The following is a 60,948-nucleotide window of genomic DNA, read 5'->3' as shown; positions in this document are numbered from 1 at the left end:
GTAATGAGTTAACAAAGATGGTCAGGGGAAATGTATCGGAGGAGAGTATACATTTTATTTTGGAACCATAGTGCACTGTGTTGTGTCAGATCCATGGAAATTCTACTTAAGTACAGTAATAAAGTATTTGTACTCTATTACATTAGGTGACAAAAAAAGAACTGGAAGTAGAAAGTAAAAATAGAAGAACTGATTTAAATAATTTACTAAAGTAAAAATAAAAAAGCACAGACTCTAAAATGTACTTAAGTACACAAGCGAAGAATACATTTACGGTCAATTTTACACAGTATACCCTTGTCAAACTAATTTTTGGTCGCTGGGCCATTTATGGTTTATGACTGTGAAACCATAGAAATGAATAATCTGAAAAAGATACCTAAAAAATATATGTATAGTCTAGTCAATCTACAGTGCAGTAACAGTAATTTGTTATTCGTTATTTCTCGATGACAAGTACCTCATATTGTTACACATTACGACTTTATTTTCCAGAAAACTGGCAACTTTTATTCATGAAATACTAAATCGTGGCCAGAAAATATTACTTTGGGGCCACGAAATTGGTATGACGTGCGCACTAAATACGAATGAAGGATGCTGCATTAATATCCATCATTAGGAATTTTTTCAGGAAATTGAGCAGTTTTTACTCCAGGAACAGTAAGGTCAAAGCAGACGAGCTAGCTATTTTGTGGCCACAAATTAGAATTTTGTGCAGAGTTTATTGCCATGTCATGTTTGGGGCGAGATTGACACACAATTTGCAGGAACTACTCTAAATGAGAGCTATCACAGCGCAAGTGGCAAGGTTTTACCCCAAACCAGGTAAGTAAGCATATAGCATTGTGCTAACTATCCAGAGTTATGCTAACCTCTGGTGATAATATATTACATTATTGTGTTAGTGAGAATTTTGGAGGAGTGGTGATCATTGTCGGATGTCGAGGGTTGTATTGTTCAAGCAACCGTTCTGTTTAGGGGTTATCTCATTCGGGGAAGAATAGCTCAGAAAGTTTAACTAACGGGTGACGTCCATAAGCCTTTTGCGACATCTAGCGATCGGAAATAGAGGCTTGTGGCTCGACTTTGACATTTAACCTCGTGTGCAATCTCTTTAATGTCATCAGTTATTCAAGTATTCAAGTTTAAGCGCTAATGTTGCCTTCGTCGGTATTTAACCAAAATAAAGGTGTTAATTTGTTTCCAAAAGTACAGTGGCCGAGAAGCTCCGTCGGTGATATAAATGGCGAGTGACTCGAATTGTCTCGATGCTTTTGACGTCACTAAAATAAAGCATGACCGGTTATAACCCTCATACGGGAGAACATGTCTTTCCATAAGTTGCGTTTCTGTCAACCCCTCGCTGTAAACTTCCAAAGCTTCCCCCCGCCCCCCGAGTCAGTTAGCCCCCATGGCTAGTCCGAATGAAATGCCGTCTTCTTGTCGGGACTCTCCTTTGAGCGTTCGCCCGGCTAACAACGCCGCGTTAGCTTTAGCATTAGCCGTCGGTTCGTCGTCACTGACATCACTAGTCTGACGTGAGCCGTCTTTCCTCCTATCTTGAGTTTTTGCCCGAACGGCGTTTAAAGGAATTACGATGCGACCATGGAGACCGAGCGGAGCAACTGCAGGCCGAGTCCGGTGGACAATAGCGAGTAGCTAGCTATAGTAAGATGACCGCTTTTTCAAAAATAAAAAAATAAATAAAAACGAGGAGAAGTAGACTTGCTGTGGGATTTTGGAGCAACGTTTTAAACGTTAAGGTACGTTGTCGTGATTAACGCGTCTGTGTGCTTAATGTGAATTGTATCTCCAGGTTGAGAGCAGAAGAAAGTTTTGTTTACTTTCTAAGCTAGCCAGCTACCTGCTAACCGCAAGATCGCTCAAGTCGAAATAAACCCCCAAAAAACAAAAAAGTTGGGCCGGGTAGTTGAAATGTAGAAATGTCAGCTGTGAGCTAGCACATGAGGTTTGAAAGATTAATTGTGTCACGACTCAAAATGACAACGTGCTGAAATGGAATGATAGGCACGGGGCATTAAATCCCCCTACATGGCAGTCATTATTATTGGCAAAGTATGTGAAGACTGTGCCCAGAGATTGACCTGAAGTCAGTTGGGATAGGCTCCAGCTCACCCGTTACCCTGAACAGAGTAAGGTATGTAGTCAGTGGGTTTGGTAAGAGGAGGTCCTGACTGACCTGGCCCTACAGTCTTGTGCCAGGTCTCACAAAAGGGGAACCCAGTCTCTGTTCCACCGTCACAGGCTGACAACCACTGGTGCGGAGATGCAGGCCAAGTCCTTCAATGTCTCTGCCTGGGTTTTAGGCTGGTCGCCTCTGTGCTTGTAGTCAGATTTGGTAACACGTGTCGTATCAGCTCGCCTGGGACCCGGTGCTCCGCAAAACCAAACTACCACAGCCAGCGTTGCAACATGACCGACTGGAGCAATGACAATACTCCGTGACCCAGAACAGCTGTATGAAAAAGGGATGGAAAAACAGGGCCGGTAATTAGCAAGTTGTACTTGCTTCTTTCAGCATTCTGAGAGATACGTCTTCTGAAGTATAGCATCGCAGATGACAGCGGATCAGGACCTACAATGTAGTGCCAGGTCACACAATAGGGGAACCTTGTCTCTGTTCCACCTTCTCTGTCCTAGCACTACCACTACTCACTTACTCTGATGACTGAACACAGGACGAAGTCAATGACTGCTGTATAGAACTGCCTCAAAAAAAGCCACCACGGCAGGCCATGCTTTCCCGGCAGCTGGAGGAAGCACGTACATTCTCTGCTGGGCCTTTTTGAAGATGGACTTGATGTTGGCCTCCAACTTCAGGTCCTAAGAAATTTAAGTTCCCAGGAACTTGAAGGTCTTAATGGTTGACACGGGGCAGTTTAGGGGCAGCTGTGGCGAAAAATGTTTCCTCAATTCCACAATAGGGTTGCAAAATTCCAGAAATGTTCAAAGTTGTAAACTTTACAAGGGAATTAATGGAAATAAACTACAAATTTACCAAACTGAAGGCTAGTAGGTAGGCTGTTAATATGAAACATCTATTTGAGGAAAATATATTTTAGCACAACACCATTACTGAAAGGGCTTTGCAGTAATGCAGAGGCTAGGCTTGTAAAGCTTTGAGGAAGATGGTTTTTGCTTATTTGTATTTTACATGATGTTTTTTGGAGGGAGAATTTTTTGTTTAGGAAAGTTTTTCAGTGGTGCCTTGCCTTGAGTTTAATTCTGTCTGTGGCCAAGTTTATAACTCAAAACATATTTAAAATCCTCTTACCCCATTGAAATGAATGGAAATGCCATTAATCAGTTCAAGGCCCACAAAAAACACCAACACTTTTTTTTGTGTGATGTGCTATTAAGAAAAAAATAACACTATACAGTGTAGCGCTCATGACTAAATGTTTTGATCTGAACTCAAAACAAAAATTTGGCCAAGAAAACGCTCCCGTCTCGAAAAACTCATAAGTTGAGTCACTCGTAAGTGGAGGTACAACTAAACTTACAAATACATCTGTTGAAATGCCCCACTTTTTAATTGTATTATTTTGCATAGATGTCTTTTTATGATAAAGTAAAATGTTATTTATGCTTATTATTTCCAAAATTCCCTAGCTCAACTTCCCATGGAAGTTTACTGAAAACCTTCTGAATTTGCTGGAAATTTTGTACCCATTTGCTACCCTCGTCCACAATCAGCTTTACGGTCTTGAGCATGTTCACCTATCAACTAACAATCTCTCATTTTGTGTCATTCTAGGATTCCCCATCACAGCAGCAGTATGATTGACAGCTGTGACCTCCCTGTAGGCTCTCACCCATAAGTATTAGGCCATGTCCGGGATCTTGTCTTCGGGTTCTGCATGGACAAGGACCGGTACTGATGACATGGACCTTGACACGTCCGAGGATGTTCTCAACAATGGCGCCTCTGTTGCTCCAGGGGAGCACCTGCCGACCAGCAACGAAGGCATGTCTGACTTCTCCAACAGTGACATCTCGCTCCCAGAAGTCTGCATCACCACCAACTTTGAGGAGAGCATGAACCACGAGGTCCAGCAAGCCTATAGAATCTTCTCCAGCTTTCTCCTGGACAAGCACAAGGCAGTCGCCAGCCTGTTCCTTCACGCTGTCGGCCATCAGGAGGCACAGTGCGGTGTCGGTGGTATCTGCGCTCCGGGTCAGGCTCGGCTCAAGCAGTCCATGTGCTTGCAGAGGATGGAGGAGAAATTTGTTGGCCAGGAGTATCAGAGCATAACAGAGTTTGTGGCTGACTTCAGGCTGATGTTGGAGAACTGCTACCGCTACCACGGTGTGGACCATTGGCTCTCCAAACAGGCTCAAAAGCTGGAGATTATGTTAGAACAAAAGCTCACACTACTGTCCAGGTACACAAATCATTTCACTGCACACTGTATGGTGCTTGTGGGGTTGACACTGGAGAAAACTGGGTGGTAAACATCTCAAGATGATGCATATAAATGTCTGGATCGCTATTTTGAGTGGCAACGAAACGAAAACGAAAGGTACAAAGAGTGACCGACTAAAGATAAAGTATCCTTTGTGATATATGTACAGAAGGGGCAGAGCCCTACAGTGAAAAGAAAAACAATGGAATTGCCCCCCCCCCCCCCCCCAAAAAAAAAAAAACTATAATTGCCTATATTATTAGTTTGAACAGTTAATATGCCACAAACGTTAAGATAATTAAAAAGTCATTGTTCAACATTAACCTTAGAAATAGGCTTACAGGTGATTTTTGGTTTTGAAAAATATCCCACAAGTGTGAGCGTCACCGCTTCACAACAGGTAAAAATACCAATTGTCAACCAATAAAGGAGACCACTGTCATTTGTTAGCTTGAGCTTTTTAATAGCCACTTAGCAGAGCAAATACATACACATGGTGAGTAAAAATACACATTGGTTGATTATTTTCATTCATTCTAATATGTTTGACTGTACATGTTTTAAATGTATTTGATTTCGTTAGTATTTAATTCGGTGATTCTTCACGTACCATTAGAGGAAGCCCGTGAAACACTAGTGGCACCTTTCCCACACTTTCAGAATCACTATCCTGGACCCTTTCGTTTTGTTTGCTGCTCGGGGAACCCCTTCGCCGATTGGCTGACAGTTTTCAGTAAAAATATATCCACCAAGAAGCTTGTACGGGCCAAAATTCCAAGGGGTTCTCAAAGTTGACTCATCAAAATTTCTGTGGCGTTTCAAAAATTGTTACTTGCCCTAAAAATGACTCAAAGAGTGCAAATGGAACATTATAATAAATTGTCAATGGAGCCAATCAATCTCGTCGTTAAAACATACGTTCATAATCAATGTATACTAGGTTCTGATTTTTTTGAGTGGTTATGTAAGTGTGATCTCCCCTGTCTCCATTTGTCCAATGAGGACTCTTCGTGAGAAGACCACATTGGCAATGACCTCCAAAGGGCGTTTTGGCGCAGAGGATGAGCGAGCCCAGGGGGGAACCTCGACAAGGAGGCGATTGTCATCTCGAAACCTGGCGACTATCACTGTAGGTGGGCATGAGTCGGTCATGGTGCAGGCCCTCAGAATGGAAGAGCAACAGAGGGCCAAGGAAGAAAAGAAGTAAGCAAATTTCTGCTACATTTATTATTACTCTGTTATTATTTTACATGTTATGTAACAGCCCCACTGTTACGTAACAGAAGTGCAGGAGGGTTCGCTCACAGTCACATTTTGAAAAAAGGCAGATAACAAAATATTTATTGGTTTCACTTGAACTCCATAGACCCAACACTATTGTCTTTTCTCTCAACTATTTAATTATATTATTAGCCTCGTCTATGTTTTATAAAGTACAATATTATAGAGTGCTGTTTTTCCTTATTAAAAAAAACACTTTTGGGGGCGTCAAGGGGCTGGAACAGATTAATGGCAATTCCATTCATTTTATTGGGGACACATGATTTGGGATACAAGTATTTTGAATTACGTGTGTGGTTACATAATTAATTGAACTCTTTTCTCAAGGCACTACTGTATAGGGCTCTGGGCCTGTTGAGTTGAACACAAAGCAAATTTATTTATATGGTGTATTTCATACAAAAGGTAACTCAATGTACTTTACACGATTCTTGGTTCTGCCTAGTACTATACATTGCTAGCATAGATGAACAAAGATACTTTATTTGTACTAAATAAATAATTTTGGGATAATATCCTACAGCAAAGTGGTTGGGGATCATTGGTCTATGTGCATGTATCTCTATGTTTTCATGTGTGTGGACTGTAGACGTCAATAAGCCATTGTTATTTTTCAGGCAACGTGAGCTAGAGAAAAAAGAAGCGGAAGAAATGTCGGCCAAGGCGGTGGAGGAGTGGGAGCAGACTTTGCTGTCGCAGGCGTCCCCCCAAACCATAGACACTCTGTGGGAACTCCCTGCCATCGGCCACTTCCTGTGTCTGGCCCAGACAGTGCTCAACCTTCCTGAGATTGTCTTCTTTGAGCTGGAGCGCTGCCTGCTGATGCCACGCTGCAGCAGCCTCCTGTCCAAGATAATGTCATCCCTCCTGTCCCCGTGGCAGCGGCGGGCCACCTTGCACCGCCGGCCTGCTCTGCCGTACCGCCGCTGGGAGGCGGAGCTCAGGTTGTGCGTCAAGGGCTGGTACCGGAGTGTCGGCGGCGCCCGCAATCAGCCAGCCCGGGCCCAACAACTTGGACTTTGTCACCACTTTTTCCTCAACCTGGGCGAGGCGAGTCCCTTGGAGGAGAAGCCGTTCCACTCGCTGCGCTTCCACCAGCGAGTGTGGCTTCTCAAGGGCTTGTGTGACCACGTATATGAGACACAGAAGGACGTTCAGGATGCTGTGCTGGCCCAGCCCATACACGAATGCAGGGAGTCTATTTTGGGCTATGACAGCAAAGATAACGCCTACATACATTTCCCCCATTTCTGTGGGGCAGACTTGAGAATCTACTGCCAGAGTCCCAGCACACCGCCTGCTTTTCCTTTCCCTTCAGCGTTGGTGAGACGGGTTGAAAAACACACTGAAGATTTTGACGTACTGAAGGACGAGGAGGGATATCCTGGAAGTGCCACTCACGTTGGTGATACCTCTGGTGATTTGGGGAAGACATTGGAGTATTTTACGAGGGAAAACGGGGATGGACAGGAACAACATGAAGAAAGGTTTTGGCCCATCATGAAAGAAGAAGAGAGGTGCGAGTCAGGGTCGTCGGATGTAAACTCCAGTGATGAGTTAAGCCGAAAGTGTCGCACTAGCTCCTTTGTCTCAAGAGGATGCGTAAAACAAGAAACTGCAGATTTAGACTATCAATGCACGACAATAGAAGAGGACCTGTCCTTGTGCTCGGGGCATCCCATTAAAGTAGAGACTCATGGTCCTTGTCTGAATGTAGGGGAACACACGTACACGGGCAGGTCACCCGCTCGTTATGCGGACAACACATACTCAACAAGCAAACTTTCGGGCATCAAAATGGAGGGAGTAAACCTGAACACGGGACACCACCAAATAGCTCCCTGTTTGGAATGTGGCAGAACTGTCAAATCAGTGCGTCGAGGCTGTAGCTGCCCGTCTACTCACTGTGCGCAAAACTCCAGCGACGAAGACAAGGTCACCGGCAGAATGTGGTTTAAAAAAAAGAAATGCAAGAAAAAGCGAGGCACGGGGCAATCGCGGCAGGTGGAAAACATTCAGGCAGCTGAATCATCATTACAGGGAATTACCGCAACCATCCAGAGGAAATATAAAAGGAAAAAACATCAAGAAGGTAAGGAAAGAATTGTTGTTCACATAAGACCTGTTCAGTTTTGTTACCATTTGACCTCTATAAAAATTAGATATGTATGGTAGGAGATACGGCTAGGGGATTAAACGATTTTTATCGATTAATTTGAGTTCATCGCTCTGGATCATATCTATTCATAGCAGATTCATTAGTTCTCAGTTCTCAAAGTGTGTACTTGCTATTGCTGATTTTGCACTAACAGCTGTGAACAGAGGAGCTAGTTTACAAAAAAAAGCACAGTCAGTGTTGCCAAGTAAGCGACTTTTCCAAACCCTCTAGCGATTATCTTTAATGAAGTGACTACAACTTTAATTTCTGCTAAGAAACGGACAACACGAGCAGAATAATTTTTACGTTGTTTTCTATATGACAAGAAAAACGCCCGCTAAAAGGCAATCATGGAGTCAAACACACTGAACATTGCCAAAGACATGCCCATTTATGTGATTTACCTTGAAAAGTTTTGACTTGAGGTATGTGCTTCCAAACTGCAAATATTTTGCCAAGGTCGCCTTGCCTCACCTGTACAACTCTACATGGGGAAAAAAAAGAGCGTGAGAGAAATGGTGACGATGTGGCGTTAAAATACTTACAATACTGGAACAAAACTGTTTTAAAGCTCATTTGTTAAGAGAAATATCCATCCATCCATCCATTTTAACGCCGGCACGGGGAGAACATGCAAACTCCACACAACCTCGGTCCTCAGAACGGTGAGGCAGACACTCTAACCAGTCGTCCACTGTGCCGCCAATAAGCTAAGGGGGAAAAAAACCAAAATCAGAAATCTGAGATGATATCCCTCAGTCCTATTCCTAGATGACTATGAACTGGAGCGGAGCTACGTTGTAAACTGAGAACCACCCATAACTTTCAAAAATCTAATATTTGCAATTGCTATGTGAGTCTACGATACTGGTGCTACTAAGCCCAACTACTTTATGCACTGTAGAAAAATTTGAAGGTTCTTGACTTGTCTGATTTCACTTTAGGACGAAAAAAGGTTCAAGCTGCAAAGAAAATAAAAGATGAGCCTTCCGTTGAGCCGTCTTTTAAGGTAGTCAAACACAATAAATGACTTTCTTTCTGAAGTTTAGCTACGTTTGTAGAAAGTGTAGTAGTATACTGTCAGATGCACTAATGTGCATGTAACTGTATTATTTTTTTTATCTTTCTTAATTTTCCTCCGCAGTTGATTTGTACCAGTCTGCAAGAGTTGCGAGAACTTATCAGCAAAACAGAGGATGAGCTTGACGACCTGGAGAGCACAAAAAAGAAGTTGGTAGGTGACCAAGTCCTATGTAGTTCATGCTTTATGTGAGGAAAATAATCGAGAGATCGAGCCATTTTTTTCTTGTTTGCTTTTCACCTGACAGGATCGATGGTACTTAAGTAAAGAAGCTGTGAAAGATCTCCATAGCACTCTAATCAGACTACTGAATGAGCTGTCACCCTGGGAACCAAAACTTGTGAGAGCCTACCATAGAAACAGGTACAATGAATGACTATATCAATAAAATTATTCAGTCCAGTGTTTTGGCCTTGGTTTAGCATCAAACATCTTACTCCTTTCCCAACACCCATTCCTCCGCTCCAGGCTTCGATTGAAGAAGGAGTTTGATGATTTCAAGAGGCATCCAGAGTACAATAACTTTGTGCGAGAGGAATGTGTGTCATCATCGTCATCAGACGAAGATGAAGATATGTCTTTGTTTTTTTGCCAACAAGGATCAGAAGACGAACGAGAACACGTGGTTCCCAGAGGTCTTTGGACCGGAGGTAATGTTTTTAGCATTGGATCTGTTGTGCAACGTATTTGATAGTCTATTGTACATTATCAGTACGAGCATTTAAATAAACTTCTTGCATAATTGTTTTATTGAAGAGTGCCCCTAATTTTTACAATCTTTGAATTGTTTTAGCAAGCAGCGGGGACATTGAAGCTGAATCTAGTGGCGAGAGGTCACCAACCTTTGTAATCACCAACCACCAAAAACATCCAGAAACTGATGAACAAGTGTCAATAGTTCAGGCTGACAGCGGTAACACCACTTTCGTCCAGAACAATGGTCCAAAGTCTAAATGTGAAATGATAAAATCAAACACCGACGGGGCTGCGGGAAAGCCAGTCCACTATTCATCGACATCCAAATTTTGTGTCGCCCACCCCACCTCTGGACTGCCCAAAGGGTACACGCCCATTCCCACCCTGCTTGCTAAGAGTGTTGGCAACAAAGTGACCTTAATGAAGCGGCCCCGTTGATTACTCAGGGTTTAACAACACAGATAGACAAAGCAAGGGATGTTCAAGCTCCGCGCCTACGTCTGCAGCGGGGAACGCAAAACCACAAACTGCTCAATCCACTTCGCTACAGAACTCACTACAGACACAAGGGAAATGTGCAATTAGACAAACAGGAATGGTCAAAGTGGCAGCAGCTCCTCTAACAACAGATTGGGCAAAACAAAACCAGACTTTATTGCAGAATCCTCTCCAAGTGGGAACTAATGTTCCAGAGAGGCACAATTCGGCCAAGATGTCGGTGCAATCTGGTCAGGACTACAGCAGACAGGAGAAGGTCATGCAGCAGGTGGTGATTCTGCCCTCCAAACATGTCATTCACAAAGCTGAGGAGCAACAGTCAAAGGCACCCATGCACTTGTCCACCAGTGTGGCTGGCTTCACCATTCCTGACAATGTTCCGCAAGTAGCTCTGCTGAAGGATGCCCCGACAGTGAAGATCCCTTCCCTTTCTTCCCCACCTTGTCAACAGCACAGGACCGAAAGCACACCCGGGTTCCAGGTTACACAACATTCCCAATCAAGCACTTCACAGACTATTCATCCAAATCCTTCATCCATCATATCCACAACCACTTTCGCCTCTACTATGCCCCCTAAACTTCCAGACCATAAGCAGGAACTTAAGACAATATGCATACGTGATTCACAGTCCATCCTCGTGACGACAAGAGGAGGCAACACAGGCATTGTCAAAGTCCAGAATGCAGTGGATGGATTGTCCACCAGTCCTATCATCACCATTTCACCTCAGTTTAAAGCCTTCCTTTTGTCCAAAAGTACAGAGCCCTCTTCTCTCCCTTTTAAAAAGAATCCTTGTCCCACCCCAACAGTAGCCAGTGTCTCTATAGCACAACCTCAGAAGCAGATTCCTTCAGTATTAAAGTCCTCTGCCACCACAAATCCTACAGAGCTAAGAAATTCGACTTTGGGAACACCTGCTGCCTCAGTTCCAGGATCCCACAAATCAGATGGTTCTACAGTTGCAAGAAACATTTACAACCCTGCGCAGACATTACCGAAACGTTCTCTGGGTGTAAATAGTACTGTTGATGGAAATGCACGAGCCGAGGTTGTTGGTCAGCCTGGTTTGAAGCGGCCCAGCACAGAGGAGCAACACAAAGTTACGAAATTTATCCTGGTTACTCCCTCCTCCTCCTGTGCTTCTACTGTAGCTATTCCAAAAGAGACATCTTTTACAAATCTGCCTCTTGGTTCAAGAGTCATGGTCATCAACGAAACCTCTGCAACAACGTCCTGTACTTCAGCAGGAAGTGTTCCAAAGCAGGCCATGACATCAGCGGTTAATGGACAACAGCTAACTACATCATTATCAAGTCCATCTCTGAAGATGGGATTAAGCCCAGGTGTTGACTCAAATGTGCTGTCCAAGGGAAAGAACATCAGCCTTCCAACAGGTGGGTTTGATTTACGTAGCGTCTATCGGTTTCCACTATGTCTGCTGACTGTGAAATGTACAGTAACAGATCATCCATGATGTGGATTCTGAATATGAAGAGAAGAGGGCAATTTCTTACTTTATTAGTAATTTTCAATCTTGTGTGTGCAGGTCTTCAGATCCAGTTGTCAGGGATGACAACAACCATTGGACAGACCATTGGTGCCCTATCACGTTGCACTTCCACAAGCACACCAGTATCTGTCTCAGAGACAAGACATTCTCCTGCAACCACGACCCAATTAGCCCCATTCACAAAGTCAAATACTGTCACGAGCTGTCTTAGCCAGCTTGTTGCCAATGCCACTCTGTCCAGAACCTCTCAACCCCATTCTTTCACAATAGCCTCCCAATTAGGGTCTTTCATATCTACTACTGCTACTCATCCTGCAGGAAGTCTGCCCACAAGTGTATTGACCAGCCGCTCTCGGGAAACCTCTTCTGCACAGGGCAACCCAAACCCATCCTCTATGGCCACCCTTGCCCATCAATCCTCACATGTGCTGGCTAAAGAAACTACCCCAATGATATCACCATTTCAAAACGCTCTAAATAAAACACAATCCCATATCTTCTCAGCAACCACCAACAGTACACAATGTATGAGCCCTGCCATTGGGGCTAACAATTCTCAGCAGAGGATAGTCATCAACACCTCAAAACACCTTGTCGCTGGCACACAAATATTTCTTAATAATACCTGTGTTGTAGTTCCTCCCCAGGGGTTGGGTCCAGGTAGCCATGTGCTCATCATCTCTAGCCCTTCTCCACAAAAAGTGCCTAATGTCAGCGCTAGCACTATTGGAACGGCAGCGTCTTTGCAAGGACTGAGTCAAGGTTCAATAATCCCTCAAGGACCAATTTTACCCAAGTCCCAAGCAGGGTTACCTGGTGTCCCACTCGTGAATTCCCCTTTTGCAGTGTGCGCACCTGCCGTTGGTCCAACAAACGTCCAGGGCTCATCACTATTGCCCCCTAATGTGAGTCTTGTATCTACTCCGAGCTCACAGGTTTGTGACTCTGTGCTCAACACCCCCCCTCAGTTAGCCAAACAAGCAGCTCACATTTCCTCAGTCGTAACCGGAGGCCTCAGTCTTGGTTCTGCACTTATGCCGCCTCGTGCTGAGTGTTCCACTACTATTTCACCTGTGAATGCATCAGTTTTGCCCCGATTGCCTGCTCCTTTATCATCTTTGCCCAGCCTGATCGCTCCTCGCCACTCCCTCCCAGAGGTTTTAGCAACGACCGGGGACTCCTGCATACAGCCGCCCGCTACATCTAGAGTTACAGCGTCCTCTATTACGCATCTGGGCCTTGGCATCACCTCAGTGTCTAAGCAGGCACCGTCAGTCATTCACGAAGTGTTCGCAGGCTCATCAGCGCCAAGAATCCAGAACCTACCAACATCAACAGTTACACCAATCGAAAGCACCACAGACGCTTTGGAAACGTCATGTGCGGTTACCTTATCTCCACCCCCCGCCACATTTCAACCAATCACACTGTTGACCACAAACCCCATCCACCAGTCCATCGCCCTGACCAATCAGGCCCTGGTTAAGATTTCCTTGCAGAAATCCCCCTTAGGTATGGCTAACAGTGTAGCAAATAAGCTGCTCATCAGTCCCGATGGTGCCATTTTGAGCTCGGTCCAGTGCCAGGCCAAAGCAGCCGAGCCGAACATGTACCCTAAAAAGACAGCTTTGATTCTCACCCCCAACACTTCCAGCAGAACTTGGCGTCACCAGCCGACACCAAGTCAACCAAATAACTGAGACCACGAGTCTGAAATATTTATGCACTTGTTACTAAGTCTGCTCTGCAGCTATGAAGAAAAGTAGGGTCAGACTGTTTTTTTTCTCGTTTGATAACTACTGAGGTTAATGAAAGATCTGTGTTTTGGACTTCATGGCCAGTAATGACAACTGAAGGGAATGGAGGTTAAATGGAGTTCATCTTTTATTGTAATTAGTGCTTTAAAAGCCAACTGTTTGATAAGGTTCATTGGTACAACTTGCTACTACTTTAAATGTTTCATGGAAGATAACATTTCTGTCCGTTTGTTCATAAGAGTTTGAAAAACTACGTTTTACATTGTAGGAAATGTAAAAATACCTCTTGTTGGATTTGTACTACATGTTTGAGCCCATGTAAAATGTTTTTTAGTCACTTTGTATTTATTTTCTACCATACTGATTTGGCAACTCTTTGCTAGGTTTGTGGAACAAATATGGAGGTCAAAGTGTGGAAATAAACAGTGCATCTGTGAGGATTTAGTTTTTGGGTTTCTTCACTGTACAAAGACGCATTGTAGTGTTTTTCATCATTGGTTGAAACCACATAGTACATTGTGTAAATATTAGCCACACAAAATTGTTTAATGGATGCATTAACAGCTAAGGTACATTGATGGTGGCGTCAGATGAACTTGTGCTTCGGTTTCCTTCTTGTCTGGGTGTCTGTCCTCTTGTGTCCTGTTTTTAAGGTGAGTAGGGAGGAGGCAGTGGACCTGAGGAGAGCTTTTCATAGGCTGGAGGGGCATTTGGCATCTGGAGAAGTCAATGACAAGCAGTGTGTAATGTATATGAAACGTCACATTTAGCATTTAACTGACTGAACCTCACCACAGATCGCAGGCTGCTAAAGTCTGTGAGCGCCATCTTGTTTTCTGCAGAAGGTCTCTCAGAGTACTGGCCTGCCGTGTGGGTCGGTGACCCAGACCTGGTGTTCTGCATAAGGGAATTAAGATGATTCACAGGACGCTCAAATTAGGTACACCTTCCCTATCTGAAACTTTTTCACTTACATTGCACACATTTATGCTTTGGAGCAGTGGGAGACATTTAGGGGGAACGGGGTTCTTGAGTATAGTGGTGCGTTGCGATACCAGTTTCAATTGTTCGATTAAATGCTCGTAACTCGAAACACTCATATCTCAAATCATCTTGCCCCATGAAATGAATGGAAATGCTATTCATCAATTCCAGCCTCCCCAAACACAACACATTTTTTGTGTTGTTTTTTAATAAGAAAAATAGCACTCTATAAGATTGTAAAATGAAATAGAAGGTTAAGAAACTGTTTTTGCCAGATAATTTTTTTTTCTTCAAATGAATGGAAATTGTGCTGCTCCTTCTGTGTGCACCATATGATATATGGAGCCAGTCACAGCTTCTCAGTGAGCAGCAGTATGTTTTTTTGTTTGTTTTATTTATAAGAGGATAGGGGATATATGCCTGTGAGTATTGTTGTTATCTGTTAACGTGTTGCTCTAACTTTTGTGTTCAAGTATCTGTTGCTTAAAGGGTTATAACACCGCAACATTAATGCTGTTCGTTCGCCCATCTATGCCCTCTTACATTGTTACGACTTTCCGAAGGCAAATCTGTGGTTGGGAAAAATGTTACATTTCTAAGAGTAATTCTTACATCGGAGCACATGAGAAGGTTTTTGCTTCATTATGATGACAGTCTCACCCTGATTTTTTTGTAGCCGCCCCTCCTCTTAAAGTACCAGCAGCCCAGCAGAACAAGAGCGGCAAGGATGATTAACAGCAGCACAACACCCACTGCCCTGTACAGTACACACACATGTAATAACATCACTAAGACCCGTAATGGTGAGAGAAAAACACACTTTTCCACATATTTGTATGGATCTCCAGCGGTGTTTCCTAACCTCTATTGAGCCAAGGCACATAGTTTAGATTCCAAAAAATCTTGTGGCACACCACCCAAAAAAAATGTCACAAAAAGTAGATATACCGAAGCAGTGTTCTTGACTTAATTTACTCACAGATGTGCTTACTCTGTGTGAAATCTGGGTCTGTTTAGTTGATCACAATGCTATTATTCTGTTGTATGAATGGCAACAGGTGAATACGCATCTTGAGTCAGTGAAATGATCCAATTTTACATAATTGGCCCAAAACCTATGATTTAGTTTATAACGAATAGTGTATCTTTGGTCATCTGTCTATGCCAGTGAGATATAATGACAGGCAGAACAATTAAATGCTCTTCTACTTTGTGGCAGAAAGTACCGGTACACTTGTGCTGAGGTGAGATCATCATCATTTCAGTCTATGCAGTGGCAGTCTTGGCTTGAAAGGCACCCTGTCCGAGAGACCCCCCCCCCCTACACACACACACACACCAATGAAAAACACTGGAGTCGTCTTTATATTTAAAATGGTTTGAATTATAAACAAATAAGAGGACAGCAAAGAAGAATTAGAATTAAGGTAGCAAACGTAAAAAAATAAAAAATCTTGAATATGCAAAATGCAAATAAAACGTAATAATTTTGGCTATGTTTCTCAACGTGCGTGCTTTCTTTTAAGTTCAGGATTAGATAAATTATTTCAATATTTCAAATTATCGTCATTAAATTATTAAAAGTGTTGTCTTCTGGCCTTCCTTGTTGCAAAATTGTGCACTCTATGATGTCCTTGTATTATATCTGGGGGGCACAAATTCCCCTTAGAAACAGCGTACAATAAAAAGCCATTGTACGTATCATTTTTATTTTGTGTCACGATGCCGCCTCCCCCAAGCAAATACTGTACATACTGTACGCCTTGTGTGGTCTCATATATATCACATGCTAGAAACCCCTATTGGGTGTATGTATCCTTTTCGTGACATTTTTCCAATGTAAAATATGCACCTTGGTTCAATTAAGGTTGGGGAAACAATTACTTAATTGTGCCTTCTGCCATGTAGTGGAATAGCATTTAATTGGTATGCCTGTCACTATATGTCACCGGCATAGATAGATGAACAAAGATACATTATTTGTAGTAAAGGAATAATAATTTTCAGAGCAGTTAAGTGAAATTTGATAATTCCCCACAGCACACTTGACAATCTCTCAGGGCACACTAATGTAACTTGGTAAAATGCCAGCGAATTATGATTTTAAAGTCCGCAGAGAAGCAAAATGCTTGGATTAAGTTGGACGTACTCCTCAGCTCTGACAAATCCACGTCGACTGCTGGCAAAGTAGATGTTGAAGTCTCCTCGAGGCATCCCGTCTGTGTTGTTGCAACGCATTAAATAACTGTGGCGACAGACGGAAACAAATCACTTCATCTCCACAATATTTAAATTGCTCAAATGAGTACAACGTAGCACATAGCCACATCAGGTTAGTCATTTATTACCTATGTCTAGACAATACCTGTGTGCATTTCATCACTTCCAATGCAATACTTTTCCAGAATTCTACTTCTTAATTGAACAATGTGTTTATTATTATCGTTCAGCACTGCACTGCATTGTACCGAAAGCTGTTTCTAACATTATGAGAACTAATTGTCAAATTGTATTTAGCTAAAAGTCTAGGGCAAATCCGCATATAATCTTCCTGAAGCGATAACTGGTGATACAGATTTTAAGATTGTGTAGGCCTACCTACTGTACCTAATATTGTGCACAAGGGGTCAGTAGATAAGTGTCACAATATAACAGGCATCAAATGACGTTAACAAAATTAAAAAGTTGACAAGTAGAAATAATTATATGTAGACAGATACATGTAACTCTATTCAGTCACGGTTGTAACAGTCAACACACACAAAAGACAAACAGCATCTTACCAAATCGGATAATTCAGTTGCAGACGACCTCTTCTTGCCGGGTTTACAGAGTCAGGCACCTCGGCGCTCCCCCGTCTTATTGCTTGTTGCACCCGCCCAGATTCCTTTTACCTTTTAAGAAAACTGGGGGAAAGGGCTGTAAAAATCCTCATGACGGTCACGGGTTACAGGCTCGTGGATAAAGCCATTGAAGCGGCGTAATCACCGTGAAACCCCCGCGGACGTAAACGCAACACGATTATCCACTCGTGAGACTGAGCAGCAGTCAGCTGGTGGCTTTTTATCTTTGTTATTTTGTTAGTGCAGTGGTTATCAAACTTTTTAGTACCACCTAAAAAAATACTTTATACTCCAAATACTACCATAATAACCAACATTCAAATACAATAATACTAGCACTGTGCTTATATACACTGGTGCCTTGGGATACGAGCGTGATTTGTTCAGTGAACATGCTTGTAACTCGAAATATTCATATTTTCCCATAGAAGTGAATGGAAATGCCATTAATCCGTTCCAGCCTTCCCCCCAAAAAGAAAAAATGGTTATGTGTGACAAAAATAGCACTCCAAAATATTGTACTTCTTACAAACACACAGTAATGAAATATTTTTGTAGAATTAAAGAGAGTTAAAACAGTTTTTGTCACACTGTATCAATTGAATGGCCATTTTGCTGCTCTTTCTGGTGTGCCCACCGTGGCCACCTGGGAGCATTATAAGACAGACATATTATTCATTCAGTGGTTTAACTCCTCTCAGCTCGTCAGTACGGCGCAAATATTAGTTGTTCTTGACAGAGGAGAGGTAATATATAACGTTATAATATATGTATATGTAATATACTAGTACCGCACTTTCCAACTGAAGTACAGTCCATGCAATTGAATGGATATAGGTGAGATTTAACTCCAAAGATAAATTGAAATCTAGAAAATAAAATATAGATTTTTTTTTATGGTCTTCATTGGTGTCTATTACTAAAAAGCTACTTTAGGTTCCATTACTTCAAGAAATGTATTGCAGTCACATGAACATATACAGTCCACAAAGTAATTATCAAGAGTACCTGCAAGCCATTGCAACTCCTGATGCAAAGTTTCGGAAACCCTGACTTAAACACTTTATACACAGGGTAGGCCATATGTTTCCATATGTAGAGATAATTTTTCATCCCACCATTCATACAGGGTGAGGTAAAGGTTTAATTCCCATACTTAGGACAAATTTAAAAAACAATCTAAATGATAAAATATTTATTTTCATATTGGTGGGCCAGAAAAAGATGCATTTGATTAAAAAGACCAACAAATTTGCATCATATCACACACAAAAAAAAAATGTAACTATTTTTTAAATAAAAACTATTTTGGGTGTACTGTGAGTTTCCATACATGGGAAATAAAACTATACTACAGTGTAATGATTTTTTTTCCTATTCATACATGATGGGCCATAGGTTTCCACTCATAAAAATATAGTTCTTTAATGGTAACTTTCTGTTTTGTTTTTGTGGGCCATAAGTTTCCATACATAAAATTATTATTATTATTTGTTTTAAATCTTAAGAAACTTTTTATTTATCATTGATGATAAATCAATGATTTTTGACGTTATTTTTTATGTCTCCGATACACTAAAAATGTGTTTGACGAACAACAGCAACAAATTTAAAGTTGGTTTGCTGCCCGATGCAGTTCTACTTTCATCCAGTAGGAGTTGCTGCTGTACCAATGTTTTAATGTGAAGAACACCATAAAGTCGAGGCATGACTGACTCAAAACGTTCCAAAAAAAAATCGTAGTCAAACAAATGTAACTTATTTTGTTAAGGATGTGTGAAAAAGAGACCGGGTCCCGCTGTATTGCTCAGGCTGCACTACAGCGTCTATTCACAGGCGCGATCCCACTACTGAGCGGCACGGGGGCTTTGACCTGCTCCGTTTCCGACCTGGGCCGGTGCACCCCTCCTTAGGCGACCTGGTGGTCCCGAGCTCCCCCAGGAGCACCATATCGATACCGAACTTAGTGCGGACACCCGATCGACATAGTCCGATGCAGCTCAGAACTCCTGAGCTCAAACGATCCGCCAGCCTCAGCCTCCCAGCAGCTTGGATTACAGGCGCGCGCCACCGCACCCGGCGAGAACTACCGGTTCTCATTGGACTTTTGTCTTTCACTAAAGTGACGCATCGTTGCTGACGTCACCACCCGGAAGCACTCGACAGCCCCATCGAGTGGACGCTGAGGGAAAACACAGCAGCAATGATAGAAATATGGAACTTGATTGATAGATGGGTGCAGAAAGGTAGATAGGTAGCGGAATAAAGACAAAGCTAACCTAATAGCATGGTTGCCTAAGGCATATTTGATAGATAGACTGATAGAAAGACAGGTTGAGAGGTACGTTTTTTAGATTTATATTTAGCATTAATATAGTTATAAATGTGCTCGATTTGACAAATTCGAATTTATTTTTAGCATTAAGTTTGTGCCGATGTGCATTTTTACAGATACATAAGGTCACCAGAAATAGCGAGGCCCCTTGGTACGATGCACTTCTACGTTATGTTAAGGTATTGAATCAATACCATGTGTCTATCAAACATGAGTTTATATTATTTTATACATACTTAAACAGTGCATCTTAACTGCTGCTCCAAATGTTTCCACTCTGCAGCGTCTCTCTTTGGTGTTACGTGCATGTAATAAACAAAATGTTTGGCGACAGGTGTAGGTCAACATGACTCCAGACCTAAACCTGATCGAGCATCTGATGGGCCCCCTCAAATGGAAGGTGGGGCAGTGCAAGATCTCTTAACATCCAGCAGCTCTGTGATGTCATGGATGAGTTGAAGAGGATTCCAATGGCAACTCCAGTGGAAACTCTGGTGAATCCCATACCCAACATGGTTAAGCCAGTGCTGGTAAATAACTGTAGCAATAATAGTATTGACAGTTTTGACACAATTTGTACCTTTTCACCACAGGTTGTGTACTCACTTTTATTGCCAGTGGTTTTGACATTTATGGGTATGTGTTTAAGTATTTTGAGGGCACAGTAAATTTCCACTGTCATATTAGCTGTACACTGACTACTTAACATTGTAGCAAAGTCTCAGTCCTTCAGTGTTGTCCCATCAAAAGAGACACAATGTTGCCAAAAGCATTCCCTCACCTGCCTTGACTCACATATGAATTTAAGTGACATCTTATTTCTAAAACATAGGGTTTAATATGACTTTGTAGCTATAACAGCTTCAGATTTTGCATTTATTTATGTATTTATTTTACAATTCTTCCAGAAGTGCATTCGTGAGGTCACACTCTGATCTTGGACAAGAAGGGCTGGCTCTAATTCAGCTCTAATTCCTAATAACCTAATTCTATCAGATTGAGGTCAGGACTATATGTTTTCCAGTCAAATTCATCCACACCAAACTCTCTCATCCATGTCTTTCTGGATCCTGCTTTGTTCACTGGTGCACAGTCGGGGTTGAACAACTAAATATTTTTTTGTAGTCGAAGTCGATTGGCAAAGCATCACCAGCGATGCAATCCAGCGTCTGGTGATGTTTATTTGTTCCCGACTTCAGACTGTAATTGACTGCAAAGGATTTGCAACCAAGTATTAAAAAATGTAAATGTCTGATTTATGGTAGTTAATTTGCCCCATTACTTTTAGTCTTTTAAAAACTGGGTGGAAAGTCTGCAGTGAAACCACATCTGGTTAGTTTCATTTCAAACCCATTGTGGTGGTGTTTTGCGCCAAAAAGATGAGAACTGTGTCGACGTCCTGATATTTATGGACCTGACTCTATCTATCTATCTATCTATCTATCTATCTATCTATCTATCTATCTATCTATCTATCTATCTATCTATCTATCCATCTATTCATCTATCTATCCATCTATCCATCTATCCATCTATCCATCTATCTATCCATCTATCTATCTATCTATCCATCCATCCATCCTCTCTGGGCAGTTGTGTTGGTGGTGAGTGATGGGGTGTGTGTGTGTGTGTGTGTGTGTGTGGTGGGAGGGGGGGGGGGGGGGGGGGGTGCTGTCGGTTGTCCCAGCGTCCCACCACCCCACCACCCCTCCCGGAGGAGCTGTTCGGACGGCGGGACGGAGAGGGAGCTAGAGTCTCCTCTCCAGCTGCTCATCCTACTGCTGCTGCTGCTGCTGCTGCTGCCAGGCCTACTGCTCCTCCCCCTCCACCACCACCACCACCTCCTCCTCCTCCTTCTCCTTCTCCACCACCGGAGCCACTTCTTTCTCATCACATCCTGAGGTAAATACGGCCAGATTTAAATTCAAACACATACACGGGCTCCATCGCCACCCCGCCGAGGCCGCCTCATCGTGTACACCGGGCGGCCCTTTGGACGATCGCTCTCCGGCTCGGCCAGACGTGGGGAAGCTCCCGGACGTTGATTTTGTGCTTTTGTACCCCCTCAACGTTGCCTCCGTAGCGGTCGAGTCGGGGTTACGCTTCCTCCTTCTGGCAAGAGAGACCCAGGTTTTGTGAGGAGGTGGAGATGCGACGTTGAAGGCCACCGCCGAGCAAGCGAGGTGAAAACCCCGAGACACCCAGCCTAGCCTGGCCGAGAAAACGCGCGGCTAAGGCGGCTAGCTGGTTTTGATCCGGCGCCGGGGGGATGCGATGCAACTTACGGCTAGACGTAGCCAGCTAGCCTAGCTACATCTTCAGTTTGTCGCTAGCCGGCTAACCCTCGACTTACTTTTACAGGCGCTGCTCTTATTATACGTCAACTACGACAGCTAAGTCAAAATAAGTAAGTCATTACACACTGACAAGCGGCGTTAAAGTGAAGTAGTGTCGCTATTGTTGGCTCGTAGCGTCCCCCGGAAAATAAAAAGCCAGACTGTGACGGCGTAACAAAAGGCAGGAATTGAGACAAGGTTTGGTGAATTGGCCATCCTTTCTTGTTTTGTTGTTAGCACGGACATGCTAAGCTAACTCGAGACACAGAGGCAGAATTCCGTTCACTTCTCGTTTATAAACATAATATACGCGCGCTACTAAGGTCGTTTAAATTTGTGTTTTGTGGAGGGGGGCTCAAAGGAGCACATAGAAGGATGAAAACGGTTGTGAGAGCAGGACCTTCTGGGTCAGACATAGAAGTTACCAAGCAGGCTAGCCTGGAAGGCCTCCACACACTATTACACCGTAGCAATAACATTAATATTAATAAACAACAATACTCTCATAATACAGGGTTTTAGGAAATTCACTGTGCACACTGTTTTTTATTTATTTATTAACACACGTTTCAATATAGAATACAAATGTACCTCCTGTATTCTATATTGAAACACGATTGAATTAGGGCTATGTCCTTACAGAGTTAGACCACACACGCACAAAACATTTTTGCAAACAACTTTTAAATCTGCTGACCTATAGTTGTCACTGAGTTGCTAACTACTGTTCGCAGGTGTCTATATGCATATAGTATACTATAGTGTCGGTGTATATAGTGTCTATGTCAGTGTTTCACAACCTGCAACAGAGCCCATTTTACAAAAAAAAAAAAATGTTGCTTTCTTTATGGCTGGTATCTTCGGACAGAAATATTAATAAGTTGTTGTTAAGACCAACAAAATATCAGAAGCAGGAAAATCCTAACAGTTATCTATCTACAGACATACAACCTTAACATTATTTACTCATTTGCGGTCACGGTATCATATGTTTTAAGCATGCATCCATCCATCCATTTTGTGAGCCGCATATCCTCACAAGGGTCGTGGGAGTGCTGGAGCCGATCCCAGCTATCATCTGGCAGGAGGCGGGGTACACCCGGAACTGGTTGCCAGCCAATCGCAGGGGACATACAAACAAACAACCATCCGTACTCACAATCACACCCACGGGCAATTTAGAGACTTCAATTAACATACCATGCATGTTTTTGGGATGTGGGAGGAAACCGGATTGCCCCGAGAAAACCCACGCAGGCACGGGGAGAACATGCAAACTCCACACAGGCCGGGATTGAACCCCGGTCTTCAGAACTGTGAGGCAGACGCTCAAACCAGTCGTCCACCGTGCCGCCATGTTTTAAGCAATTGTTAGCAAATAGACACATTCCATACCTTCGTAGTCACATGTACTAGCATACATCTTAAAACCTTTGTCCATTTTCCTGGAAGAAGGTTTAGATGTCACCCTGCAAAAGCGATGCACGTTGGATATTGGTCATCTTTGTCATCTTGAAGACAACTTGTGTGAAACAAAGGCATTGTGGACATTTAACATTTCTACAGGTGCTTTGTCACCGTCTCCTGCCATAGGTCTCTGCCAGTGACCTGAACTGGAAGGAAGTAAAAGGCATGTTTTGCCGAATGCTGAAGTGACAAATTGTCTTACTGGGCCTTTATAGTTGATCACAAAGCTGATATGCTCGCAGGTAGTCATGACATATTCTGTTGTATGAATGGCAACAGGTGGACACACAGGTGTACTGTACCGTTTGCCATGTGAAGGATGAGCATTGTTCTCCCTGTAACTGTGCGTTGCTGGCATAGATAGATGAAGGAAGATGTATTTGTAATTAATAAATAATAATTCTTGGACAAGTGTGCCACAGCACCTTGTTTGGGAATCACTGCTCTAGAAACATATAGTGTCTTTAAATATGCAATATGTGTCTATATACAAGAGGTACAGATGTACAGTATTATGTATGTGCACAGTGACTTTCCAGACATCCTGTATAACATGCTCAATTTGAATCCCCATTCATGACAAGCAATCAGTGTTGGGAAGATTACTTTGGAAATGTAGCTGGTTAGAATTACAGGTTACCCTGTTGAAAAGGTAATAGTGTTACTATTTCTATTACTTTGTCAAAGTAATATAACTGATTTCATTTGATTACATTTTTAAATCACTTTTCTTGATTTTGAATGAATGCTTCCAACTGTAAACCATTTTCACAATTTAGGATTCTAATAGTGTTAAAACCTTACAGCAGTATTTAAGACTACACAAAAACAATATAATAAAAGACTCCATAAGATTGAAGTTCAGTAACTTTATTTTTGTTTACTGTTAGAACAGCTGTATACAGTACACTTACTGTAACATTTGTCATTGTTTTAACAAATCTGTAAACTTTCACAGTCAAGACTTTCAACAGTCAATGCAAATTTGGAGCATGTCTTAAAGCACTTTCTCCGTATCATTCAAAATTCAAACTGTGTCACAGAATGATGCATAAAGCAAACAGATATTACAGGCTACGTACCTATAAATGTGGCCTCAGGTTCCATATCGGGCGAAACTCAAAATAACAAGGATCCCCTGTACGTTGTGCTGCATATATTTGCACACAACGCTGTACCAGTCACACAACAAGGAGACTGGGAACGTTGCCCCCACCAACGTGGCCGTCACGTAGGTAGCTTGCTTAGCCGGCACATGATCAGAGAGAACCAATCACAAGCGTCAACTTCTTCCCAGCATGCTTTGCAACGTCATTTTGTAAATAGTTGTAGTTGTACAAGCTAAATGTTGCTATTTTCTTGCCTTTGTTTCTGCCAGCATTGTTAGAAGTGTGTGTCTTATCGATATGTCGGGCTAGTTGGTGTGCGGGCGTTAGTGTTTCAGGAAACCATGACTGTGTGTTGTATGATGAATATTGACCTTCAGGTCATGTTCACCATACTCACTTACCAGCTGTGCAAAAATGTGTGTTGTATCTGCTAACTGCTTGCTAAGTCTCAGTTTTTGTAATTAAAAATGTCATTATGGAAAATTCCAAAAGCAAATGTAATTTCACTACAGATTTTCTGCCGGGACTATAATCAAATACACTTGTGCAATTTTTGTGGTGTAAATTATGTAATGTTCTTACAAGCAGTTAGTTATTCCCCAGTGCTGCAAATGTTGTTTGGGAAAATATCCTTTAGCAGCCATTTAGCTGTTAAATCACATGATTAGTAACAATTAAATTTTCTTTCAATGGCAGAGAATTTATCTCAAGGAACTTATGTATGGAGCAGGTGTAGAACCATTTCCATCCCCATACATTATGACAGCGTTTCCCAACTGCATCTTACATAAGAAAACTCTCAGGGCACACCATCAAACCCCTAAAAATGTCACAAAATGTATATTACTGAAATAATTATGAATATGATGTGTGGTGGTTGTATTTGTTCTGCCTGTCACTTTATGTAGCTGGCATAAATAGATGAACAAAGATGATTTGCAAGTGTAAACCTAAGATACAAGCGCTGTGTGCTGGCAAGGGACTCAACTCACTTCATAACATGTTACAATTTGGCAGATGTAATAAGTAAATACTCTTCAAAAAAAGAGGCTTCAATCCATTTATTGCCACTCTCAGCTGAAGGTTTCTGTCAAACTAAACAAAAGCAAGAGAATTGCATGTGTAATTATAGCAACCGGCGGCACGGTGGCCGACTGGTTAGAGCGTCAGCCTCACAGTTCTGAGGACCCGGGTTCAATCCCCGGCCCGCCTGTGTGGAGTTTGCATGTCCTCCCCGTGCCTGTGTGGGTTTTCTCCGGGCACTCCGGTTTCCTCCCACATCCCAAAAACATGCATGAATTGGAGACTCTAAATTGCCCGTAGGCATGACTGTGAGTGCGAATGGTTGTTTGTTCCTATGTGCCCTGCAATTGGCTGGCAACCAGTTCAGGGTGTCCCCCGCCTCCTGCCCGATGACAGCTGGGATAGGCTCCAGCACGCCCGCGACCCTAGTGAGGAGAAGCGGCTCAGAAAATGGATGGATGGATGGATTATAGCAACCACATAGCATGCTAACATATAATTAGAAACTCCAAAGGCACACGGGCTAACAATTAGCATCTACTCTTATGTAGCGGTGTTGCAACATATATCTGAAATTAAAAACTGCAGCAACACATATACAGATAATATAACAATACTCACAGGCATCATTTCTTTATCCTTTGCGAAGAACGACTAATACCGGTAATTCTGCCGAACTGAGAAGGCACTACTGTATTAGTATTACTAAATGAAGTGTATTGTTCCAGATGTAAAAATGTTGTCATTGTTGGCTGCACATCTGTAAGCACTAGCACCTACTCCTGTGTGAAAGGAGAAAAGGAACAATGACTGTAGTAGCAATGTTGTTGTGTGCACACCTGTATTACCTCTTTACGTGTTTCATGTCTTAATGGCTGCCGCCTCTTTTAAAGATGCTGCATTGTTATAATAAATAAAACAAATTTTCCCCACAGCATTTTGGAGATGTGAGGAACGGGAAGCCCCTTGGTGATATCGAGCATTTTGACCTCATCTTCAGTATGAATGGTGATATGCCTCATGTTCCTATCACAACTCTCGCTGGAATCGCAAGCCTCACGGACCGTAAGTGTGTCGCCGTCTCTCTAAATTGGCATTTAATGAGCATCTGTGATGTTTTTTTTCAATGTACAGTGAAACCTCGGTATTTGAGGGCATTGAGAACCAAGCCCAGACAAGTAATGGATGCCCCAGCCCTAAATTTTTTTATAATTGCCTATATTAAACCAGAGGTGTCAAACTCATTTTAGTTCAGGGGTCACTTTCACCCCAATTTGATCTGAAGTGGGCTGGACCAGTATATTTGTTGCCTAATATGCTATAAATAATGACAATTGAAAATGTTTTCTATATTTTAAGTATTTAAGTACATTTGGAAAATATTCACATTTATTGATTATTATTATCTTGACGCAAATCTTGTTTCAAATCATATGTGCCATCTAAAATTTCTTTTAAAAATAAGTTTTCATTTACATGTGGAACTTACAGATCACAATCGATCTATATACTATACTGTATGTAGCTTTTAGAAGACAACTTGTGATGTATAAATCATTTTAAATGCACATAAATTTCCACATACGTTTTTTACTGGCCTTGCTAAGATGTCCGTGCTTAGTCTGAGCTAGACAGCTAGCTAAACTCTGAATAGATGGTGCAAGACAAATCCTCATAGTAGTTTGCAGCTTTTATTTACAATCTTAACATTAGGCCGATTGACAGAGTGAAAATAGAAAATGAAGACAAAATAAATTCATTAGCTATGTGTATTTATAACTTATATTCAGAGTAAGCGCAAAATAGAAACTTAAATTAGCTGCTCATATAATAGTTACTCAGTAGCTTGCTGTAAAAAGCTGGGATATTTGAGCTACAACACAATGTGTCTATATCGGGTAAGCATTAGTCTGCATAAATAATTAGCAACCCATATCCACTATTAGCATTCATATATTTAGCTTGTACAACTCAGTAAATAAGTAACTTTCAACTTTTTGCTGTCTGGGTCACCACAGTGAATCACTCGCATGATTTGTTTGGCGCAGTTTTTACGCTGGATGGCCTTCATAATGCAACCATCCCATTTTTATCCAGGCTTGGGACTGGCAGTGGCTTGGAATTGGTGCACTGACCCGTCTGCATTAAAGGCAGCAACATGTAACACTGCAGTCCCAGTCACTAAAATATTTTTATGAAAATGTTCCGAGTAACTTCACAAAATGTTATTTAAATGCACATTAGTGCATTAAATATATGATATGAAACATACATCCGTTGCTTCTGCAGGAGTTAGACAAAATTTCGTATTGCATACATGGATTTCAAGGGATCTTTATTCTCACTCAGCTACATTCATATAGTGGCAACGCTTTCGGTTTGGTTGTCATGAGTTTCAAAATAAGAGTATGTATAAATGAACTAAAACCGGCCTGATCCTGCTTTCTGCGGCATCAAACCCACAAGGAGCATTGCCTGCCTGTTGTGGACCACTCCTGGAATCTTCCATCACGCTGCTGTTTGCTGTCAAGCTGGCCGACTTCCAGCTGGTGGCCAACGCTATAAACTCCTGGCGGCATTTTAGGGCGAAACAGAATGTGTGAATGGGCAGGTTTTTCATCGAATAGTTATTAGTTTTTTATTAGTTTTAAGACAGTTTTGCAAGTCGGTGAGTTTTTGAATGGTGAACCGCACATTTAAAAATGTGTAGTTTGTGTGGTTTCTCAGTGGTTCTCATTGTTTTTTATACCAAGTACAACCAAACAAATTCAGTACCACCATTATGACCAACAGTGAAATATAGTCCCATAGTAGGCCTACGTTTTCATAAAAAACAAGATGCAAAAAACATATTTAATTTTAATATAAGCCACTGTAACATTTGATACATTTACACTCCTCGTAAATATAGGAAAATAAAAAGTGTACTTAAATAATGATCCACTTAGAATATATTGCAAATAAAAGTGAAATACAAATTTAGTTGTAGTACCTAAATAAAACTTTAAAAACAAACAGCTCCTAAAGATTAAATGCAAATTTGACATACTAAAAGTTAAATACAACTGAACTGTACTTAGGCAGTGATTCTTTTTGTGTGGTCCCTGGTCTAGGTAGTCTGGCATCACTGTCACATTTTCCAATGCAAAATTGCCTTAATGATGCCCCCCATCTCTCACCCCACATAGTGTTGAACCAACTTCCACTGCCCTCACCTCTCCCTGCCACCACCGCCAAGAGTCTGCTCTACAATGGACGGATCTCTGAAGAAGTCAGCAGCCTGTTGGTGTGTCGCGACGACAACCTGGTGACTCAGCTGGCGCATGGCCTTAACCAGGTGTCCACAGAACACATGTGAGTATCTCCTGTTTTAGGAGGCGCGCTGGTATTACTGGTTTGTAGAGGGGCACCGTGTGTCAATTGACACTGGGATGAAAATGCGGCGGTGCCTCCATCCGTTCAATGATCAGAATTATATTTGGAATTATCCCGTATCGTACAGGCGGTCCTTGGTTTGGAGTTCGTTCCTTTAGTGGTGAGGAACCCGATTTGTACGTAAATCAATGCTAACGCAGTAGTAAAATCATTTAATTACAGTTAACATTTGCATGAAAAACTCTTGTAGACCATGGATATGCTGTATAACAATATAATTTAAAAAAGCAAGTACGGCTTGTTTTCTTGTGCCATGCGACCACGTATTCTTACACTGCTGCGCAAACTGCACTGTTTGTAACCTCAAAACTTCGTATGTCGGAAAAGTCGTATAATCGAGGACCTTCGGTATCGCAACATTTTGTGATTTTATTGTATTTTTACATTTTGGCTGACAAACAAAAATACTTTTTATTGGACAATGACGATATACAGGTCCTCTGTGTGTCCTTTCACACTGATTACTCAATCAATACATAGTGCTGGATGCCTATGCTCAATTTCAAATATGTGTTTTGCCTGTGAACACTTGTGCTAGTTAGAGGTGTAACCGACATGAAAACAAGTGAGCTGTCTAAGGGAGGCGGTTTACAATGGAGTTCCGTTCCTCTAATGATAACAAACAATTTGTATGCTGTTTTCTGACATTTCAACGGTCACAACATTCAGTCATTGCTTTAGCACATAAGTCCAGCCGCTTCTCCAGTTTGGCTGAATGATGTACATCCTGAAAAAAGACCATTGCCAGTGGTTGTTTACATTGTGTGACTGTTGTTTTGTTTTCGTGTGCTTCACAGAGAGTTGAAGGACAACTTGGGGAACGATGAGCCAGAGGGTGACATGCCAGTGCTCCTGCAAGCTTTGCTGGCCAGAAATCCCAAAATCTTCCGGGACAAAAGTACGACCTTGCAGTCAACAGTCACACATTATGCAGGGCAGCATGCTGAAATTCTGCATTTGTACACTCAGTAGAAATAAAGACACTTGTGTGTCACTTTGTATGCAGACAGTTTAGGTCCAGTGCTAAGATGTGGTGTTTATCTTCAAGAAAGGCACTAACTGAAGCATTTAAGGGATCAGGGAATGTGTTATTGGAGTAGCACTGTATGTATATTATTGTAATACTATTTGCCTAGGCAGCATGGTGAGTAGTGGTTAGCATGTCTGTCTCACAGTCAGGTCCTTCTATGTGGAGTTTGCACGTTTTCCCTGTGCTAGCTTGGGTTTTCTCTGGGTACTCCTGCTTCATCCCACATCCCAAAACCATGTTACCTGAAGACTCAAAATTGTCCATAGGTGTGGATGTGATTGTGAATGTTTATTTGTCCATAGTTCAAGTACAATGAGGACTCCAAATTATCCTTAGGTGTGAGTGCGATTGGTTGTTTACCTATATATGATCCGTGATTGGATGGCGACCAGTTCAGGGTGTACCCCTCCTTTCACCTAAAGTCAGCTGGAAAAGGCTCCAGCTTACCCGCAAACCTAATGAGGGTAAAAGCTAGAGAAAATTGATGGATGGATTTTTGGGAGGTTTTTCACATCCAGTAGGGTCTGAACTCTGTTCCATAACTTTCATTATCTTTGAAGCCATTATTTTGTCGATTTTTGTATTTTTCCTTGGCGTCAGCGTCGTGCAGATAATGTCGATAACATTTCCCCCCGTATTTCCCTTAGGTGTGATCCAGCAACCAGCGGTACAACAGTATAAGATTTCTCCAAACCAAGTGCACAGGAGTCCAGCACCAAATTATCAGCAGTCCCCAGTCACTCAAAGGCCTTCTGGGTAAGATAGCAGAAAAGTGGATACACTGCAATTTGTTTTATTTATTTATTTTGAACTATGAAAATGACATTGTACCATTGCACAGATGCTTCAGCTCGCCACAGTCCAGGTCCGGAGCTCGGTTCATATCACAGCAGCAGCATTCAAACAGCCCCATCCCCAGTCCCTACACTCCTCAGAGTCCTGCTGATTACATGCAATACAGTCCACCTAGCTACTCTCAACACCAGCAGACGCAGCAAGGTGGGTCGTAAGAATAGACACTGTGTATTGGTCATTACACATAACTCACTGGCAATGCAATTCACTTTCTGTTCCAGTCGGCTGGTAATATTAGGAATCTCCACAACAAGGTGTCAGGACAGCTATCGAGTAACGCATCCAATCATCACGCCAAACCAGACTCGAATGACGACTATGTCAACATCGCGCACAGACTTGGAAATGAGGTATAATAAAATAGCTAACAAAGCTAACAAATAGCTAACAATATTGAGGGAGTATTAGGGTAACCCTAGGGGAAAAAAATACACTACAAGATTAGAGGAATAAAGTTAGATATTTTCGAGAAAGAAATGGTACATTTTCAAGAATGAATTCATATTTTTTTCTGGATTATAGACATAATTATAAGAGAATACGGTTGTATATTCTTGAGATAAAAAGTAATTTTGAAGAAAAGTATTTTTTTATTAAAGTTGTATATTTTTCAAGTTAAAAAGTCATACATTTTTGAGAATTACGTTTTATATTATTAAGATTAAAGTCATAATTTATGGGTATAAAATCGGAAAAAGATAAAAGTTTCAGATTTTTGAGATTCAAATCATGTTACGAGAATTAAATTGCATACTATAAAGAAAAATTGTGCATTTTTCGAGAAGAAAGTTGTTTAATTTTTCGATTAATGTTGTAGTATTATTGTGGCGGCACGGTAGAGACTGGTTACAGCGTCTGCCTCACAGTTCTGAGGACCGGGGTTCAATCGCCGGCCCTGCCTGTGTGGAGTTTGCATGTTCTCCCTGTGCCTGCGTGGCTTTTCTCCAGGCACTGCGGTTTCCTCCCACATCCCAAAAACATGCAGGGTAGGTTAATTAAAGACTCTAAATTGCCCATAGGTGTGAATGTGAGTGTGAGTGTGACTGGTTGTTTGTTTGTTTGTATGTGCCCTGCGATTGGCTGGTGACCAGTTCAAGGTGTACCCCTCCTCTCGCCAGAAGATAGCTGGGATAGGCTCCAGCACGCCCGAGACCCTAGTGAGGATAAGCAGAACGGAAGATGATTGAATTAATGAAGTTCAAACAACGTTTTTTTTTAAGAAGAAAGTCATGTATTTAAAAAATTAATATTCTGCCATAAAAAAGTATATTTTTGTGGTTAAAGTTGTATATTTTCTTAGATTGAAGTAATATATTTTTAGATAAGAAGTATATTTTCGCCCTAAAAAGGTGTACATTTTCGGGATTAAAATCGTAATATTATGAGACTAAAGTTGTATATTCTCAAGAAAAACATTCACGTATTTTCAAATGAAAGGTTATATATTTTTTAGATGAATGTTGTAATATGACGAGCATAAAGTTCTTTTTTTTGAAAAAGGTTATATTTTTTAGATAAAACATCATACATTTCCGCCATAAAAAGTATATTTTTTCGATAAAAAGTCCTACATTTTTGGGATTAAATTCGTAATACTACGGAAATAAAGTTGGTTATTTTGATGAAAACTTGGATATTTTCGCCATAAAATGTTGTGTGTCATCAAAATTAAAGTTGCAGTCTTACAAGAAAAAAGTATTTTCATATTTTCAAGATAAGTCGGATATATTTTTTAGAATAAAGTTGCATATTTTCAAGATGAAAAGTTATGTATTGTGGAAAATATCCGACGATTCTCATGATGATGAAAGACTTCATCCTGAAACTATATTACTTTTTACTTCTTAAATATAAACTTTTATTCTTAAAAGATTACGACGTTCATCTTGTAGTGTAATCTTCAGAGTGGCCCATAATACTCCTTCGTAAATGTTAACGCTGAGACACACTTGAGAATCACAATTAACGTCTTGCGTTTGACAGGAAAATGAGCACTCTATGATGGCTGCCTTGTTTCCAGTCAAGTCACCACAATCTGTGTGTTCCCCGGCCGAGAGTGAAGAACCGTCTAAATGTACGTAGCCATAGAAACCACTTGACAAGAGATAGTGGAACCTCAGACCTCATAACATGCTGGTTGACCTCCCATTGAATGCATTAATTATGATTTCTTTTTTTTTTCTTAATAAATGAAATTCATCCATTCCTACCATTGGTAACTATCTGGGCTATGTTTTTAACTAACAATGTAACATACTTTTAGTCATTGAAGTTGACAAATAAGTTGACTCAGTTCAATGCAAGGCATATTTTTGCAGAAATGTTGGGTCAGATTCTGAATTGTACGACTTCTGAGGTTCCACTGTATCTTTACACCAAATGGTGTGTAAATGGGCCACCTTTTATTCTCAATTTTGACACTCCACTGTCCCAGTGCCTGCTGAAGCATATTTTTCCTCAAACCTTGGGTTAAATTCCCAATTGTACAACTTCTGGGGTTCCATTATATCCTTAAACCAAAATGGTGCAAAAATGTGCCACTGTTTTGTCTCTGTTTTGAGCCTTGCCACTGTCTCTGTGCCTTTGCTGAAGTTGTATGAGATTTGTTGAGGCATATTTTCCTCAAATTTTGGGTCAAATTCCCAATTGTGCAACTTATGAGGACCCACTGTGTCCGTAAATCAAAATTGTGCACAAATTTGACTAAGCAGAAATTTCGCAAGATTTACTTAGGTGTATTATTCCAGAAACCTGGGGTGAAATTCTGAATTGTACAACTTCTGAGGTTCCACTGCATCCTTAAACCAAAGTGGTGCATAAATGTGCCTCTGTTTTGTTTCAGTTTTGAGCCTCTCCACAGTCTCTGTGCCTGGCCTGAAGTTTCATGAAATATGCCGAGGCATATTTTCCCACGAACTTTGGGTCAAATTCCCAATTGTACAACTTCCCAGGTTCCACTGTATCGCTAAACTAAACGTGTGTAAATGTGGCACTGTTTTGTCTCTGTTTTGAACCTTTCCACTGTCTCGGTGTCTCCATAGGGTCCAGACCTCTGCTCATCATGCAGTCGCCTCCTTCCGACGTTCCTCCTGGTGCAGCTCCCAACACGCTGCTCTCCTCCGCCGAGCGCAAAAAGAAGCAGAAGCAAAGGAGCAGGGCTGTCGGAGAGCACATGGAGAAAAATGCTTTGTACGACATCGTGAGCTCCCCGATGAAAGACTCTGCCAGGCTGACGTTAAAGCTGTCCAGAGTGAAGACAGAAAAAGAACAGTACAGAGAGCATTCTCCCAGGACGGATGCGGAGCAGCAAGCGCACCTCACGAACAGTAAAAACACCTTGCTGAATGACGACCAGGTATCGCCGTGTAAGTCTGTCGCAGAGGAACCGCCAAACTGTCAACAGGCGCCGTTCCAGTCAAATGAGACCGCTGTCGTCTCCGCGGTGGTGCTGCTGGACGACGCCGAGGCCGACATGGACTCTCTGGCGGAGATCGAGAGGACCGAACGCGAGTCTGTCAGCGAGAGAGAGCGATGGTCCAAGGAAGTACAGGATAAAGGTACCAGTTATCATGCTCTAAAGCAGAGTTTCCCAACCTTTATTGAGCCAAGACAAATATTTTACGCAAAAAAAAATCTCAAGGAACACCAAAAAATAATGTCACAACAAGAAGTTGATAGCTTAACTTTGTACCTTCTGCCATCTAATGGAACAGCATTTAATTGTTCTGGTTGTCACTGTACATTACTAGAATAGATAGTTGAACAAAGACACATTATGTATTTGAAGTAAATACAAATTTTGGACCAGTTAAGGGAAATTGTATAATTTGATGATCTCTCAAAGGACCCTAATGTGACACGGCACAGTGGTTGGCAATCACTGCCCAAGAACAGGGGTGGGCAAATTTTGTGCTCAAAGGTTACGTTTGATTTCTGAAATGGATAAATGGCCAGATCATTCGTACATTAAATTAAAAAAAATTAAATGTGTATACAAAGCTGTTAATTTTTATAACAACCTATTTATCTATCTTATCTGTCTGTCTGTCTGTTGATATATTTATTTGTATTATTTATAATGAATTTAGTCATGATTAATTAATGAGTTAAAAAAATGAATAACAAAATGTTAAAAATACTGGATATGTAAAATGGTTTACTCTAATAATTGTATTTGTAATTAATTTGAATTAGTTAAACATTTATTTAGTAGGCGACATGGTGCGACTGGTTATCACGTCTGCCTCACAGTTCTGAGGACAAGGGTTCAAATCCCGGCCTCGCCTGTGTGGAGTTTGTATGTTCTCCCTGTGTCTGCGTGGGTTTTCTCTGGGTACTCCGGTTTCCTTCCACATCCCAAAAACATGCATCGTAGGTTAATTGAAGACTCTAAATTGTCTGTAGGTGTGAATGTGAGTGCGAATGGTTGTTTGTTTATATGTGCCCTGTGGTTGCCTGGCAACCAGTTCAGTGTGTACCCCGCCTCCTGCCCGCAGTTAGCTGGGATAGGCTCCAGCATACTTGCGACCCGAGTGAGGACAACCAGTGTAGAAAATGGATGAATGAATTAACCAATTTTTTTAATAAACTTAATTTAATAAAATAACAATCATTTAACAAATGTTTATGTCTTGTACATATAGAATTGTTTATTTTATATATATTTTATATATATTTAAAAATACATTATTTACAATAAGTCAATCAACCAGTTGTTCAATGAAATCAGTGAATAAAATAAATTTTTAATTAACTAATTTTAGGGAAAAGAGCAAAATTAATAGAGGACTCTTGCTCATGTAAATGCTCAGCTAACCCTATTAAAGAACGAAGCAGGCCTTATGTGGACAAACCCTGCCCTAGATTTCTGGGTGGGGAACCCTAGAACTTATCTATCTCTGTCTCCATATCATATACTAAGCTATTATGTTGTCATTTTGCAGACAAACCACTGAAAAAACGAAAGCAAGACTCATACCCTCAGGAACCGGGAGTCGACACGAGCGACGGTTTCGCCCTGCAAAGCGGCAACGCCGGCAACCAGATGACACCCAAGAAGATAAATGCAGCAAGTAACGGTTCTGGTCGTCCTGCTCTGATGGTCAGCATCGATCTGCAGCAGGCTGGCCGAGGATTACGGCAGCCCGTGGTGATGCTGGAGGCCAAGCAGCTGTGCGACGAGCACATCCTGCGCTTCAGTTCTGAGACAGAAGCAGAGAAAGACGATGCCTGCCAACCAGCCATTACCAAAGATCAGGCCGATGAGTTCAGTATGTCCGGCTCGGATAGCCACCCGAAGGAAAACAAGGAAAGTCAGCGGGACTCCAAACACAGAGCTGAGGGCGGTAAGTCAGACGGAAGGTGCGGAGACTCGCCGAGGCTGAAGCAGAACCGGGATCCTGAGTCTCGGCACAGGGATGAAAGGAATGACAACGATCACTGTCAACCGGAGGCCCTTAAAACCTCCAGCAAGGCAGAATGGAACACCGGTTGTAATAACGAAGACAAAGGCAGGGAGAAGAAGAGGACGAAAGATCACGACATCGAAAAAGATAGGAATAGGGACAAAGATAGGGTCAATGACCAAGATGTGGATAAGGAAAAAGAGAGAGACAAGACAAGGGATAAGATAAGAAATAAAAACAAAATTAGGCAAAAGGATACGGACAGAAATAGGGATAAGGATCGAGATAGGGAGAAGGAGGTGGATGGGGACAGAGTTAGAGATAGGGAAAAGGACAAGGACAGAGATAGGGAGAAGGAGAAAGATGTGGACCGAGTTAGAGATCGGGAGAAAGATCAAGGCAGGAATAAACATCAAGGTAAAGATCGAGTAAAAGAAAAGGACCGAGTTAGGGAGAAAGACAGGGATAAAGATCGATCTAAGGAGAAAGAGCGGGATAAGGAGCAAGATAGGGAGAAAGATCGATTAAAGGAGAAAGAGCGCGATAAGGGGCGAGATAAGGAACACGATATGGAGAAAGCTCGATTAAAGGAAAAGGAGCCTGATAAAGAGAAATATAGATTAAAGGAGAAAGAGCAAAATAAGGAGCCTGACAGGGAGAAAGATCGATCCAAGGAGAAGGAGCCGAATAAGGAGCCGGATAAGGAGAAAGATCGATTCAAGGAGAAGGAGCGGGATAAGGAGCAGGATAAGGCGAAAGATCGATTCAAGGAGAAGGAGCGGGATAAGGAGAAAGATCGATTCAAGGAGAAAGAGTGGGATAAGGAAAAAGACAAAATTAGGGAGAAAGAGCGCAATAGGGATAAAGGTCGGGAACGAGAGACGGATGACGGCAAAGAAAGAGTCAGGGAAGACAAGGTCAGGAAACACAAAGCGTCGAGAGATAACATTAACAAACGTGACCAGTGTCCAGATGGGACGCCTAAACAGGATATGGATCACAAAATCAGGCAAGATGGCAGTAGACACTCCAGTGACCTCAGTGGTCTTGAAAGGTCAGACAAATCCATTTTTCCAACCTCACAAAATAAAAAAGATAGGAAAGGCGGGGATGAAAGTAAACAACTTTCCCTCGAGAAAAAAAAGAGTGAGTTCCCCCCGTACTTGCTGGGGGGAAACTCGGGAATGCTGAAGAACTTTGTGATTCCCAAAGTGAAACGGGACGTGGTCGATAAAGCTCCCCTGGTCTCAGGGGACTTGGTTGACGTCTGGAAAGAACCTCGTGTTCTGCTGGAGAGGAAGTCGCTGGTCCAAAACCTCAGCAGAGGCGCGAAACCCATTGTGATGCTGCGGCGACTGAACGTTGACAACATACGAAGCATCAAGAAGGAACTCAAGGAAACGTACAAGTCCCGGAAGTGGTCTTCTAGTCACAAATCGAGAGGTATTGACCATCAAATTTCTCTTGGTTGGATTTGTGGGAGGGCAGCACTGTGGACGAGTGGTCAACATAGCACGAATGTGTCACAGTTCTGAGGTTCGAGGTCTAAATCTTGGCTCTGGCCTTCCTGTGTGGAGTTGGCATGTTCTCCATGTACTCTCCTGGCATCCTCCCAGATTGGAAAAATGTTACTGGGGACTCTGAATGATTAATAGATGTGAATGGTAGTGTGTCTACACCAATCCAGGGTGTACCCTACTTCTCTGGGCAAATGTCAACTTAAGTTAATAGTAGAATAACTTGCCCATAGACATGTATGTGAGTGTGACTGTTTGTTTGTATGTAACCTGTGATTGACTGGTGACCAGTCCATTGTGCATGTGCACCCTCGCCAAAGGTCAACATACTTGTAGACTCTAAATTGCCCATAGGTGTGGACATGGGTGTGAATGGCTGTTTGTCTACTGTATCTGTGCACCTACAATTGGCTAGAGACCAGTCCACGTTGTACTCGGCCTCTCGCATAGAGTCAGCTGGGATAGGCTCCGGCTCACCCCTATTGAGGACAACCGCTGCAAATGGATGGATGGATAGATGGATTTGTGGGAGTTTTTTCTCTTGAATAATGACTTCCATCCCAGTAAAGGTCTATGATATGGGGAGGTTATCTGTATGCTTAGCGTTCACTCACATTTTGTCCCTACAGAGATGTCATTTAGTGAGAAGGCTAACAAGCGGCAGCACAGTATGATCAGTAAAACTCCCAAGTATACTGGCAACCCTGATGAAGAGGAGGAAGCATCTGATGGTGACAACAATGAGGGTAATCCTTCTGTTTTCAACATTTGCGTGTATGGTTAGTTAAAACAAATACACTCTGCGTTGAAATAAGAGGACTTGATAAGATTAAAAGCACCAATGATGGACAGACCCTATATTGACCACTTCACCAAGCCATCAAGTAGGAGAAGAGCCAACAAATGTCAGTGCAGCTCTGCTTACCTTTTAGCTTTGATGTAGTATTTCACTCTTCTGTGTCCTGACTGCAAATGAATGGTGCTCACAAAAGCCACCACTGGCTAATTAAACTCTATGCTCAGCCCATCAGTGTGGAAAAAGTATTTACAATGATACAATGATATGTTGTTAGTATTGGATAGAACAGTGCTATTTTTTCGGGGTTTTAGTGTTGAGGAAAAGGCGGAGGAAAGATCAGGACAAGACGTGGAAGCGGGAGTCAAAAAAAGGACGTCAACAGGGCTGGAGCTCGGATGAAGGCGACGGTGATCCACAGCCAAATTTAAGCAATGGCGAGTAACCTGATTATGACAAAATGATGTATTTGTTTGTGTTTTTTTTTTTATTTTCTTGTGGATTTCTTTTCATTCAGTGGCCAGAAAATTGAAGAAAAAACACAAAGAGAGAAAGACGTATGAAAAGATGCGACCTGAGGGTATGTGTTTTCTAAAACCTTCCATATTTTATCTTGTAATCGCTGTTTATTATTATTATTATGAATCACATTTTTTGGTGGCCTCACCATTCTTAAAAACACATGTATCCTAGTGAAAATGTATTTGGGGTCCCAAACACAACTCAGTGAGAGTTCGCTTTAATGTCCCGATGCTTTTGCGGTGACGTAAAAAAGAAAACAACATATTCTCATAAATATTGTCGTGACACAATTGTCTACCGTTTATGTTGCAGATTTGATGGACTCGTCCACATTCAAGAGATTCGCTGCCAGTGTGGACAACATCCTGGAGAGTCTGGAGGACGTGGACCTCACTGCTGCAGGTAAACAAGTCTGACTGTTAGCTATTAGATCCCGCTATCCGGGGGATAGGGAGTAAGCCAAGCAATAGTGAATCTATTAATTGACGCCCCCCCCTAAAAGGTGAGTATGATTACCTACAATATGTTAATAGTTTAAACTAGTGGTTTTCCTTTTACACCAAGTACCACCTAAAAAAATTCGTGTAATGGGGGCTCGTCAATTACTACTCTACGGTAGGGCTCAGTCACTACTCTGTACTTTTGTTCGGTAATGTAAAAATTATCATCATTATCACTTATTTGTCTACTCCTCACTCAGATGACTACGGAGATGATGAAATACCACAGGAGCTGTTGCTTGGAAAGCACCAGTTGAACGAGTTAGGCAGCAATTCGGCAAAAATTAAAGATATGGGTATCTTTTATAAGGTTGGTTGAGTATGTCCCAGTGTCCTCGTTGTAATCCTTTTCACTTGTAATGTATGAAAACTGTAATTAATTTGCATTTTCTTCCTGTCCACAGTTTTCATCAGGGAAATTGGTGAAATTTATGAACATCCTGGAGAAGAACATTCAGGACAGTGTGAAACTGTCCACATTAATGAACCATGTAAGTTATCAGGCTGATTTTTATTAGTATGCAGTTTACACTTTGGTCTTTTGGGGCTTTCAACATCATACGTAATTCTAACTTTTTTCAGTGTTATAGCTGCATAATAGTTAATTACAACAACAACAACAAAAGAAAATTAGAGACTGACACATCCGCACTCCGTCACTGATGGTGTAGTGGTACACTCGCCTGACTTTGGTGCGGGCAGCGTGGGTTCAGTACCCACTCAGTGACGGTGTGAATGTGAGTGTGAATGGTTGTCCGTGTCTATATGTCCCCTGCGACTGACTGGCGACCAGTTCAGGGTGTAGTCCGCCTTTCGCCCGAAGTCAGCTGAGATAGGCTCCAGCGCCCCGCGACCCTAACCAGGATAAGCGGTGTTGAAAATGGATGGATGGACATCCGCACTCCCGCGGACGTTGCCGCCTCATCGGCAGCAACTCGTCGCCCTGCTTCGGCCCAGCGAGCACCAAGTTGCCCCGCTCATGCTCAGCGGAAAAACTTAAAAATCTGTGATTTACAATTTCACTTTTCAATAGGCTTTTATGAGGCACAAAATTAGAATTTTGACTCACAAATTGTGATCTGAATCTGTTTATTTTGAGCCTTGTGTCACCATCAGTCAAACAATCCATCATTAGGCTGAAAATTCAAAACAGTCCTATGAGAGAAATAGCAAAAACATTACATTTGGCCAAATCAACTGTTTGGAACAATCTTAAAAAGAAAGAACGAACCGCTCAACAACACCAAAAGACCCGGAAGACGACGGAAAACAACTGTAGTGGATGACCAAATAATTGTTTACCCGGTGAAGAAAAAAAACCTTCAGAACGGTTGGCCAGATCAAGAACACTCTCCAGGAGGTAGGTGTATGTGTGTCAAAGACAACAATCAAGAGAAGACTTCACCAGAGTGAATACAGAGGCTACACCACAACATGTAAACCATTGATGAGCCTCAAAAATAGGAAGGCCAGATTAGAGTTTGCCAAACAACATCTAAAAAAGCCTTTAGAGTTCTGGAACAACATCCTATGGACAGATGAGACAGATAAAGTTGTACCAGAGTGATGGCAAAAGAAGAGTATGGAGAAGGAAAGGAACTGCTCATGATCCAAAACATACCACCTCAACCGTGAAGCATCGTGTTTGTTGTGTGATGTCATGGCATAGGCATGTATGGCTACCATTGGAACAGGTCCCCTTTTATTTATTGATGCAATGACTGCTGAAAAAAAACAGCAAAATGAATTCTGAAGTGTTACAGGCAATATTATCTGCTCATATTCAGCCAAATGCTTCAGCACTCATTGGATGGTGCTTTACAGCGCATATGGACAATGCCCCGAAGCATACGGCAAAAGCAACCGAAGAGTTTTTTTAAGGCAAAGAAGTATAATGTTATGCAATGGCCAAGTCAATCACCTGACCCGAATCTGATTGAGCGCGCATTTCACTTGCTGAAGACAAAACCGAAGGGAAAATGCCCTAAAAAAAGCATAACTGAAGACAGTTGCAGTAGAGGCCTGACAGAGCATCACCAGGGATGAAATCCAGCACATAGTCATGTCTACGCGTTAGACTCCAGGCTGTAATTGACTGCGAAGGTGGAGGTTTAGAGCCAAAAAGAGCAGAATTGTGTCAATGTCCCAATATTTATGGTCCTGACTGTAAATGTACCCTGTAATTGCCTGACGACCATTTAAGCTTGTACCCAGCTTCTGTCACCAAAACTCAACATTGGTTCATTGAAGACTCCAAATAGTCCATAAATGTGACTGTGCATAGGAATGGCTGTTTTTCTATATGTGCGACAGGTCCAGTGTGTACCCTGCTCCCCTTGCTAAAAGGTCACCTTAGGTTCAGTGCAAACGCTAAATTGCCCTTCCTAGCAATGACTGTCTGTGAACTAACACTCCTTTATAGCCATTTGTAATTATTTGTATTGTATTGAAGGGTAACGACTCCATGGATGAGGAGCGGCTGTGGCGTGACCTCATCTTGGAGCGGGTGACGAAGTCGGCCGACGCATGTTTGACTGTGCTCAACATCATGACATCGCCGCGTGTGCCCAAGGTGGTTTTCATCGAAGACGTAATCGAGCGGGTGTTGCAGTACACCAAGTTCCACATGCAAAACTCCTTGTACCCCCAGTACGATCCCACCTACAGGGTGGATTCCCACGGAGGTCAGTATTTTCATCATAGACGTTATGCACGACTACTTGAAGAAGGCATTAAAACTTGTGTACTCTTTACTTTTATTTCCTTACCCAAGGTGGTGGTCATAATTCCAAGGGCAAAAAAGCTAAAAGCTCGGGTCATAAACAGAAGACGGTCCTCCTGCTCTACAGCAAAGTGTGTGACATCATCAGCAGCCTTTCGGAGCTGGTGGAGATCCAGCTGCTCACTGACACCACCATTCTTCAGGTGAGACACTCCATCTGTGCTCATATTTCTTTAATGACAAAAAGTGTCTGATTGTCAATTTGCATTTGTCGCCCTTTTCTCGTCCAGGTGTCCACGCTCGGTATCACGCCGTTCTTTGTGGAAAATGTCAGTGAGCTGCAGTTGTGTGCCATCGCATTGGTGACCGCAGTAAGTGTGACGCTGTAGTCTGTTTTAGTGCATATCCCTTACAAATACAGCGGGGCTTTTACGAGTTTAATTTGTTCCATGACCACGCTTGTAACTCATATCGCTAATATCTCAAAACATCTTTCTCGACTGAAATCAATAAAAATGCAATCAATCTGTTCCATCCCCACAAAAACCCAAACAGAACTCGCTTTTAATAAGAAAAATAGCACTCTACAGTATTGTATGTCATTATTTCATGTTTTGCTGTAATTCAGTGTGCTGCTCCTTCTTGTGTGTTTGCCTTGGCCACCAGGGCAGTATAATACATAGACATACCACATGTAGATATGACGATGAAACACAGAAGACCGTCACACCTAAGCTACAATAATATTAGTAGTTTTTCGCTGAGGATAAAGAATATATGCCTGTTAGTATTGTTGTATGCCCTGTCTGCACGTGTTGCAACTGCTTGTGTTCAAATATAAGTTGTTTAATCTACAAAGGTTGAATCAAGGCAACTGGACTCTTCTTGTTTTTTGAACAAACAAGAAGAGTCCAGTTGCCTTGATTCAACCTTTGCGGATTACCAATACCTGGATGACTGAGAATCTACACAGACATAAGTTTTTAAGAGGTTTAGAATTATCGTAACATCAATGCTAGTTTTGTATCGTGTGTTACCATTGAGCTAGACAACTTAATGTGGTCTGGCTAACTACTACATGCTGTGTAATTCTCTACAACTGGGAGTGGCAATAAACAGCTTGAAGTAAACACTTGGCCTCTTTTGGAAAAATTGTTCACTATCTGCCCAACTTTTGCTTGTTGTTTGCTGCCACCATTTAGCGTTCGTAATGCAAATTTAAGCTCACAACTCAAGACAAAAAAATCGTTGGCGCTGCGGGTCGTATCTTGAAAAACTCCTAAAGTGGGTCACTCGTAAATCAACGTACCACTGTATGTTGTGTGACAATAGAGGACATGCAATTTTTTTTTTACAATTTAAAACATTTCTGAATAAAACTTCTGTGATATGCTTTCCTAAAAAAAATTAAGGCACATTTCACACACCCTTTGTTAGCCTGTTTTTTTTTAGATAGTGGCCCTGTCTCATACTCTTGGATCTTTACCTAGCCTTGTTGCCTAGTCATGGGTGGAGAAACTCTGTGAGGGCATCCATCCATCCATTTTCTGAGCCGCTTATCCTCACAAGCGTCGCGGGAGTGCTGGAGCTATCATCAGGCAGGAGGCGGGGTACACCCTGAACTGGTTGCCAGCCAATCGCAGGGCACACATAAACAAACAACCATTCGCACTCACATTCACACCTACGGGCAATTTAGAGACTTCAATTAACGTACCATGCATGTTTTGGGGATGTGGGAGGAAACCGGCGTGCCCGGAGAAAACCCACGCAGGCACGGGGAGAACATGCAAACTCCACACCAGTCGTCCACTGTGCCGCCTCTGTGGGGGCAGTTATAATCTAAATTAGCCAAATTGTGACAACACAATTTGATCAGTGGGTAGGCAGTCCAGACACCCAACAATTTGTAAACGAGCGATTAAAAAGTCAGTTTTCCATACTATGTTCCTTTTACTCCTCTGCAGGTGTTCTCCCGCTACAGGAAGCACAGGCAGCTCATTCTCGAAGAGATCTTCAACTCCATGGCCAGGCTGCCGTCCAGTAAACGCAACCTGAGAAATTTCAGGTAAACGACAGGATGAAGATGACTTGAGTGAATGGACACTAACTCTTAGCCATTCTAAATGAGTTTGTCTTAATACCGCTCACAGATTAAACAGCAGCAGTTCGGATGGAGGTGGCAAGCACATTCAGATGGTCACTGCCTTGGTTCTTCAGCTCATCCAGTGTGTCGTGCAGCTCCCCTCTGCCAAGGATGGAGAAGATGAACACATCAGGAAGGTGGGTAACAAGAAATAATACAAATATCTATAATTGTAATCAATATTACACTGTGTATTTGCTTCTTGCAGGTGGACAAAGACATCCTCATCACCAATTCCTATGAAACTGCCATGAGGACGGCTCAGAACTTCCTGTCAGTGTTTCTCAAGAAGTAAGTCCATGACGACCATGCAAGTTAACAGCCATTACTAGCAAGTTACTGCTTGTGCTTGAGTCTCCTTACAATGACGCGGCTCATTTTCAGATGTACATTGTAGCGCTGCAGGCTAGCTCTGGAATATTTTTAGAATCGAGTATTCTGTGGATTATCCCATCGATTAATAGAGTAATCAGAGAAAAATCGGATAAATCGGATGGGCTATTAAACACAGTGCACAGGTATTATTTGTGTCCACTTGGAGTCACTTTGACTGTGTGTGGCTTTAAAAGGTGGGGCCTGCCCTGGTGAGTGGTGTGGGAGTCAGCGAAAGAGTGTAGAGTTGGCTGTTGTGGACTCATGTTAGCGGCTAGCTGTAAACTGGCTAACAGTTGGCCAGTCTGCGTGTTCAGTCCCTGCGTAATAGTTATTCTATGTACAGTATTGTGAATTAGCCAGTAATATTTACTGGTTTAATTCAAACACCCCACATTGAAATATTGTCCTGGCCGCTTTGTGTGGTTGTGTCAGATGTGGCAGTAAGCAGGGAGAGGATGACTACAGGCCTCTATTTGAGAACTTTGTCCATGATCTCCTGTCCACTGTCAACAAACCCGAGTGGCCTGCCGCCGAACTGCTGCTCAGTTTACTGGGTCGCCTGTTGGTAAGTAACGTCATTCCCATCGTTGAATCACACATCATCCCCGAAACAGCCTCTTATGTTATCTTTTTTGTGTGTGTGATTTCCTGTCCTCCAGGTGCACCAGTTCAGTAACAAGCAGACAGAGATGGCACTCCGGGTGGCATCGCTGGACTACCTCGGCACCGTTGCTTCTCGCCTGCGCAAAGATGCCGTCAATAGCAAGATGGACCGAAATGCCATCGACCGAATCCTCAAAGAGGTACTGAAAAAAGATTTATTTTGAGTAAAAATATATATAAAATACGTAACCCTATTGACTTTGATGTTCTTTTTGACACAATATACACATTTTTTTAGCACCCAAGTCACTAAGTTGGCAACACTGCGTCACTCTCCAAACAGCAGAACTAATGACACCAAATATTCAACCAAACAATTCAGATTTTTAATCATATTACTAACCATATAAAATATCTACCATGGTTATTGGGAAACCGAACCGTTTCATCGCAACGCCTGACAAATCATCCATCTTTGCAGTCTCCGGGTAATGATGAGACGCAGCAACTCCAGAGGGCCTTGCTGGGCTATGTAGAGGAGAGCAGTGAAATTGAGCCATCTCTCGTGGTGAGCATGTGTAATTCGTACCATTAATCATTATGCTCAACTTATACAACTGGATACTCACTATTCTCTCTGTGCCTCACACAGTTTGCCAGGGGTTTCTACATTGCCCAGTGGTACAGGGACATCACGAGCGAGGTAGACAAGGCAATGAAGTTGCACAATGATGACGACGACGACCCAAAACCTTCATATGCCGCTAACGACGTCGACGCCACTGAGGAGATTGTGCAGAGGGCCGAATCGCGGAAAAAATTCCTGCGCAAGGTCATCAGGAACTCTCACACCAGGTAAAAACCACTCTACTTTTTGGATCAGTCATCTTTCACATTATTTCTGTATTAAACGCTCTCATATGTGTTTCAGGATCAGCTCTGAAACAATAGACTACAAGGACTCCTGTCTGATTGTCCGATACCTGGCCTCTATGAGGCCGTTCTCACAGAGCTTTGACATTTATTTATCACAGGTAATGTAGTCATGTCACATTGTCGGGTATACAGCTACTTCTATTTTTGATTGGAAAATGCTCAAAATGGCGGCAATTGTCATTATATGTGTACCCCAGTGTAGCACAAGTTTGGTATTGTGTAGCTCGTCACCAAGCGCTTTCTGTCATGCGTAGATCCTGAGAGTGCTCGGTGAGAGCGCCATCGCAGTCAGGACTAAAGCCATGAAGTGTCTCTCAGAGGTTGTGGCAGTGGACCCAAGTATTCTAGCAAGGGTGAGACACTCCCATATCATTGTTGTACATGTTCATAACGCCGTAGGGTCTTACTCATGAACTGATAAATGTTTTTTTCTTGCTCTTCAGTCCGACATGCAGCGTGGCGTTCACGGCCGCCTCATGGACAACTCCACCAGCGTGCGAGAGGCAGCTGTGGAGCTCGTAGGACGCTTTGTGCTCAGTCGACCCGAGCTCATCGAGCAGTACTATGACATGCTCATCGAGAGGATATTGGTAATGAATTGTCCTTAGATTTGGTTCCCGCTTATGTGAAACCATGTAAATGTATAATGGGATGCCGAAAATCACAGATCGATGTGTTCCTTGGTTCAAGTTAATTGTTTGATTTACTTACATTCAGTACTGAATTCTGAATTCAAATACATGTACCATTAAATCCCTTCTTGTCGCTCTTGCATATCATTACATAAGACATATGACGTTAATTCAATGGCCACATACGTAAAATGACGTGGAGGGCCGGATTTGGCTTGAGGGCCTTGAGGTTGACGCCTGTGTTCTACATGGTACACATTTAGCTTTGCTCCTGGCTTTAACAAGTCCACAAACATATGCCAACACTGCCACCTAAAGATAAAAAGATGAATTGCACCACCAGCAGCAGCTCCACAGGAAATTCAGGTGTTTACAAGTTTCCCCCTGTTCCCACATTTAAAAGCGAATTTGATTAAATTCACTTTAACTGACCTGTTTTGTTGTTTGTCCACTAGGACACGGGTATCAGCGTGAGGAAGAGAGTCATCAAGATCCTGAGAGATATTTGTCTGGAGTTGCCGGACTTCCACAAGATCACCGAGATGTGTGTCAAGATGATCCGAAGGGTCAACGACGAGGAGGGGATTAAGGTATAAGTCAAAACCTTCTGGGGGCTTTATTTGTTTTATTCAATTTTATTTAACAAAGCTTTTTTGATCCGACAGAAACTGGTGAATGAGACCTTCCAGAAAATCTGGTTCACACCCACACCCAGTCATGACAAAGATGCCATGATCAGGAAAATCTTGAACATCACAGATGTGGTGTGTAATTGATTTCGTTAAGTACGTGCATTATGTTTTTTACATTATGTATGATGATTGACTGATTTTTATTTCATCTCAGGTGCTTGCATGTAAAGATTCCGGCTACGATTGGTTTGAGCAACTCCTCCAAAACGTATGTTTTTGAGTTGGATATGATTATGTGTGTCTTTGATTTAGGGTCAGTTATTTTTTAAACCGGATGTCCTCCAATTTTTTTTAGCTCCTTAAATCAGAAGAAGCCGCTTCGTACAAACCTGCTAAGAAGGCCTGCAGTCAACTGGTGGACAATCTGGTGGAGCACATAGTGAAATATGAGGAGTCCATTGCAGGTAAAAAGAGGAATTGATTCCTGTTTGCTTCAAATTGACATACACTACCAAAAGTTTGGGGTCACCCACATTCAGTACTATTACAAGTTTAATTTGGTCTGCGACACCAATTGAAATGAATGCAAGTGCCATCAATCCTTTGCAGCCCTACAAAAAAACTCCAGCACACATTTTTGTAACCAGATTTTGAACAATAAAAATAGCACTGTAAAGTATTGTAATTTATAATAACATACTGTAAATTGTAAGTACATAGATAAAATGTAAATTAGACAGGTTGTATGTCATGATTTCATGCTTCAATGTTCTCCTTCTGGTGTGTGCATCTTGGCCAATAGGTGGCAGTATAATACTGACACACATAATATATCGAGAAGAGTTTCACAACTAAGTGACTCAGTAAGCTTCACGATCAATTATTTTTCACAGAGGATAAAGAATATATGCCTGTGAGTTTTTTTATATTGTCTGCCTGTGTTGCTGCACGGTTTGTGTTCAGATACCCATTGCATAAAGGGTTGTAGCTACCGCAACATTGATGATTGTTTCGTTATCCTGTTTATGGTGTTTTGCATTGTGTTAGCATTAAGGTAGCAGACTTTCGTAAGTTATGTGTTTTGATTAAATAAGGTGTAATTCTGTTTGTTTAATGTTAAAACTTCAGCTGCTTGTTGTGAAGTTTGTGGCCACCATGTAGTATTCATAATTAAAATTTTTGCTCGCAAGTCAAGACAAAGAACGTGGCTTAGCGACAACTTTTTAAATATATCTATCACTGTTTTTGTATTCTCTGTGTGTGTGTGCTTCAGAGTGTGAGGACAAGGGCATCCACTCAGGTCGCCTCGTGGCGTGCGTCACCACACTGTATCTGTTCAGCAAAATCCGACCACAGCTGATGGTCAAACATGCCATGACTATGCAGCCCCACTTGACTACCAAGTGCAACGTAAGGACCTATTGCCGTTGATTTATTGTACCATAGCACCCTCTACTTTCAGCAATAACAGCTGGCTCTGTACTGTTGCAGAATCAGAATGACTTAATGGTGATTTGCAACGTTGCAAAGATCCTGGAGCTGGTCGTGCCCCTGATGGACAATGCCAGCGAGAATTTCCTCACCACCATGGAAGAAGACCTCATGAAACTTATCGTCAAATATGGAATGATGGTCCGTCTCATTTGTAACATCCTTGGTCTGTGTAAAGGTGGTAGTAATGTCAATTGTGTGGTTTGCTTCTCAGGTTGTGCAGCACTGCGTAAGCTGTCTCGGTGCTGTGGTAAACAAGGTCACACACAACTACAAGTTTGTTTGGGCTTGTTTCAATCGTTTCTACGGTAAGAATAAAACCTGTAGCTAAAAGGAGACATATGATGCATTTTTCTTACAATTTAGAAAAGTTACCAGGTGTCTTAACAACGTCTGTGGCATGCTTTGGTCAAAATACTCCGAGGATCAAGAAATAGGAAATTTTACACACCTACTGTATTTCTTGTCTTGCTGAAATTAGCCTTTTTTCGGGGGGGGGGGGGGGGGGGGGGGGGGGCTCTGTCTCATGCGAGAAAGCCACCTCTCATCCCGCCCCATTTACTGCAAGTCAGGTTTTGGTTACCCTGATGACCAGCACCATAGCGTGGGCTTTGCCACTCTAGGCACTTGTCGTTATCTTGCCGGCAAGTGTATGTGTAACACAAGGTTTTCTTGGCTGTTTGTTTCCACACTTGATTGGTGGGCAGGAATTCCTGAAGCCCAACATTTTGGATACAAACAATAAAAAGTAAATTTTCTGTAATATGCCCCCTTTAAATATAATGTAACAGTGGCTACTGCGCTCATTCATTCATAATGGTTGCTTCAGTTCAAAGATCCTGCGTTGCTGTTAGATGAACATATAAGGTTTTTCCTCCCTCAATTTGTAGGTGCGCTGACCAAACTCAAGACCCAGCACCAGGAGGACCCAAACAGTCCCACCTTGGTGACGAACAAGCCCACGCTGCTTCGCTCACTGTTCACGGTCGGTGCTTTGTGTCGACACTTTGACTTTGACCAAGAGGAGTTCAAGGGTGCCAGCAAGGTAGGATCCCTGCTTCACCAGGCAAAATATTTAGAATAATCTTCATTGGCCAAGTATTTTAAAACACATAAGACATTTGTCTCCATTTGTTGGAGCCACTCTAATACTACAGCAAAAAAGCCATGATAACAAAATATGCATTTAGGGCATAAAGACATTTAGGGCATAAATTACAGTCGTTAAACAATATAAGAGTCAACAATGATACCACTATAAAGTGCGTCCTAGTGGCCAGGTCAGAATCACTCAGTCGTCATGAAAATGTAGCAGAATAATGAAACTCTGAGGGCTTATTATAAGCAACCAAACATTTGCACACATACCAGCACAAAGATAGGTCTTCTAAAATGTTTCCTTTATTTTATATAAAAAAATAATGATAATTGGATGTATGTGATTTTGGCATGTCCCGCACACTGCTCTGCTAACTACGTGTGTAATAAGTTGGTAAATTATACAATTTTTTTTTTTTTACACATTTCTATTTTCTACAACAGGTTAGTTGATAAAAATTGTATAATGTATAATTCTATTTTCATAATTATTAAATATTTTGCTTGTGTCTCTGAATTTGCTGCCCACCCTGTCATTACGGGGTAACTGCCCCTCTATGAATGACTCCAATGTTTTCAGCGACATAACAACCAGCATTTTGTCTTTCTTAAATGGATGCTGAAGCAGTGGATAGTTGCAGAAAAAATATTTACACTTATGTTTTGTAACTTTCATCATATTATGTGTGTAGTTGGTTGTTGTCGACCTTAACGTCCACTCTGTCATAGTGACATATGAATTGCTATAGAAACCTTTCAGAAATGTTTAAATCTGTTTGTTAAACAGTACACAGTCAGCTTGCTAACAGAATTGTGTTACTGAGTGAAGGTTCACCAAATGCTCGTTAAATGCTAACATTAGGCATAAATGTCCACCCTGTCTTTGTCCACCCTGTCAGCAAGCTCACCTGTTTTTCTCTTTGCATGTCCATTGTCTGCTTGCAATTAATTTATGAAAAGAAAAAGTGTGGAAGCTTGACCAACATGCATTTCTAACAGCATAACATCTGCTTCATACTATTGATATGAAGTTCAGTGGAAAATCTCAACGTTTTGGGGGTGAAATGAGAAAATCTTAAAGGCTTTGTGTCAATAAGGTGCAATGATATTGATTAAGAACCTTAACAACAACTGTTATGTTTTCTAGCTCATCATTAAGGACAAGGTCTTGGAGCTTCTTCTGTACTTTACAACTCACAAAGATGAGGAGGTCCAGGCCAAGGCCTTAATTGGTTTAGGTATATCAGAGATTTTTACCACACTACTGTATGTTCTGTCTGTTTAATTGTTTTCCCTCAGTATTTACATGATTTATGTCGCTTCAAGGCTTCCAGTTCATCATGCATCCGGAGCTGATGTTCGTGGAGGACGTGAAGATTCTCTACAACACCACCCTGTCGGACGAGCACAGTCTGGTCAGTCTAAAGATCCAAGTGCTTAAAAACATGCAGACATATCTACAGGAGGAGGACTCGCGAATGCAAGAGGCTGACCGTGAATGTGAGTTAAATCAAACATTTGCTAATTACCGCTTTTTGTTCCATCGTGTCATCATGTTGATGTGTTTTTGTTGTCTCAGGGAAGGAGAAGGCCAAACAGGAGGATCTGAAGGAGATGGGTGACATCTCATCAGGCATGAGCAGCTCTATCATTCAGATCTACCTGAAGCAGGTGCTGGACTCCTTCCTGCACACGCAGTCCACGGTGCGACACTTTGCTCTGAGCGTGATCACGCTGACGCTCAGCCAGGGCCTCATCCACCCTGTGCAGGTACTCACTCACTTTTTCCACTTTTTATCACTTCCATCTCAAGCCTCTCAAATCATAAACCATCGGTGTCAAACGTCCTTCCCACAGGATGAATTCGAAAGTGCCTAAGTACTGTAGCGATTCTGCTGTGAAAAAGTGTTTTCCCCCTTCCTGATTTCTTTTTTTTTTTTTTTGCATGTTTATCACACTTAAATGTTTCCCATCATCAAACAAATTTAAATGTTAGTCAAAGACAACACAAGTAAACACAAAATGCAGTTTTTAAATGAATGTTTTTATTATTAAGAAAGAAAGAAAATCCTAACCTACATGACTCTGTGTGAAAATGTGATTGCCTCCTAAACCTAATTACTGGTTGGGCCACCCTTAGCAGCAACAAGTGCAATGAAGCGTTTGTGATAACTTGCAATTAGTCTCTTAAAGCTCTGTGGAGGAATTTTGGCCCACTCATCTTTTTCGGAATTATATATTATTATATTTCAGCCACATTGGAGGGTTTTCAAGCATGAACCGCCTTTTTAAGGTCATGCCACAGCATCGCAATAGGATTCAGGTCAGGACTTTGACTAGGCCACTCCAAAGTCTTCATTTTGTTTTTCTTCAGCCATTCAGAATTGGACTTGCTGGTGTGTTTTGGATGATTGTCCTGCTGCAGAACCCAAGTTCATTTCAGCTTGAGGTCACGAACAAATGGCCGGACATTTTCCTTCAGGATTTTTGGGTAAACAGCAGAATTCCTGGTTCCATTTATCACAGCAAGTCTTCCAGGTCCTCAAGCAGAAAAACAGCCCCAGACCATCACACTACCACCACCATATTTTACTGTTGGTAGGATGTTCTTTTTCTGAAATGTGGTGTTACTTTTACGCCAGATGTAATGGGACACATACCTTCCAATAAGTTCTACGTTTGTCCCGTCAGACCACAGAGTATTTTCCCAAATGTCTTGGTGATCATTAAGATGTTGTTTTTTCTCAGCAGTGGCTTTTGTCTTGGAAGTCTGCTATGCAGGCCATTTTTGCCCAGTCTCTTTATTATGGTGGAGTCATGAGCACTGACCTTAACTGAGCCAAGTGAGGCCTGCAGTTATTTGGGGTCTTCTGTGACCTCTCAGAGGAGTCGTCGTTGTGCTCTTGGGGTAATTATGGTTTGCCGGCCACTCCTGGGAAGGTTCAGCACTGTTCTATGTTTTTGCCATTTGTGGATAATGGCTCTCACTGTGGTTCGCTGGAGTCCCAAAGCTTTAGAAAAGGCTTTATAACCTTTTCCACACTGATAGATCTCAATTACTTACTTTCTCATTTGTTCCTGAATTTCTTTAGATCTCGGCATAATGTCTAGATTTTGAGGAGTTTTTGGTCTACTTTGTCAGGGAGGTCCTATTTAAATGATTTCTTGATTGAGAACAGGTGTGGCAGTATTAGGGCTGGGTGTAGCTAGAAAAATTGAACTCGGGTATGATAAACTATAGTTATGTTTTAAGGGGGGGCAATCACTTTTTCAAGCAAGGCCATGTAGGTTTGGATTTTCCTTCACCCTAATAATAAAAAACATTTTAAACAACTCAAGTTTAGTGTTTCTTTGTGTTGTCTTTGACTAATATTTAAATTTGTTTGATGATGGTAAACATTTAAGTGTGACAAGCATGCAAAAAAAAAAAAGAAATCAGGAAGGGGGAAAGCACTTCTTCACACCACTGCATGTGTTGTGTTAAGAGTTCTATAATTTAGGAAGTTAATGTAAGTTTTGAGAATCTATCCATCCATCCATTTTCTTTACCGCTTATCCTCACTAGGGTCGCGGGCTGCTGGAGCCTATCCCAGCCATCTTCGGGCGGGTTTTGAGAATTACAATTAAAATACAATATTATACACAGCAGTGGTACCTCGACTTAGTGACCCGCCTTACGGGTTTTTCACGACACAAGCAACTCCTGGCAGATTAAAGGTTTTTGTCTTTATCTGCAATCAACGTGATCAGTTATGAAGCACACATATACTCTTGATGATAAAGTGAAGCAAGTTTTTCAGAAAATTTGAAGTTGTTCTTAATGTTTGGAAAATAATATTTTATTTAATATAACAATGTATTTGTATTGTTTGAATAAAAACACTGTATTTATCTATATATGTTGTTATACTATACCGCTGTCATCGGGCCGAAACCTGTTTGTCAAAATTTTTCACAAATCTATTCTTTTGGTCAGTCCCCACATCGGTCCATTATTTTTAGAAATTATTGACGAATCTAAAGTGTTGAAAATGTCTTTCTCTGACCATGCAATGTAAATAGTTTGTGTGTGTGTGTGTTTGTGTGGTTTCCTGAAAGATGGTGTTGGAGATGTGAGGATTCTGCCCGACACCAGCGATATGTTCTTGATATATTAATTATGCTATGATTTTACTAGTCCGGCCCACTTGACATCATACTAGGCTGTATGTGGCTCCTAAACTACTATGAGTTTGGCACCCTTGACATAAACAGTTATGTGTGTGTGTGTGTTTTTAGTGCGTTCCCTACCTGATTGCCATGGGAACCGACCCTGAGCCAACCATGAAGAACAAGGCTGATCAACAACTGGTGGAGATTGACAAGAAATATTCAGGCTTTATCCATGTAAGTGGGCTCACAAAGTGAATAAGCAATGACAGGGGATCCTCGGTTTACGATGCACCCGATATACGTCGATTTGAGGTTACAAACGCTGTGCAATGGACTAGTTTGCTGATCGGCATAAGAATATGTGGCACAAGATGGCACGCTCGGTCACCGCTATTCTTAAAAGATTCATACCAGTGGAACCGCAGGACTGGCAGGGAGGAACAACAGCAGCGGTTTGAATTGAAGCTTCATCTTCATTGCCAAAATGTTTTGCCTAATACTACACAGACAACAACTGTGTGCTAATACGAACTTTATTCATCAAAGAAGTTGCTTGATACAACACACATCACACACATCAACATCGCGACAGTGAACGCCACCGTTGTGCCGCTTTAAAAAAGGTGAAATGCAGAATTATTTGGAGCCTGCGCAGGGCTCCCACTAATTGTGTTTTCAAGCATTTGTTTTTATTTGTTTCTACGCCAGTCTGTCAAAATGTCTTTTTGTGAAACTGGTCCATGGTGCAGAAAAGGTTGAGGAACGCTCTACTGTGCTTAAAAATATCATTGACGTCATCAATTAATCAACTTTGACTCGACCTTCATCACATTATAGTCCATGACAAAAAATCAATAGTCGTTCTACCCTTACAGTACACATGGATCCAGTTCTGTGCTTAAATTCATAGGGATTTTTCCTTTACCCTTTTCTCAACCCTCAGGAATGTTTTTGCTCACGTCATAATGGGGTCATCAAAAAAGACAACTTTCCATGACTAACTGGGGATTTGTAAATTGATAGATGAAGGCCGTAGCAGGGCTGAAGTTGTCCTATCAGATCCAGCGGGCCATCGCCAGATCCGCAGACGCGATCCTCCGAGGCTTCCGACACCACGACACCGACGCGGCCCTCTGCTCTCATCTGTACACTTTGGTTCGGGGGAACCGCCAACATCGGCGAGCCTTCCTCATTTCTCTGCTCAACATGTTTGACGACAGCTCCGTAAGTAGTACACAGTAATAAGAATTATACTTTTGGCTGCTGGCTTTGTTTCAAGATTAATGAATGGATATTTTATTTCCCCCCATCAGAGAACTGAGGTGAACTTGCTGTTATTCGTGGCGGACAACTTGGCCTGCTTCCCGTACCAGACGCAGGAAGAGCCTCTTTTCATCATGCACCACGTGGACATCACTCTGTCTGTCTCTGGGAGCAACTTGCTGCAGTCTTTTAAAGAGGTGAGAAGTGTTTGTCCAGCTCGATGTCCTGCCTTTTGTTTTTCTTTCTTGATAGCTTTCCTATAGAGCTGAAATGATGACGTGCTGTGAAAATGATCACGATTATTGTGATGCAAATTCTAACGATTAATAGGAATGTCTGACACAATAAACAATTCAATTCGATTTTTGTCAACGAATAGACATACAAAATTGTTGGTACCCCTCTGTTAATGAAATAAACACCAACAGTGGTCTCAGAAATAACTTGAATCTGACAAAAGTAAGAATAAATAAAACAATTAATGAAAATTAACCAGTGAAAATCAGACATTGATTTTGAATTGCTTTAGGTCCATTCCAATTTAATCCGATACTGGTTTTTGTGATGATATCGGATCGTTATCTGATATCGAATATCGGATTGGGACACTCCTAGCTGTAATATTAGTCATTTTTCATAGAGAATATAGGATATATGCCAGTGAGTATTGTTAAACCATCTGTGTACATTTTGTTGTTCCACCACTTCAAGTATCTGTTGCTTCTAAAACCGTTATTGATGCTAATGGGTAGCATGGCAAAGGTGCTTTGCATTGTTTTTTTTTAGCTTTAAGCTAAACTGACCTTTTTTTAAGGCAAAGCTATGTAGTTTATAATACACAACATGTAATTCTCCTTGTTTTGTTTAGTTGTACAGTAAACCTCAACCGGGTGTGGCATGAAACAACTTAAACCCTCTTTTTTGATGAATTGTTCAATATTTTCCAAACTGCTGCTTATTGTGAAGTGAGTTGAATTGAGTTCTCTGCCATCATACAGTGCTCATATCTCAAGTCTGTGCACACAAGTCAAAGCAAAAAATTGTCCGAATGACTGCTCGTATCTCGAAACACACATAAGTTGGGTCACTCGAATCTCAAGGCACTACTGTATAGTCTGCCAAACAAGCGCTCTCTCACTCGACCTTTAAGAGGAAAAAAAGCACATCATGCAAAACGCATTAACGATAATTCAAATTTGAAGGGGTAATAAATACTAAACCATGTGAAAAGTTAATGGGTAAACCGTTTCATACCTACTTTGCTCCCTGTGTAGTCGTTAAGAAAAGGGCCAGTACCACGGCCGAAGAAGATAAAGAAAAAGAAGAAAAAGAAAAAGAAGACAAAGCCTCGGAAGATGCGAGACAGCTCTGACGACAGCGAGGAGAGCAGCAGCCGATCCAGTAGCAGCAGCAGCAGCAGCAGCAGCAGTAGCAGCAGCAGCAGCGATGAGGAGGAGGAGGTGGAACATGTCCACAAGCATTCTGACTCTGACATGGATGATGAGGATGTGGTGATGGCCCGCCTCCCCGAGGACCCGAAGCCTCTGCTGGACTTTTCAGTGGCTTCGCAGGGAATCTTATTGCTGCTCATGCTCAAACAACATTTGAAGAATCTATTTGGCTTCTCAGACAGGTAGGCAAGCTCTGGAATATTCCACGAAACCCTCTGTGGTAATCAGGGTTGTTTGGGTTAAATCAAACTCCCCCCAAAAATCATAATCAATATTAAACCCCAAAATTCTGAATTCTATATGAAATATATAAAATATAATACAAACCCCATAGAAAATGGATGGATAGAAATTCTATTTAAAAATGTTTGCATTCCGATTACCATTTTAAGAAAACTGATAAACAAAATCTTTTATACGTTTTGCGCATCATTTAAAAAAAATAAAAAAACAAAACATTTTCATCATTCGCTGTGCTAGCGCTCCAGCTGAAAGAGTTTTGTTTATCCGACAGCAAAATCCAGAAGTATTCGCCAACGGAATCGGCCAAGGTGTACGACAAGACTGTGAACAGGAAATCCAAGGTGCACTTCAACCCTCGCCAGACTCTGGACTTCCTGAAAGTCGGCCTGTCCAGCACAGACATCAGCTACGAGACCAAAAAGGATATCGTCAAACAGTATTTACACGTAAGAATTCATTTCCGAGAGCTCATTCTCTCTTTCTGGTTCAACACGGGCCATGAGTGTGTTTGCATGTGTTATGGCCCTTAACTCAGTTTGAAGTCATTAAACCTACATTTAGAGATTATTTCAGGGGCTAGTTATGAAATCATTTGACTGACTTTACTTTGTAGTTCAAAGTGCTGATGGAGCACCTGGACCGTGAGGAAGAGGAAGAGGAGGGCGAAGCCAGTGCCAACGCCAGAAACAAAGCAATTACCTTGCTGCTCCAGGGCCCCAAACCCCGAAACCACAACCACAACAATCACGCGGCGCCGCTTGAGTCTGAGGATGAGGAGAGCGAGGATGAAGACCCCCCGGCGGTAATCAAATAGTTTATGATACCTTAGTTCTCATACATAAATTGTATGATTTTTTTGTTTTTGTTTTCCCTGCATGTGAAGGAAATTGAAACTATGTGGAGAGTCATGAAATGTTTTTGAACAATCGGGCCAGAATGTAGGAATTAAGATATACAGGGGGACATGTGCTTATTTGTTCCACTGGATGATGCCCCGAGCATTAATTTATGATGCTTATTTTAATCCATCCATCAATTTTCTATAGCGCTTGTCCTCATTAGCGTTGTGGGTGACCTGGTGCCCATCCTAGCCGACCTTTGGATAAGAGAAGCGGGATACAACCTGAACTGGTCACTGACCAATCACAGGGCACATATAGAGAAGTGACCATTCACATGTACATTTACACCTATGGGCCATTTAGAGTAGCTCATTAACCTTTTGGTGAGAGAAGTGGGATATACCCTGGACTGGTCGCCAGCTAATCGGAGGGCACATATAGACAAACAACCACTCACATTAACACCTATGGACAATTTAGAGTCTTTAGTGAACCTATGCTGACTTTTAGGCAGAAGCAAGACACAACACGGACTGGAGAATATTTTTTAGACTACAAGTGCTGTTCGATTGACTGGCGACCAGTCCAGGGTGCACCACACTTCTCTCACCAAAGGTCAGCTGAAATGCAATATTTCTTTTATTTAGAGAATGCATAGTACTTACAATAATTACAGGAAATGGATGGGTAATTATTACAGTAGTCATAGTTCCAGTCGTTTATTCTCTTTAAAAGGCCAAACAGCGCATGAAAGCGTTGCTTCTTTTTACCCGCAGCAGAAGTCACGGCGAGGCGACGACTCGGCGGAGGATTCCGGCCACATCAACGAGAGCGTGGATGTGACGGACGTGGTGGCCATCCGCTGTCCCAGATACAAAGACAGGCCGCAGATCGCCAGGGTGGTACAGAAGACCAAAAGCGGCTACAGCGTACACTGGATGTCCGGTTCCTACTCCGGGCCCTGGGCTGTGGCCAAGAAACGGGACGGTCGCAAAAAGGTGCCTTGGTTGGACAACATCAAGGAGTCGGACATTATTTATAAGAAAATCTCCTTAACGAGCGGACACAAGCTGACAAACAAAGTGGCACAGACGTTACGGGCGCTATACGCCGCCAAGGACGGGACTAAGCATTAGTTGCCACTCTGACATGACAGCCCATGTGGATCCGGTATGTTACAGAGAGACATTCAAAGCTCTTTCTATTTAAGGACCTAATAGACCAAGTTGAAGTTAACACACCAGAAGGAAATGTTTGGGAAAACATTGGGTGGGAGCTCCTTCGCTGTTGTGCAGCAACCCGGTTCATTTTTACTCCCACTGACTGTATTATAGTTGAACTAAAAAAAATATGTTTATATCTGAAAATAATTCTGTAAAAAAAAAAAAAAAACAAGAAAAAAGAAAGTGAATGTTGGAAATTAGTGTATTGACGTTCTTAATAAAGTGTTTTTGGACTTTAAAAAAAAGCATCTGAGTAATTTAATGTCAAAAACCTGAATGAAAAGAAAGAGTTTTAATTCACAGAGCGTGCCAGCCATCCATGTTCTATAACGCTTGTCTTCAGTAGGGTCACAGGAGAGTTGCAGCCTATCCCAGCTGACTTTTGCTGTGAGAAGCGGGGTAAACACTGGACTGGTCGCCAGTCAATTGCAGGGCACATATAGAGAAACAAGCATTCACATTCACACCTTTGTGTAATTTTGAGTGTTAAATGAACCGCAGATGACATTTGGTGGGAGAAGCGGGGTACACCCTGGAGTGGTGGCCAGAAAATTGAAGGGCACATGACAAACAAGCATTCACATTTACATTAACATTCACACCTATGGGAAAGTTTGAGTTTTCATTTAACATTGCCTGACTTCCGGTGAGAGATGCGGGATACCAACCTGGACTGGTCGCCATCAAATTACAGGGCAAACAAGCATTCACACTCATATTCACATTCATGGGAAATTTAGAGTCGGACATTATTTTTGGGGGGTAATAGAAGTGGTGTACACCCATTGGCGAGAGAAGCTGTACACCCTCTGGACTGGTTGCCAGTCAATTACAGGGCACATATCAACAAACAAGCATCCACACTCACATGTTTTCAGAATGTGGGAGAAAGCCATAATACCTGGATAAAAGCCATATAAGCATAGGTAGAACATGAAAATTCTACACTGGAAGAACAGATCCGAGATACGAACCCAGAACCTCAGAACTGTGGGCAGACAAGCTGACCACTATGTCACTGTGCTTATTAGTGCCTTACTTAAACAATAAATAAATAATTGAGAATAAAGTCCTATCTTTAAAACAACTGCTCGTAAAAAAAAAATAATAATAAAACGGTGTAATATTACATAATAAATAGTAAAATTGTAAAAGAAAGTGAATTCCGCACAGGAGTTTGGACCCAGAGGTTCTAGATTGGGAGGAAGACGAACTAACCAATAGCTCACTGTGGTGCAAAATGTTATAATTAATAACTAAATATAAGGTTTATTTATGTAAACCGAAGATAAAGTTACATTGTGTGGAATAATTGTTTACTCACAATACAAGTACGGTGCAATCGCGTTTGTTGACAATTGGACCCTCTCGACCGCCGTAGGGCTGAATATTTGAACCCCCAAAAAGAATACGCTACAAGCTGATAAAAACTTTCCTATTTACGTCTACAATTCTTGAAAAACGTCATAAATATTAGAATTTTTCTTAGAAACAATACCAGTCCATATGAATTATTTACAGTCGTAACAAGTATGTTTTCTTTTAAACAACCCGGAAGTCAACCTCAC

The 60,948-nt window shown here is 41.9% G+C and overlaps 4 protein-coding genes across 4 annotated transcripts in view; 3 read left to right on the top strand and 1 right to left on the bottom strand.

Annotated features, from left to right (window-relative positions):
- The first annotated feature begins 627 nt into the window (after window positions 1-627).
- LOC133490279 (uncharacterized protein KIAA2026) lies at window positions 628-13,851 on the top strand. The gene is given in 11 exon segments (XM_061800164.1): window positions 628-828; window positions 3,782-4,409; window positions 5,433-5,633; window positions 6,329-7,803; window positions 8,814-8,878; window positions 9,014-9,103; window positions 9,198-9,313; window positions 9,419-9,600; window positions 9,744-10,075; window positions 10,077-11,541; window positions 11,694-13,851. Coding segments are annotated over 10 exon segments (6,144 nt in total). The 5' UTR covers window positions 628-828; window positions 3,782-3,855; the 3' UTR covers window positions 13,358-13,851.
- Window positions 13,852-13,930: 79 nt separating this feature from the next.
- Window positions 13,931-17,322, bottom strand: mlana (melan-A). The gene is made up of 5 exons (XM_061800165.1): window positions 17,182-17,322; window positions 16,548-16,643; window positions 15,059-15,155; window positions 14,207-14,311; window positions 13,931-14,131 (listed from the first exon to the last, which is right to left on the bottom strand). The coding sequence occupies exons 2-5, from the start codon at window positions 16,634-16,636 to the stop codon at window positions 14,063-14,065; spliced, it is 360 nt and encodes a 119-aa protein (XP_061656149.1). The 5' UTR covers window positions 16,637-16,643; window positions 17,182-17,322; the 3' UTR covers window positions 13,931-14,062.
- A 4,016-nt stretch (window positions 17,323-21,338) lies between these two features.
- LOC133490153 (nipped-B-like protein A) lies at window positions 21,339-59,635 on the top strand. Its single transcript, XM_061799836.1, is given in 47 exon segments — window positions 21,339-21,478; window positions 21,660-21,759; window positions 26,447-26,576; window positions 28,700-28,865; window positions 29,744-29,844; window positions 30,624-30,732; window positions 30,818-31,181; window positions 32,815-32,905; window positions 33,873-34,388; window positions 35,775-37,679; window positions 38,383-38,499; window positions 38,864-38,986; window positions 39,067-39,129; window positions 39,384-39,473; window positions 39,772-39,881; window positions 39,976-40,062; window positions 42,024-42,255; window positions 42,345-42,496; window positions 42,584-42,664; window positions 44,261-44,361; window positions 44,447-44,576; window positions 44,648-44,730; window positions 45,247-45,379; window positions 45,474-45,617; window positions 45,899-45,985; window positions 46,070-46,272; window positions 46,349-46,451; window positions 46,608-46,706; window positions 46,797-46,943; window positions 47,441-47,575; window positions 47,651-47,749; window positions 47,832-47,885; window positions 47,973-48,081; window positions 48,891-49,027; window positions 49,109-49,249; window positions 49,323-49,416; window positions 49,999-50,153; window positions 51,354-51,444; window positions 51,533-51,706; window positions 51,786-51,976; window positions 54,485-54,592; window positions 55,382-55,582; window positions 55,672-55,818; window positions 56,896-57,254; window positions 57,587-57,761; window positions 57,929-58,117; window positions 58,934-59,635. Coding segments are annotated over 45 exon segments (8,520 nt in total). The 5' UTR covers window positions 21,339-21,478; window positions 21,660-21,759; window positions 26,447-26,512; the 3' UTR covers window positions 59,294-59,635.
- Window positions 59,636-60,924: 1,289 nt separating this feature from the next.
- The window catches only part of nup155 (nucleoporin 155), a 19,103-nt gene continuing 19,079 nt past the window's right edge, over window positions 60,925-60,948 (top strand). Inside the window, exon 1 of the mRNA XM_061800274.1 lies at window positions 60,925-60,948. This exon is cut by the window's right edge and continues 142 nt beyond it. The gene's annotated coding sequence lies outside the window, so the exon portion shown is untranslated.

This window comes from Phyllopteryx taeniolatus, chromosome 15 (genome assembly GCF_024500385.1).
Source record: "Phyllopteryx taeniolatus isolate TA_2022b chromosome 15, UOR_Ptae_1.2, whole genome shotgun sequence".
In the NCBI taxonomy this organism is placed as follows: domain Eukaryota; kingdom Metazoa; phylum Chordata; class Actinopteri; order Syngnathiformes; family Syngnathidae; genus Phyllopteryx; species Phyllopteryx taeniolatus.
This window is presented reverse-complemented; position numbering and strand designations above follow the sequence as displayed.

Coding starts and splice junctions, on each gene's coding strand:
- mlana (XM_061800165.1), bottom strand. CDS start 16,636: ATGCGTTGCAACAACACAGACGGGATGCCTCGAGGAGACTTCAACATC. Junction 15,156..16,547: donor GGATTTGTCAGAGCTGAGGA/GTACGTCCAACT, acceptor TGTACTGTACAG/GGCAGTGGGTGTTGTGCTGC. Junction 14,132..14,206: donor TTAGCAGCCTGCGATCTGTG/GTGAGGTTCAGT, acceptor TGACTTCTCCAG/ATGCCAAATGCCCCTCCAGC.